Below are 72,089 nucleotides of genomic sequence, written 5' to 3'. Positions count from 1 at the left end.
ACATTATGGCCAATAGAGTAAGAAGGATGATTCGGGAAGAAGTTAGGGATGAATACTTTTGTATTCTTGTTGATGAAGCACAAGATGCATCTAATCGAGAGCAAATGGCAATAATCTTGAGGTTTGTGAATTGTCGGGGTATTTTGATAGAACGCTTCTTTCATATCAAAAGCGTTAGTAATACCACATCAGCAAATCTAAAAAATGAGATATCCAATATTCTTGTTCAACACGAGCTTCAGGTGAAAAAAATGAGAGGGCAAGGGTATGATGGTGCTAGTAACATGCGTGACGCTTGGAATGGACTTCAGGCATTATTTCTTAGAGATTGTCCATATGCATATTATGTTCATTGCTTTACCCATTGATTACAGTTGGCATTAGTTTTTGCAGCTAGAGATGTTGATGTTATTTGGCAATTCTTTTCTCATTTGGACAATATTATCACTTCTTCTCCAAAGTGCGTTACTGAGTTGCAAGCTACTCAAAGAAAAAAAGTTGAGCGTATGTTGGCTATTAGAGAACGTGAGTCAGGAAGTGGGGCTAATCAAGTGGGTAATTTGTAACGATCTGGATCTACTCGTTGGAGTTCTCATTATGACTCTACAAAGAGCTTGATAGACATGTACAATGTAACTTGCAAGGTGTTTGAGTATCTCAGTGTCCATTTTCCGAAGGGAAGATCTCGGCCTGAAACTATTGGTGCTTACAAACAATTGAAAAGTTTTGATTTTGTATTTAGCTTGCATTTAATGCATAACATTATGAGAATCACTGATATTCTTTGTCAAACACTTCAAAGGAAATCTCAAGATATCTTGGCTGCTATAAATTTGTTTCTACAACAAAAACAGTTCTTCAAAAATTGAGAGATGATGACTGGAAAGAATTTTTTCAGAAAGTGAAAAGCTTTTGCTCTAAGTATGATGTTGACATACCTGATCTAGATAGCTTCTATAAGGTTGGTCCTTGTCGTTCTCGTGATCAGATTACAGTGGAGCATCATTATCACTTTGATGTTTTTAATGAAACAATAGATTTTGTACTGATAGAGTTAAATACAAGATTTAATGATACATTAGTAGAGCTTCTCTCTCTCAGTGCAACTTTAGATCCCAAAAACTCATTTGAATCATTTAACAGTCGTGATATTTGTACACTTGCAGAAAAATTCTATCTTGAAGATTTTTCACGATAAGACATTTGTGCTTTGGAATATGAGCTACAACATTACGAGCTAGATATGAAGAGTGATCCTTGTTTTCAAGTTTCTACACTTGTTGAGTTATGTCGTATTTTGACTGAGAGTGAAAGGTCGGAGACTTATATTATGGTGACTAAGTTGATTCGTCTTATATTGACTTTACCTGTTTCTATTGCGACTACTAAGTGGGCATTTTCAACAATGAAACATGTGAAGACAAAACTTTGTAGCAAAATGGAGGATGACTTTCTTTCTGATTGTATGATACTCAACATTGAACAGGAACTTGCTGAGAAAATAGATCTAGATTCTATTGTAGATGAATTTTATGTTTCAAAACCTCGTTGAGAACAACTTCAAATTAAATAAAAATAACTTTTGTTATATATGAATTTATTACATTAATTTTTTTAATTTTCAACTCCAACGCTCTAAATTCTTGAATCCACCCCTGGCTCTAGTAGATGTGCCTTGTGAGCAACTTGACACCGTTGGACTTAACCTTCAAACCAAGCTAGATGATCAGGTAAAGGATGCAAGTTCTTTGATGGTGGTCGATTTTTTGAATTTTTTTCATCGGTCTGCCTATATATGAGAAGGTCTTGGCCATGATGGTTGACAACTAAAGTTGAGAGGCTCAATTATGCTAAAAGGAAAAGCTATGCAATCTTGGCCTCACCCGAATGATGATGGAATGAAAGACTTATCACCACGGTCTTGCCTTGGGATGAGCACCTTTAAGAATAGGTGAGACTTATTCCTTTTCGTATAGGACTTATTCTTTTCAGGTGGGATTTATTCCTTTTAGTATAGGTTGTAATACTAAAATTAGTATAATAAATGAGAAGTGTTGAATGTTATGAGTTGCTTGGTTTACTTGTTGGGACTTCATGTCTTGGATAATGCTATTTATATAGAAACAATTTTATAGATGAATTTACAGAATGATATTTTCGTGATAAATTAAAAATTTATTGTTATAAATTGAAATTTTATTGTGATAAATTTGCGATCTTCTTTTCTTTTCTCTATCTCATTTTCCCTTCAGCACTGCCTCTCATAACCTTCATCTCGTCGCTACCTCTGCCTCGCCACTGGTCGTCGCCGCTACCTCACACTCGCCGCTCGACACCCATTGCTGTCTCGCCTGGCCGACGACCAACGCCTCACCTTTCGCCTGGCCAACCGCCGCCTCGCCTCTCACCTCTCACCTAGCCAATCGCTGTCACTCATTGTCTGTTGCATCCTAGCCTAGCCTCCTCATCTCTCGAGGCAATAGTCAACCAGGCGAGCAACGGGTGTTGGCGAGACGAGGCAGCGATGGGTGTCAGAAGGCGATGAGGGCGAGGCAAGCTGTGGCAGGCGATGTTGAAAGGGGAGGAGATGAGGAGATAGGGGAGAGAGAGGATAAAAAGGGGTAAAATGGTCATTGAGATAAGAGAGAGAGGGACAAAATTATCTTTTCAACTTATCTATAAGTGGCCTTCTGTACAAATAACATGATCCTCATGTCTTTATATAGGCAAAATAACTAAGATATTTAGAGTTATTATCTCTAACATTCTCAAATTTGATAACTTTGAAAAAATTCTCATACCAAATAAAGATAAAAACAAGATGACTATCTTGAATTTTTAGATTATGAGATGAGCCAAGTAGTGTTGATCCCTTATTATCTAGAGAAGAGATGAGTCAGACGACCTCTAGATTGCTTGGAAATGGTAACTTGTTGGGGGTTGTTTTTCAAACCAAATTTAGAGAAAACTTATCATTCTCTTATTACTCAGAGAAAAACAATTTTAAATATTCTTATGTCATATATCAATATTATTTAAAAACATAAAACAAAACAACACCTAGTTCGTGGGGCTCGATATCTTGGGTCTGTAGGTAGTGCAGGGCTTTCTTTTGATAAATTTTTTATTCATGGTTTCCTTATTTTTTATACAAGTCAAAAAAAAAAAAAACATAAATGCTTAGTACCCTATATTTTTTTTCTATCTTCTTTCGTAATTCGTTTCTTTTATCAATAGTTCACATTCTTAAACCTAGTACCCTATATAATGTTGGAGATACATAGGAAGTAAATAAATGTCTCAAGTTTTTATTAGAAGAGAGTTATGACCAAAAAGCTCACCATATCATATAATTTATTTTCACAATATTTCTGGGCCAATCATTTTAAATCAATGTTTATACTAATTTAGAGTTCATTATCCATATTTCACAAGCATCTACGTATAGAAATTCATATACATCCTTGTACAATTTAATTAATTTTTCTATTTAAGATACTTTCTAGGTTTTGTGGGCTATTTAAAGCCCTGATAGGGCTCAAAATGAATAGTAACTAGCCATGGTAGCATATGTTCACGATAATATTATTGATCATGCATGCATAAGAGTTTGGGATTATGGATTGGCACCGCTGCTCTACCAGGGGTGCACCCATACACCTTGACCTGGTAAGGAGGTTATAAAAATGGAGAGTAGCAATTGGGTGTAGTCGACTCAAATCGAAATGATATGGAAATGACATTTTACATTTTGCATTCATGCACGAAATATGTTCATTGTTCCCTTATTTAGATGATTCATCATCTAACTTAGACTTTGCCTTTGGAATATTCAAACGTTTCAGATGGAGATGAAATAGTATTTAGCAAAGTACATGATAAATTGAATGATGAATGGAATGCATGTAATGTAACTCATACATTTAAGTTCTGCTACATTGAATTCTAGACGTTTGAAAGAATGATGATATATAACCCTATTTAAGGTTAATGTTAATTGAGAACTTATGCTTTGTATTAAGTTATGTTGAGGAACGATAATGTAAAATCTAAATTTTGATTAATATTAAGATGTCAAGTTCGATCTTTGCTTTCGCATTTAATGTGTATAATCCCTACAAAAAAATTGATTTTAAAAACCGCCGCAAAAAATGAAATTTTGCGGCGGTTTGTAAACCGCCGCAAAATACTATTTTAGCGGCGGTTTTTTTAACATTTTGCGGCGGTTTTGAAAAACCGTCGCAAAATTCATTAAAATATTTAATTTTACAGCGGTTTTTAAGAAACCGCCACTAAATTTAGAAAATAATTAAATAATTAAAAAATTAAATTAAATTTAGCAGCGGTTTTTGAGAAACCGTCGCTAAATTAAAAATAATTAAATAATTTAAAATTTAAAATTAAATTAATATTTGTGGCGATTTTCGAAACCGCCGCAAAATTCATTAAAAAATTTATTTTAGCGGCGGTTTCTGAAAAACCGCTGCTAAATTCAAAAATAATTAAATAATTTATAATTAAAATTAAATTAATATTTGCGGCAGTTTTCGAAACCGTCGCAAAATTCATTAAAAAATTTAATTTAGCGGCGGTTCCTGAAAAACTGCCGCTAAATTCAAAAATAATTAAATAATTTATAATTAAAATTAAATTAATATTTGCGACAGTTTTCGAAACTGCCGCAAAATTCATTAAAAATTTTAATTTAGCGGCGGTTTTTGAAAAATCGCCGCTAAATTAAAAATAATTAAATAATTTAAAATTTAAAATTAAATTAATATTTGCGACAGTTTTCGAAACCACCGCAAAATTCATTAAAAATTTTAATTTAGCGACGATTTTTAACAGCCGCTAAATTTAAAAATAATTAAATAATTCAAAATTAAAATTAAATTGAATTAAATTAATAAAAAGAAATTAAAAATCTTAAAAAGAAATTAAAATTTTAATTTAAATTAATTACAAAATATTTATATATATAAAAGTAGAATAGTCTTGAAAAAAGAAATTTCCTCCTGAAACTTGTATTAATTAATGATTTGCAATTAATAATTATTATATTAATAATTTACATTTTGTAATTTGCATTAATAATTTAAAATTTTCAATTGCTTTGAAGTAATAAGTAGTAATAAAATTTTCTCCCAAAACTTGCATTAATGATTTGCATTTAGTACTTATTGCATTAATAATTTATATTTTGTAATTTGCGTCTTAATTTATATATATAAAAGTAGGATAGTCTTGAAAAGAGAAATTTCCTCCTAAAAGTTACATTAATTATTGATTTGCAATTAATACTTATTATATTAATAATTTACATTTTGTAATTTGCATTAATAATTTAAAATTTTCAATTGCTTTGATGTAATAAGTAGTAATAAAATTTTCTCCCAAAACTTGCATTAATGATTTGCATTTAGTACTTATTGCATTAATAATTTATATTTTGTAATTTGCATCTTAATTTATATATATAAAAGTAGGATAGTCTTGAAAAAAGAAATTTCCTCCTAAAACTTACATTAATTATTGATTTGCAATTAATACTTATTATATTAATAATTTATATTTTGTAATTTGCATTAATAATTTAAAATTTTCAATTGCTTTGAAGTAATAAGTAGTAATAAAATTTTCTCCCAAAACTTGCATTAATGATTTGCATTTAGTACTTATTGCATTAATAATTTATATTTTGTAATTTGCATCTTTATATATATAAAAGTAGGATAGTCTTGAAAAAAGAAATTTCCTCCTAAAACTTGCATTAATTAATTATTTGTAATTAATACTTATTGTATTAATAATTTAGATTTTGTAATTTGCATTAATAATTTAAAATTTTCAATTGTTTTGAAGTAATAAGTAGTAAAAAAAATTTCTCCCAAAACTTGCATTAATGATTTGCATTTATTACATATTGTATTAATAATTTATATTTTGTAATTTGCATCTTTATATATATAAAAGTAGGATAGTCTTGAAAAAAGAAATTTCCTCCTAAAACTTGCATTAATTAATGATTTACAATTAATACTTATTGTATTAATAATTTAGATTTTGTAATTTGCATTAATAATTTAAAATTTTCAATTGTTTTGAAGTAATAAGTAGTAATAAAATTTTCCCCCAAAACTTGCATTAATGATTTACATTTAGTACTAGCTTGTTGCATTAATAATTTACATTTTGTAATTTGCATCTTTATATATATAAAAGTAGGATAGTCTTGAAAAAAGAAATTTCCTTCCAAAACTTGCATTAATCAATGATTTGCAATTAATACTTATTATATTAATAATTTATATTTTGTAATTTGCATTAATAATTTAAAATTTTCAATTGTTTTGAAGTAATAAGTAGTAATAAAATTTTCCCCCAAAACTTGCATTAATGATTTACATTTAGTACTAGCTTGTTGCATTAATAATTTACATTTTGTAATTTGCATCTTTATATATATAAAAGTAGGATAGTTTTGAAAAAAGAAATTTCCTTCCAAAACTTGCATTAATCAATGATTTGCAATTAATACTTATTATATTAATAATTTATATTTTGTAATTTGCATTAATAATTTAAAATTTTCAATTGCTTTGAAATAATAAGTAGTAATAAAAATTTCCCGCAAAACTTGCATTAATGATTTGCATTTACTACTTATCGCATTAATAATTTACATTTTGTAATTTGCATTAATAATTTAAAATTTTCAATTATTTTGAAATAATATGTACTAGTTATTGTAAAATTAATAATAAATTTTAAATATACGAGTTTTTCAATGCTAATTGTTTTGTATTAAATTTGCATGAGTTTTATGAGAAATATTAATAAACAACTTAAACTATTAATTAAGTCATAGAAAATTATTCATTTATTTAAAATATTATTTTTATATCTTTATTCTATGTATATTTATATAATATTAAAATATGATAGTCAAATAAAGTATTTTGCCAAGTGTCAATCAATGGTGAATTTTTTCCCTAAAAAACTTACATTAAATCAAAGATAGTGATTAATTAATTATTAATTACTTTAATAATTATATCATAGTTTTGAAAATGTGATGTCTTAACAAATTCATAAAAAATTATTTAAGGTTGTCAAATGCTACGGTTTTTCAATACTAATTAATATTTAAGGTATCACATTTTTAAGACTATGGAAGAAATCAAAATTATTTTTTTTAAAATTTTGTTATTATTGAAAAACTTATTCTTACTCATATTTAAGAGTTTTAATTTATATTTATAATTATCATATAATTAAAATTAAATAAAAATCTTAAATATTAAAATTCATTATTTTCATTAAAAAATTAAATTTAGCTTAAGAAAATAATTAAAAATTAAATTAATAAAATTAAATATAAAATCTTAAAAATAAATTTAAAATTGCATTTAAATTAATAGCAAAATTCATTAAAAATCTAATTTAAAAAAATATAATTTAATATTTTTTTGATAATTTATTTAATTTAAATCAATTAATTTATTTTTAATTTATTCTATTATTCTTTTAAAAAATAATCAATTAATAAATGTTTTTAATATATATTAAAAAATATAAAATATAATTCTAAAATTTTAATAAATATAATTCTGAAATTTATTTATAAATAAACTTATTAAATGTTAAAAATCTATTTATAAATATAATTCTCAAATTTAAATAAACTTATTTCAGAATTATGAAATTTTAATATAGATTTTTAATAAATTAAAAATCTAATTTTAATTTATTCTATTATTCTTTTATATATTTGTTTTTAAAATATATAATATATAATTTTGCTAATGTATATAATATATATATGTCCACATATGACAAGGGGTGTTTCGCATATCAAATGGTTCGCGCGCGCACATGCACAGTAAAGGTTCTGGGTTCGAAACTTGGGAGGGGGGAAGGTGCTGGATTTAATTTCTAGCTTCGCCACGTGGCGCGCGCATAGATGGCCACGTGGCGTGCAAGGGTTGGGCGAGGGCAGCGGGCGTGGGTCGAGCGGTCAGGCGCGAGCTGGGCTGGCCCGCGCAGGTTTTTAAAAAATTAAATTTTTTATTTTAGCGGCGGTTTCAAAACCGTCGCTAAAATTAAAAAATTAATTTTTTTTTATTAATTTTCGCTATGATTTAGAAACCGCCGCTAAAATTAAAAAATTAATTTTTTTATTAATTTTAGCAACGGTCTCAAAACCGCTGCTAAAATTAAAAAAATTAAATTTTTTTATTAATTTTCACGACGATTTTGAAACCGCCGCTAAAATTAAATATTTTTTTTAATTTTTAAAAATAAAATTTTAAAAAAATTAAAAAAACTAAATTTTAATTTTAGCGGCTAAATATTATAGAAACCGCCGCTAAATCACTTATTTAGTGGCAGTTTTTAAAATCGCCGCAAAATTTAAAATTAGCGACGGTTATTCCAGCGGTTGCAAAAAATTGCCACTAAACACTCCGCGACGGCTGACTTAGCGGCGGTTTTCAAAATCGCCGCTAAAAAACCGCCGCTAAATGCTGATTTTTTTGTAGTGAATGATTCTCTTTTGAGAAAATGTATGAAAGTTTTGAAATAGTTTTGAGGAATGATATGATTTATCTTTAAGTTTGAAAGAAAAAAAATTTGTTATCTCGGAATTGTCTTGAGCTATAACATGCTTGAGAAAATAGGGTGTTACAGTTGCTGCCTCGCCTAACCGATCGCCGCCTGCTGCATCCTCGCCTGGCCGCCTCGTCTCTCGAGGCTGCAATTGGCTAGGCGAAGCAGCGGTGGGTGTCGGTGGGTGGCGAGCAGCGAGTGGCAAGGGTGAGGTAGGCTGCAGTGGGCGGTGCTGAAGGGGGAGGAGAAAAGAAAGAGATGAGAGGAGGAAGGGGACAGAGGATAAAAAGGAATAAAATAGTCATTGAGATAAGAGAGATAAGGACAAAATAATCTTTTTAGCTTACTTATAAACCCACCTGTAAATAAGCTTATGTACAAATAGCATGATCCAAATTGTAAAAAACCAATTCCAGCCACAACTAAATTAATGCAAAATACAGCAATCACAAGCCTTAAAGTATTTTAACAAATACTTTATAATTAATAAAATCCTATATAAATAAGAATAATACTAATCATTGCCTTATTAAAAATGGTTAAAGGACAATAAATTTTGGTTTTGGGTGTCATTGGCTTGGGAAAAAAAAAACTTAATCGTACCTTTGACACTCGACACTAATACTATGGTCGGTTGGGATAAAACCTTAGTTTTTTTTTTTGAGAAAACAGATTTATGAATATGAAGTTTTGACAAGTCAGAATATGGGGGGTCCAGGATCTGTTGATTTAGGGAATGGGATCTTAAAAAGCACTTACAGCTTTTTGGTGCTTGGGGAGCCCTAATAAGTATATTCTTTCATTTCATGCCACTCGTTTCTCCTTATCACAACTTCAGATCAGCCGCCTCAAATATCTGTTGGCCCCATTTCAACACTACTTGCACCATCTTGTTATTTTGTGTGACGAAGCAATGGACTCTCTAGTCTTTCCATACGTTTCTGCTGATGCACTACTACTAATTCAATCATTGTGAAAAAAATCTTATTTAATTTATAGGGGTATCCAAAATTTTTGATTCCTTCATGATTCTGTAAAGATGGAAGTCTGAATTGGCGGCCCAAATACAGACAAATCAATAATGATTGATATAAAATAAGTTTTAAAACTTTAAATGAATATAATTTCATGATTAACAAATCTTCAAATATATATTATTATTATACTCTTCTTCTTGTCAAAATTAGTAAGTGGGAGAGTCTCTCACTCTCTGTGAGGATTGGCGTTGGACGTTTGAAGTTCAAGGATGCCGTCCGCAAACACGAATGACAAACGTATGAACCCAAAATAACATATTCAAAGCACCTTAACGTGAGTAGTAGTAGTGGTGGTGGTGGTGGTGGTGGTGTTGTTAAGTTCTTCAAGTTAGCATTGAAATGTGACATATTATTAATCATAGAGAGCGACAAAGGCAACGGCATCCAATGATGGAGGCAGTGGCAGATTTGAACAAACGATGATTAAATAATTGTGCCCCATCTCGATCCGATCCCATCCTATCCTATCCTATCCTATCCTGTCCCGTCCCGTCTACTACTAGTGAGTTGGAGTGTTATGGTTCCATGATCATGGCCATGGAGTCCTTCCTTGATTCCAACTAGTATGCATAACTAAGTGCGTGTTTGATAACCTAAAATTTTTAAGGAAAAGATAATTTTTTCACCTATTTTTCAACTTTTACATTATTTGATAGCATTTTTTTTTTTCAAGAAACTCATTTTCCTACTAATGGTCATGTGAGGCCATTTTCCTTCAAATCAAGGAAATCAAATTTCTTGGGAGGAAGGAGATGAAATTTTCCTGGCAATTGAAAAATGGAGGTGGCGGCCGCTGGGACGAGAGGGCAGGCTGGGGGGCTTTGTTTGGGGGGGGGGGGGGTTATTTAATAAATATAAATATATAAATATATGTATAAAAAGTAAATATGTAAAAAAATTAAGAATTAATAAATATAAATATATAAAAAGTGAATATGTCAAAAATTATATATAAATTATTTCTTTAGAAAAAAAAATTAATTTTGTAGTTTCATTTTTTGAGAAAATAATTTAATTAATTTAAAATACGTTATTATTTTAATTTTTCTGAACAAGATTTAATATTTTTTAATACATTTTCACCATTGAATTCCATGGAAAATGTGTCATTTTCCATGAAAAATAATGCCTATCAAACAGGAAATGTTAGGAAAATTATCCAATTCTATGGAAAATATTACCAATCAAACACCAAAAGATGGAAAATAACATCATCTTCTAGGTAGAAAATTATACCAATCAAACAGCTTAAATTTTTAATTTCCAAGAATTTATTTTCCTTAGAATTCAATTTCCTGGAATTCATTTTCTTTCCACTCAAATTCCACCCTTGCAATCAAACGCACCCTAAGGGTACGTAGGGAGAGTGGGGACGACGACTAGCATCTACAACTAAATCTTCGATCTCACATGTCTTAACAATTTTTAACTTAAAGCGGTAGAGCAGTTCTAGAGTCAAAAGGATAGAGAAATTAAATTAAGCTCCTCCTCCTTCTTCTTCTTCTTCATCCTTTCTGCTAGCTTTACGTTTGCCTCTTCATTGTTCTTCTTCTTAATTAATTATGCAACTAATTATGGGGATGGATCAAGGCCTCAACAAGAAGATGAGAAGAGTTTTCCTCTTACTCAACGATTTTACCCTACAAGAACTCTAATATTTCTAACTCTTTTTACCCTTAAACATTTTCTAACCCATTGTCGCCTCTGACTTCCATCGTAGCATTGCCACCTTCAACCCATCGTCGTCGCCTCTATCTCCTCCTTTGTCACCTCTATTGCTGTCTCCAGCTTCCATCGCAGCATCATCGCCTCCATTGTCGCCCTTTTCTCTGTATATATATTAATATATATTGTATTAATATATTTAACATTTTTATGAATTAAACCTAAATTTAAACATAAAATATTATATTAATATATTTTTTTAATAATTATATATAATTTATCAACATTTAATAGTAAAATTTTTATTAGTTGGACATAAATTTATAATTTATTTTTATTAAAAATTAGTATTTTTATGAATTTTATTTGTATTATTAAGTAATATATCCATTTTAGTTTTTTTTATTAAGTTCTAATAAGTTATTAGATTTTTTAAATTAAACACATAAGTATATAAATGTCAGGTTAAAATACATTTATTCAAACACATTATCAACTTAAATATTAGCTAACTTAAAAACTTTACCTAGATTTTAAGTAGAAAAACTTATAAGTCATCTTAAAAAATGCTAAACCAAACACCCTCTTAAAGAGCTTAAATATTATTTGACAACGTTTTAGAAAAACTGCCCCCCCTCCCCAACTTTTCTCAAAACACGGTGCATAGTTTATTTAGTTAACCAAATATTTTATGATTTTGCCCTCTAACAATTATCCTATTTCCTACCCTATGCATATCTTCCTTCTCCTTCCATCTCTTCTCTCTCCATATTTCTCAAAACTCTCTCTACCCTTCCCTCATCTCCCTCTCATCACCATTTCCATCTCCTTCATGGCCGCCACCGCCGCCATCTCCAACCCCATCCCCATCATCGTCGCATCTATCTTCTTCCATCGTCATTGCCACCTCATCACCATCGCCATTGACCCCATCTCCATCGCGATCATCACCTCCATCACAGTCATTGCCTTCATTGTCGCCTCCTCCATCCCCTACCCTTCTCTATGTGTTTATATATATATATATTTTAATATATCAACATGTATATTTAATATTTTTATAAAATAAATCTTAATTTAAACATAAAGTATTATATTAATATATTTTTAATAATTATATATAATTTATTAACATCTAAGGTAAAAAAATTTATTAATTGAACATTAATTTATAATTTATTTTTATTAAAAATTAATATTTTTATAAATTTTATTTATATTATTCAGTAATATATCATTTTTAGTCTTTTTGTTAAGTTCTAATAATTTTATTAGATTTTTTAAATTAAATACATAATTTAAAACAAATTTATTCAAATATATTATCAATTTAAAGTCAATTTTAAAACTCTACAAAACTATCAAGCAGAAAGACTTAAATGCCCTCTAAAAAAAAGGGTAAGGCAAACGCCCCCTAAACATTAGATCCTTCATGTCTTAACAATTTTTAATTGGATTATGCTACACGAACTAACGGCTAGACAAACGGGTGGACAACTGCAACAAAATTACAGATGTATCTTCAATTTAAATTACAAATATTCCCTTAACTTTTCAGCTCAAATTGAATACCCAGGTTCTTCTTCCTCAACTACTTTCTCTTTCTCTCTCTCTCTCTCTCTCTCTCTCTCTCTCTCTTTCTCTTCTCCACCGTGTTCTGTCATCCATCTTTGGTCGCCCAGTTTCTTCTTCTTCTTCTTCTTCTTCTTCTCTCTCTCTCTATTTTTCCTTCCCCCCTTCACGCTCGTCTGCTATGCTTCTTATGGTCACTATTCGCCTTCGACACAGTCATATTCGTCGTTGCCTCCATCACATTTGCCACCGTTGAAGCCTCTACCATCAACGGTTCTTATCGTTATTCGCCTCTGTTGCTGCCTCCATCACCGTCCGCCTCCGCCATTCCAGCCACCACCGACGTGTAACGCCCTGCTTTCTCATGAGCGTTATAACTTTGGACAATTCTAGGATAATAATTTTTTTTCCCTCAAACTAATCCTAAATCACATCATACCTTGAATCTGTCCCAGAACTTCTAATTATTAATCTCAAAAGAGAATCATTATACATATCAAATGCGGAAGCAAGGATCGAACCTGATATCTTAACATTAATCGAAATTCAGATCTTACATCATCGTTCCTCAACATAACTTAATACAAAACATAAGTCCTCAACTAACATTAACCCTAAATAAGATTATATATTATCATTCCTAAAAACGTTCAGAATTCATAGCAGCAGAACTTAAATACATGGGCTACATAACATACATTTCATTCTTCATGCACTCTGCTAAGTGTCATTTCATGCCTCATTTATCGTCGTATCTACTACAATCTCCATCTGGAACGTTTGAATATTTCAAGGTCAAAGCCCAAGTTAGATGATGAATCATTTAAATAAGGGTACAGAAAATATATTTTGTTCATGTATGCAATGTCTTACTTATCGTAGGTGTCAACTGCACCCTTCATGCTACTCACCATTTTTGTGGCCACCTCTTTCGAAGCCGAGGTATATGGGTGCACCCTTGGTAAAGCAGCGGTGTCAGTTCGTACTCCCTACAGCCACAATGCGCGTGATCACTGATATCAACATGTATTTATGCATTTCATAGTCATGTCATGTATGTAGTCTACGTGATGGATATATATCAGAGCATGTCAATATGATGAAAGCATCCACAAAGGTCGGAGTTTGAAACATAAATCACCTATAACCAATTATTTTTCATAAAACTAAATCCAGTTAGGAAGTACCACTTACCTTCTCAAGCTTATTGGGCTACCTCGAAATTCGTGTCTGTCTCGAAATTCGTGCACCACCTTAATTTGTGTGCCAACCTTCAAAATTTGCACAAGTCACTTCAACTTTAAGCCTTAAAGCATCATAATCACCGTATTTGATTAAATAAGCATTAAAATCTGTTTTTCATAATTTCTTCTTAATTTTTCCTCAATAAATCCAAACTAAATATTTCTAAAATATTTTCTCAAATATTTTGCTATGAAAATTCATAAAATAATATTCTTGAATTTTTAAAATTTTTTAGGAAATTTTACTCACCTCAATTAGTATCTCCGGCTTCCTCAGTATGCGTGCCCTGATCTCGAAACGCGTGCCTAGACAATTTTTCTTTGCCAAAATCTTTGGAATAATAATAAATCACCAAATCCTATTTTTCAAGATTTTTAAAAAAATTTCTCCTTTTTTGTTTTCTATTTTTTTTCTTTCTTTTCTTTCTCCCCTTTTTCTTCCTCCCTCCTCTGTTCTTCTTCTTCTTCTTCGCACAACCTCTGTGCGCGCGAACCAGCTTCGCCCAACCGCTGCGCCACCGCAATCCCGGCCTCGCCGTCGCCTTCTCCGGCCACCACCGGCCTCACCACCACGCACGCCGACACCCCGCGAGCTGTTGGTCGCAGTTGGTTGCTCCTTGCTGGTTGCGGCCATGGTTGCCATGGCCACACCTGCTTTCCTCGATCGCCTCCCGGGCCTTCCACGACCCTACCGACCTCGTTGGATGTCGCCTTGGCTGCTGTCGACCGCCCCCTTGCTGACCAGTAGTTGGAGCTCTCGTTGCCCAGCTCGCTGTTGCGGCTGCCATGGCCGCGGCCCACCTCCCTTCTAGCTCTCTCTCTCTCCCTTGCTTTGATGCTCTCGGCTGTAACTCTCATTCTGATCTCTCTTGCTGCTTCTCAATCGGCCAAGATTGTTGCCAATTTATAGGCGGTCATTGCTCACGGACGTGTATATATATATATATATTACATCACATTAATTGCTAAATCTTTCAAATCTTCAGACGCTACCTCTTACAGATTTCTTTCCTCAATTCATGCTGCCACAATCTCCCCATTTTGTGGCCAAAATCTCGACCATTAAAGCTTCACATAAGCTAACCGTTGGCCACTCACGCGCACACACATAGGTATACATATCTATATAGCTATTATACAATACACCAACAAAAGGGAAATTACACTTTTAATCCCCATAATTCATCTTAATATCACTTGGCAATTTTTTTATTGCAACCATGCCCTCAAACCTCAAATTAATTTGCATTTTAATACTGAAAAACCAAAATTAATTACTTTAAGGTTACTCGATAATGACGATTTCGCCTCAGTGTCCTCACCAGGCTATTGTTTCATCCCGAAACTATTGAAGGGTTGCTCATTAAGCAAAACTGGAGCCCCCCTAAGGTTCTGTTGATTTTTCGAGAGTCTCCTACAACGATTCAGTTTTGCAGCTTAAATAGCAGCTGCATTTTAGCTGTACCGAAAACTGTTCCCGATCCAATTTCTTTCGATACCATAAATCCTATCTCGGAACACTCATCGAAACCATATTATTTTCTTTAGACAATTTCACTTCGAGGCATTCCCTGCTGTCGATTCAGTACTTATAATTACTATCAAACTCATTTTTCGCTATTTTAAACTTATCGAAATTATGTGGCAACCTCATACGAACATGGGGTATTACACGACATCTCCATCTCCTTCTCTCTCTCTCTCTCTCTCGCCTATAGCTTCTCTTCTCCTATCCCTGTTCATTGTTTCCTACTGTCGTCGTTACATCGATTTTATATACAACTTAGTATGAATATATCTTGATAAAACTTAATATTTTTAACTTTCATAGAGATTTTATATACAACTTATATAAAAAACTCCTCATTAAAAAAAGTAAAAACAAAGATTAAAAGGCATCATCCATGATCATCAACAGCAGCAGCACAAGAACAACCCAAATCAACCCATTGAAATATTCAATTCATGGCATCCATTGAAATATTTCGTATAGCATTTTTGTATACTGTTAATCATTCTGAAAACTCACTTCCAGAATCAGACATTATCAATTCGGACAATATCGATTCTGAGCTTCCCTAAAATATCTCCAACTAGAGATAAAAAAATGTAGAGTAATCTGATAAATTTTCTGAGACAAAGATGTCAGAACAAGCAAGATTAGATCCGTCTGCAAACAACTCCGGCTTCTGTTCTAACGTCGATTTTGAATTTTGGTATTGCAAAACTAGGTTCCTCGGTGGAATTTCGAGGTTGTTCGACTCTAGGAACAACATTTTTCAAGTTAATCATGAGTAAATCTTCCTCATCCCTTGCTTTTTCTCCTCTGGACTTGAAAATTTTCCTAGAAAATTTACCAAGAAGCGTTTGAACGCAAGAGACGTTAGAAGTCGAAATCGTTTCTGAACCTTCGACTTCTCCAAATTTTGGGGCGTTTCTGTCAGAAGGGGCGTAGCAAACGCCAGCGAAAACGAGAAGAGAGAGAGAAAGGAGGAAAAAAGAGAGATAAATGGGGATTGACGGCGACAACACCACGATGTCACGCCAGAGGTGGACACGCGGTGGAGAAATAGAGTGAGAGAGATAAGAGTAGGTACAAGGGCGGGTGAATGGGACCATCTTGCTGGTGAGGACTGACAGTGGCAGCACCGCAACATCACGCCAGAGGTTTTCAAGTGGTGGAGATATAGAGAAAGAGATTTCTGATAGAGAGAGTGAGAGGAACAAACTGGGTCATTCGAGAAGAGAGGGGGGGGGGAATAAGTGGCCGCGGATTCAAATTATTTTACTTTCAAATTATCGTGATAATTTAACTTCAAAATATCACGATAATTTAGAGTTGTCCCCTGTTTGTCTAGTCGTTAGTTCTTGTAGCGTAATCCTTTTTAACTTGAAGCCGCTGAGAAGTTCCATAACCAGAGCCAGGGGGATAGAGAAATTAAATTAAGCCCCTCTTCTTCTTCTTCTTCTTCTTCTTCTTCTTCTTCTTGCATTCTGCCAGGTTTACCTTTGCCTCTTTATTGTTCTTCTTGTTAACTAATTATACACAAATTATGGGGATGGATCAAGGCCTCAGCAGGAAGATGAGAAGAGTTTTCCTCGTACTCAACGTCATCCTCCTCGCCATAGGAACCTGCGGCGGCCCTCTCATCTTGCGCCTCTACTTCCTCCACGGCGGCGCTCGAATCTGGCTCTCCAGCTGGCTTCAAACCGGCGGCTGGCCCATCAATTTCATCCCCCTTCTTGCCGCCTACCTCCAACGCCGCCGCATGCAAGGCTTGGCCGCCACCACCGTCCTCATCAAGCCCCCCATCTTCTGGGCGGCCGCCGTCATCGGCGTCCTCACCGGCTTCGACGACTACCTCTACGCCTACGGTCTGGCGAAGCTCCCGGTGTCCACTTCGTCGCTGATCATCGCCTCCCAGCTGGGCTTCACGGCGCTCTTCGCCTTCCTCCTGGTGAAGCAGAAGTTCACGTCGTACACCGTGAACGCCATCGTGTTGCTGACCATCGGCGCCGGAGTTTTGGCTCTGCACACGAGCGGCGATAGGCCGAAGGGCGAGTCGAACAAGGACTACTCCATGGGATTCACGATGACGTTGGCCGCGTCGGCGTTGTACGGGCTGATTCTGCCGATGGTGGAGCTGACGTACAAGAAGGCGAAGCAGGCCGTGACCTACACGCTGGTGTTGGAAATTCAGGTGGTCATGTGTTTCTTTGCCACTGTTGTTTGTACCGTCGGCATGGCCATTAACAATGACTTCAGGGTACTCTCTCTCTCTCTCTCTCTCTCTCTCTCTCTCTCTCTCTCTAGCTGGCTTGGCATATTATTTATCAATACGCACCAAAATTCTTAGTAGTAGAAGATAAGGTTAATTTTAAGTGCAACCTAGGTTACTAGTTGGTTAGTAGTGTTAGTGATCTCAAGATGTTAAATTGGAATCGTTTTATGGGTATAGTCTTGTGGTTTTGGTGGCTCTCGTGCATGCCTGCGTCGTCACGTTTGCATGTTGCACTCGGGATAGAAATCGAAAGCTATCAAATTCTTTAATTCATCTCCTGCACTATCTATTGGAATTCGGTGGTGTGGGACGTCGCAAAGGAACATAATCCCAATATGTTAAATTAGAATCTTAGTGAATTTTACTTGTTTTTAATGTTTACCATTATATCTTGAGTGACATAATGTTAAAACAAAACAGATTAATTAAAGATAAATTCTAAAATATGAGTTCTGATTGAAATCTTTTAAAATGGGAAATGCTGAAAATGGGGATACTTTTTACAAATTTTGTTTACGGATTGCAACATTTTTGTAACATTTTAGGTTAATTTTTGTTTACGGATACTTTTACATTTCATTTTTATTACATTTTTGTAGTTATATGTTCTTTTTTATGTTTACAGATTGCAACATTTTTATTTCTTTAATTTTTCAATTTTAATGAGGGAAAAAATGATAACAAATCACTAATTGCAGTGGTAGTGCCAGAAGAGATGGCACCTTGAAATAAAACAATTACAAGTTAAGAGCACTAGTGGAAGTGGCACTGGGTCTCTTTAAGCAAGCCCAATGGCGAAGCTTGCCCGTGCATTTTAATCTAGATTATCAGAACTTGTTAATTTGCTTCACTTGCCTTTGCACATATTTAAGTAAAATTATCTAGAAGAAGTCATTATAATTCCTTTATCACTTGAGTAACCTTTGCTCATACTTACGAGAGGTGAAGTTTTAGCTAACACAAAGTTTTCCTTTTCATTAATAAGAATACATAAGAGTTTTGAATTGTCTTGACAAGTTAGCCTCGATCTCCCATCCAATGCAGGCCATTGCGAGAGAAGGAAGAGGGTTTGAGCTGGGAGAGACCAAGTATTACGTGGTGTTGTTTTTCAGTGGCATAATCTTTCAGTGCTTCTTCCTAGGCACACTAGGAGTCATCTTCTCCTGCTCGTCTCTACTCTCTGCAATCGTCATCGCCGTTCTTCTCCCGGTGACAGAAGTCTTGGCCGTCATATTCTACAAAGAGAAGTTTCAGGCGGAGAAAGGCGTTTCTCTGGTTCTGTCTCTGTGGGGTTTTGTTTCCTACTTCTTTGGCGAGATCAAACATGACAAGCAGAAGAATACTGAAACTCAACCGCTGGAGACTGAGATGCCACAGAGCACTCTAGCCAATATCCCTTGAATGATTGGTTGGATCCTGTCCTGTCGTGTCATCGAATAAGAACAAAGCCATTTCAGTTCTTAAAGCAACTTTTTTCAGTGCATCCGAAGGGTGTTCCTCCTTTGTAAATTCAAATGGGATAATGCTATTTGTACATAAATAGTTGTCATAAATAGTTTTACAGTGAGTTTATAGAATCATATTATCGTGATAAATTGAAAATTTATCACAAGAAATTCATGATTTCTCTTCTTTTCTCTCCTCTCATCTATCTTTCTCTCTCTTTCTTTCCCCTTCAGCCACTGCCTCTGCCTCGTCGCTTGTCATCCGTCGCTATAATATCCCATGTTTGTATGAGGTTGTCACATAATTTAAGTAAGTTTAGAATACTGAAAAATTGGTTTGATAACAGTTATCAGTACCGAATCGACTGTAGGGAGTGCCTTGAAGTCAAGATGCCAAAGAAAAATGATGTGGTATTGACAAGCATTTCAAGATAGAATTTATAGTATCGAAAGAAATCGAGTCGGGAATGATTTTCAGTAGAGCTAAAATACAGCTGCTAGCTTCAAAATTAAATTGTCATAGGGGACTTTCGGGAAGTCAATAGAAGCCTGAAAGGGCTTCAATTTTTTGTAATGAACAACCCTTCAGTGGTTTTGAGATAAAACAATATCCCGGTGAGGACACTGGGGCAAAATCGTCATTATCGAGTAATCTTTGATTATTAATTTTGTGTTTTCGATATTATAATGCAAATTAATTTGAGGTTTAAGGGCATAGTTGCAATAAAGAAATTGCTCAAGGGAAATCAAGAAGCAAATTGGGGTTTATGTGTAATTTTTTTTAGTTTAATTATTAGTGTAATATATAATTATATATATATGTATGCACATGGATGAGGCCATTCACAGCCATTCTTCTGCAACTTACTCATGCCCTGCAACTCCAAATCTCCATGCCTTGCAACATTTGGAAAGATTTGCACGCAAGGAAGAATGGCCGAGACAGGCGTGAGGCTGTGGTGTGAGCCTATAAATAAAGGAAGAATGGAGAGATTGAGGGAAGCAAGAATGGAAGTGAAGAAGAGAGTAAGAAGTGGTTTCTCTCTGAAAATCAAAATGGCCGAGAGAGAGGCAAAGAGTTGTAGAGAAGAGAGTGGCCGAGAAAGAGAGCTGGGCGGAGGCAATAAGCTCGGAAGGCTCGGTGGAAGAGGTGGCTGGCGAAGCAAGCTCATCCATAGAAGCCATGGTTGCAGGCGGTTGCTTCAAAGCAGCAACCATCTGCTGCTTAAGGCAGCTGCAAGCTGCTACCAGCGGCTGGTGCAGTGGCCAACGGAGGTGCCAGCAGCCGACGAGAGTGGTGGCAAGGCCGGCTGCAACGCGGGCGGCGGTGGGCATGAAACTGGTTCGTGTGCAGGCGGGAAGAAGAAGAATGAGGAGGAAGAAGAAGAAGGAGAAAGAAAAGAAGAAAAAAAAATTAAAAAAATAAAAGAAACAAAAGAAAAATAGGAAAAATGGAAAAAATTCTCGAAAAAATCTTGAATTGTTCTAAGAATTTATTTGGGACTAGAGGAGCATGCCAAGTCAAGTAAATTATTCGGGCATGCGTTTTGAGGATATGGAACGCGTTTCGAGGATATAGCATGCATGTCGAGAAAGCCTGTGAGGCTAAGTTAAGGTAAGTAAAATTCTCTAGAAAATTTTAGAAATTTAGGAATATTATTTTATAAATTGTCATAGTGAAATATTTAATAAAATATTTGAAGAATATTTAGTATGGATTTATTGAGGAAAATAGGAAGAAAATTATGAGGAAATTAGGAAAGATGAAATATTGATATTAATATGATGGTCAGGGTATGTTGAGGTTTCAAATTGAGTACGTTTGAATTCTGACACAAGAATCAAGATGTTATGAGATACGTATTAGGTAAGTGGTACTATTCAACTGAATTTAATTTATGAAAATGACTTATAAGTGGTTCAACCCAAAACTCGATTTTAAGTAAATGATTTTATCATGTTGTCATGCCTTGATATAAATATAACATGTAGATTGCATTTACATGTATTGATGATGAAATGTGCATATGTTCACGATAATATTATTGATCATGCATCGCATAAGGGTTTGGAATTATGGACTAGCACCGCTACTTTACCAAGGGTGCACCCATACACCTCGGCCTGGTAAAGAGGCTATAAAAATGGGGAGTAACAATTGGGTGCAGTTGACTCAAACCGAAATGATATGGAAATGACATTTTGCATTTTGCATTCATGCACAAAATATGTTTATTATTTCCTTACTTAGATGATTCATCATCTAACTTGGACTTTACCCTTAGAATATTCAAACGTTCCAGATAGAGATGAAATGATATTTAGCAAAGTACATGATAAATTGAATTATGAATAAAATGCATGTAATGTAGCCCATGTATTTAAGTTCAGTTACTTTGAATTCTGGACGTTTGAAAGAATGATGGTATATAACCCTATTTAGGGTTAATGTCAATTGAGAACTTATGCTTTGTATTAAGTTATATATGTTGAGGAACGATAATGTAAAATCTAAATTTTGATTAATATTAAGATGTCAAGTTCGATTCTTGTTTTTGCATTTGATGTGTATAATAATTCTTTTTCGAGAAAATGTATGAAAATTTTGGGATAGATTTGAGGAATGATATGATTTAATTTTAAGTTTGAAAGAAAAAATTTTATTATCTCGGAATTGTCTTGAGTTATAACATGCCCAAGAAAGTAGGGTGCTACAGTCACTGTCTCGCCTGATTGACCGCCGCCTGCTGCATCCTCGCCTCTCGAGGCTATAATTGGCTAGGTGAAGCAGCGGTGGGTGTCAGTGGACGGCGAGCAACGAGCGGCAAGGGTGAGGCAGGCTGCAGTGGGCGGTGCTAAAAGAGGAGGAGAAAAGAAAGAGATGAGAGGAGGAAGGAGAGGGAGGATAAAAGGGGTAAAATGGGCATTGAGATAAAAGAGACGAGGACAAAATAATCTTTTTAGCTTACTTATAAACCCATGTGTAAATAAGCTTATGTACAAATAGCATGATCCAAATTGTAAAAAACCAATTCCAGCCACAACTAAATTAATGCAAAATACAGCAATCACAAGCCTTAAAGTATTTTAACAAATACTTTATAATTAATAAAATCCTATATAAATAAGAATAATACTAATCATTGCTTTATTAAAAATGGTTAAAGGACAATAAATTTTGGTTTTGGGTGTCATTGGCTTGGGAAAAAAAAACTTAATCGTACCTGTGACACTCGACACTAATACTATGGTCGGTTGGGATAAAACCTTAGTTTTTTTTGTGAGAAAACAGATTTATGAATATGAAGTTTTGACAAGTCAGAATATGGGGGGTCCAAGATCTGTTGATTTAGGGAATGGGATCTTAAAAAGCACTTACAGCTTTTTGGTGCTTGGGGAGCCCTAATAAGTATATTCTTTCATTTCATGCCACTCGTTTCTCCTTGTCACAACTTCAGATCAGCCTCCTCCTCAAATATCTTTTGGCCCCATTTCAACAGTACTTGCACCATCTTGTTATTTTGTGTGACGAAGCAATGGACTCTCTAGTCTTTCCATACGTTTCTGCTACTGCAATAATTCAATGATTGTGAAAAAAATATCATTTAATTTATAGGGGTATCCAATTTTTTTGATTCACGATTCTGTAAAGATGGAAGTCTGAATTGGCGGCCCAAATAAAGACAACTCAATAATGACTGATATAACATTTTTAAACGATCAATGGTAAATAATCGTGCAAAAACATGTACTAATTAGTGATTGATGTACGATTTTCATAGAAATTAGATGGTAATATATATAATTTAACATTGCACGTATTTTAAAAATTAGGAGATAAATTAACTCTTTAAGTCCGAATGAAATAGTACACATCACTAGCAAATCTGTCACGTTAGGGGAAATGTGTTTTTTTTGGTTCTAAGAGGAAAATGTTTGTTATACTTATTGCTATATATATATATATATATATTAAACTTCACTAAAGAATGAGGAGAAAATATTATTAATTGAATCTAACTGTGAAGTGTCCTGTTATTATACACACTTCATATAATAATTTAATTAAACTAAGTCAATAGTAATTGAGTCTTAATTAATTGATTATAATTGTTTAAAATTATAAAATAATATAATATAATATTTTCTGGGTTAACTTTAGAACCCCAAACTGAAACCAACAACATGTGATTGCGGATATAGAAACTTGACTGACACCTACTATATATCACTAAAACATTAATTTTGGAACTTTAAAGAAATTATTGTTTGATTTTTTTTAAAATTAATTAACATATATACTTTGATTTTTTACTTTGTAACTGGGCTAATTTTTACTTTTAAATTTATAAATGGGATCATAATCCATCGGTGTACCATGATCATGGCCATGGAGTCCTTCCTTGATTCCAACTAGCATGCATAACTGAGGGTACGTAGCGAGAGTGGGGACGACGACTAGCGTCTACAACTAAATCTTCGATCCCACACCACATGTCTTAACAATTTTTAACTTAAAGCGGCAGAGAAGTTCCAGAGCCAAAAGGATAGAGAAATTAAATTAAGCTGCTGCTTCTTCTTCTTCTTCTTCTTCTTCTTCATGCTTTCTGCTAGCTTTACCTTTGCCTCTTAATTGTTCTTCTTCTTAATTAATTATGCAACTAATCATGGAGATAGATCAAGGCCTCAGCAGGAAGATGAGAAGAGTTTTCCTCCTACTCAACGTCATCCTCCTCGCCATAGGAACCTGCGGCGGCCCTCTCATCATGCGCCTCTACTTCCTCCACGGCGGCGCTCGAATCTGGCTCTCCAGCTGGCTCGAAACCGGCGGCTGGCCCATCAATTTCATCCCCCTTCTTGCCTCCTACCTCCAACGCCGACGCAAGCAAGGTTTGGCCGCCAGCGCCGTCCTCATCAAGCCCCCTGTCTTCTGGGCGGCTGCCCTCATCGGCGTCCTCACCGGCTTCGACGACTCTCTCTACGCCTACGGTGTGGCGAAGCTTCCGGTGTCGACTTTGTCGCTGATCATCGCCTCCCATCTGGGCTTCACGGCGCTCTTCGCCTTCGTCCTGGTGAAGCAGAAGTTCACGTCGTACACCGTGAACGCCATCGTGTTGCTGACCATCGGTGCCGGAGTTTTGGCTCTGCACACGAGCGGCGACAGGCCGAAGGGCGAGTCGAACAAGGACTACTCCTTGGGTTTCGTGATGACGGTGGCCGCGGCGGCGCTGTACGGCCTGGTTCTGCCGATGGTGGAGCTGACGTACAAGAAGGCGAATCAGGCCGTGACCTACACGCTGGTGTTGGAAATTCAGGTGGTCATGTGTTTCTTTGCCACTCTTGTTTGTACAGTCGGCATGGCCATTAACAATGACTTCAAGGTTCTCTCTCTCTCTCTCTCTCTCTCGCTGGCTTGGCATATTATTTATCAACATAAACCAAAATTCTTACTAGTAGAAGATAAGGTTAATTTTAAGTGCAACATAGGTTACTAGTTGTTAGTGGTGTTAAGTGATATCCAGATGTTAAATTGGAATCTTACTTTTTACCATTACATCTTGAGTGGCATAATGTTAAAAAAAAAAAAAAAAAAGATTAATTAAAGATAAATTCTAAAATATGGGTTCTGATTTAAATCTTTTAAAATGGGAATATTTTTTACAATTTTTGTTTACAGATTGCAACATTTTTGTAACTGTTATGTATAAAAATACAAGAAAGTAAAGAAGGGTGGAAGCACCACATGGCAGCCCGAGGGAGCGCCACGTGGCGAGTCCCCCCCTTGGGTGACCAAAGGAGACCACCTAGGGGGACGCCACCCCCCGAGTGAGGGTTACTCGGGGGTAGCAGATGGGCGCGCTCCCAAGTGACACTTGGCAGGCGCGCCAGGCATGGCCTCCCGCGTGCGCAGCTGCATGCGCTGCCAAGCAACACGCGGCTGCCTGGTGAGGGCCGTGCCCCTGCCCACTCAGGGGTAGCCTTCCCCCCCGAGTGACCCTACTCGAGGGGAAGCCACGTCTTAGCGTGCGGCTCAGCAGCACGCGCGGCTAATTCGCACCTGGCCCCGTGCACCCGCTTGCACGGCCCCTCGTGCTATCTTTCCCCGCGCTCACACATACCCCCGAGTGAGGGTCACCCAGGGCACCACACTCATCCCCGCATGCCTCCTATTCTTGCGCTAGCGCCTCCAAGAGAATCGGCCTAAAACTACTCCCGCAAGACTCAGTCAACGCCTCTCCGAGATTCTTGCTGTGAAACTCGGGACACGCGACACATGGATGCCTGTCTTGTTGCTATAAATAGGAGGTCTCTTTCCCTCATTTGGTATGCAATCTCTTGCTCTCATATTTATACTCTTACTTTCAAGTGCTCTACTTTTGCGATGATCTGACTTAAGCATCGAAGGGTTCACACGGGGACCTTTGCCCGTGCCCCTAACCGATTCTTTTTTCAGCAGGTCATCCATCGTTCTCAACCTGACCCGGAGGACTCACCCATCATCGTTTCCACCCCCGAAAAACTCATACATCGCTCAGATACACCACGAGAGGGTCACTTATCGCTCGAATCGTCCATCAGAGGGTCATCCATCTGCAGTTTCCCATTTTACAAATTTATTGTTGTTACCGAGTAACAACAATTGACGCCGTCTATGGGAAACGCAAACGAAAAGCTACAAAACTATTCCCTCTATATGGCTCAAACCCGAAGTAATCGTTAAACCCTCTCTTATGGGGCCCGATCACCTCGACGAGAGACCCTCGCTTGAGCGGAAGAATAACATCCATCTACTCATTAGGGCCTGCTACCCCTCATCCATGGGGGCCATCCGCCTCTCACCCATGAGGGACATCCCCCCCCTCACCCATGGGGCCAGCCGTCCCTCACTCACCAGCAGTTGCCTCTTCTAGAGCCTTCTCATCCATTGGGGGTGCAACTTTAGGTGCCATCTCTTACTGTCTCACATGTTCTCTCAGGACCCTACCCAGGGATATAGATCCTATCTGTCGTTCCTTGGGCAGAGTACGAGGCTCTACGACAATAACATGCTGAAGGAATGCAAGCTCTTCGGGAAATGGCTGGTATCTTTCAAAGTTTGGTTCCTCACGGGACAATCCCAAAAGCATTAAGAAAGTTTATGCCAGAGACAGTTCCTTCCCACAAGGCTCGTCAGGAGGTACTGAGGGACGGCTCCTATCGAGAAGTAAGCCCTAAAACTCATGCTCAACATGTCCATATTCGAAACGATCCACCAAAATCCCCTTTAAGGGGAGCTCATAGCCAGACCTCTCCCCAGTAAGAAAAACAAGGAGGAATTGACCACCGAAAGACTGAAAAACGGAGTCTACAAAGAGGAAGATACTTTGAAATGGTAGCCAGCACTCCTATGGAAAGAGATCGGGATTCTAAACCCGTAACCCAACAGAAAGATGGACCTGATGACAACCCTACCACATTTAGTGCACGGGAGACAACCGACATGAAAAAAATGATAGAGCGGGTGCTACAACAAAATAAGTTATTACCTACTCCCGAATGACAATCTCGAGGAAAACTACCATTTGTGGCAGAAGTAATGGAGAAACCCTTGCCGAGAAAGTTCAAAATGCCCCAGATAAACCCTTATTCAGGCAAGGACGACCCCTATGATCACGTGCAAAATTACGAATCTTTAATGATGCTTCATGGATGGGACGATGAGATAATGTGTAGGGCATTCCCATTAACCTTAACTGGGCACGCTCGGGCTTGGTTTAATGGTTTACCCGAAGCATCCATTTCTTCATTCGGACAGTTAAAAATGGAGTTCATTAAGGCATTCATTATTAACAATCAAAGGAAGAAGGACGCAATGTACCTTCTTAGCATTCGACAAGGGCATAAGGAAACCCTATGTCACTACGTGGACAGATTTTGGAATGCCACACTTGAGATTTGCAATTTTCCTATTGAAATGGCTGTGTCCGCTACCCCATTTGCAAGAATCATTGTCTCTAGACTCGTCGAAATCCTTGGCAGGCCTGTTTGTCAGAGCCAATAAGTACATACTCCACACAGAGATGATAAGAACAGTAGGGGGAAATGAAGATGGAGAAAGAAAAAGAAAAGAGCGAGATAATGAAGAAGGATCGAACCAGCGAAAAGAACGGACCAGGAGGTCGGATACAGTCGGACCACAATTCCATTATTACACTAGGCTCAATCAACCCCGGTCAACTATACTGGTAGCAGTAGAGGGGTTGGGCCTTCTCCAGCTTCTGAAGAAAGAAGACCGTCCCATGGAGAGAAATCAAGAAGAATACTGCAGGTATCACCCAATTCGGGGGCACTCTACTGACCAGTGTAGGGAGTTAAAAAACCAGATTGAAGCACTCATTCGGGAAGGCCACTTGCAAAGGTATGTAAGGGGTTAAGGAAGGAACAACCGAGATCGTCAAATAATGGAAGAAAGACCCGAGGGTCAAGACAGACGAAATTTGCGGCAGAATGAAGACATAATTATGGCCCCCCTGACAATAAGCCGACACACCAAGCCATTCATGTTATCTCTGGGGGCGAGACTCTAGCTGGGAATACTTCTTCTTCTCGAAAAGCCTACGCCTGTTAGGCCTACCAGGTCAATTCAATGATGGAGGCAAGAGAAGACAAGAAGCCTATCACATTCACCCCTGCTGATAGAGGTGATATAATACTCTCGCATGACGATCCAATGGTAATTTTTGCAATTGTTTCCAAACACCCTGTCAGTAGAATCTTGGTGGACAACGACAACTCTATTAATCTGATCTATTGGAATTGTTTCGAGCAAATGCATATGTCCCCTGACTGATTGAGAAAAGTGTCCTCTCCCTTGTGCAGCTTCACTGGGGAAGCTGTCCCGGTGGTGGGATCTGTTCAACTACCAGTCACATTGGGTGCTGACCCTCAAAGTGTGACTCGACAGGCAAATTTTATGGTGGTCAAAGACCCTTCTGTAGCGTACAACATGATTTTGGGCAGACCGTTCCTCAACGATATGAGGGCTGTAGTGTCCTCTTACTACTTATTAATGAAATTCCCCACGCTCTCAGGAGTGGCGCAGGTTCGTGGAGATCAAAGGAAGGCAAGATCCTGTTATGTGTCATCTACAAAAGGAAAAAGGACAGAAGAGACTTTGTCTATTGCTGAGAAAGCCATACACAAATCTTTGGCATAAGAGATTGCTCGCAAGTCCCAACCAGTGGAAGAGTTAGAGGCAGTATACTTAAGCAATACATATGCCGAAAAGTTGGCATATGTTGGCACACAACTTCCGAAAGTGGTAAAAGAAGAAATTGTGGAGTGCCTAAGAAAAAATTTGGATGTCTTCGCTTGGGCACCAAAGGATATGCCAGGGATCAGGCCAGACGTGATATGTCACCATTTGAATGTGGATCCTCAGTTCAAGCCTGTTCGATAGAAGAAGAGGAATATTGCCCCTGATAGACTGTCAGCGTTAGAAGAGGAAGTTGATAAACTACTAAAGGCAGGTTTCATTCGAGAGGTGTTATATCCAGAGTGGCTGGAAAATGTCGTCATGGTTAAAAAACCCAATGGAATCTAGCGCTTGTGCATAGACTTCACCAACCTCAACAAGGCGTGTCCTAAAGATTCCTACCCGTTACCTCGGATTGACCGTTTGGTGGATGAAACATCTGGGTATCAACTGTTAAGCTTTTTGGATGCCTTATCAGGGTATTATCAAATAATGATGTATCCTCCAGATCAGGAGAAAACATCGTTCATTTTAGAGAAAAGGACATATTGTTACCAAGTTATGCCCTTCGGGCTGAAAAATGTAGGGGCCACCTATCAGCGCATTGTGAATAAAGTCTTCAAGGAATTATTGGATGATACCATGGAGGCCTATGTTGATGATATGATTGTGAAAAGTCAGGAGAAGGAATTGCACGTAAAAAAGCTAGCGCAAGTGCTCGATGTCTTTAGATAATATGAAATGCGCCTAAACCCAGCAAAATGTGCATTTAGAGTTCAGTCTAGAAAATTCATAAGGTATATGATCACACAAAGAGGCATATAGGCGAACCCCAAAAAAATTCAAGCGATACTGGATATGGAACCCCCAACATCAATTAAGGAGGTGCAGCGGCTAACAGGCTGGATGGCGGCCCTTGGACGTTTCCTCTCCAAGTCAGCCGAAAGGGAACTCCCGTTTCTTCAGACATTAAGGGCGGGAAAAAAGTTTGAGTGGACAGAGCAATGCCAGATGTCATTTGAGGCATTAAAGGAATACTTGAAGGAAGTTCCTCTGTTGACTCGACCCAAAACTGGGGAAATGTTATATTTGTACTTGGGCGTAAGTGACAAAGCGCTAAGTGCAGTGTTGATTAAAAAGGAAGGACCAGTGGACCGGCTGGTGTACTACGTCAGTAAGGTTCTACAAGGCCCAGAAACACATTATCCCTTCACTGAAAATGTGACGCTAGCCCTGCTAAATGCCTCTAGAAAATTGAGGCCATACTTCCAAGCCCATTCCATCAGCGTACTAACAGACCAACCACTGCGGAGCATCTTGGAAAAACCTGAATGTTCCGGTTGTCTCACAAAATGGTCCATTGAGTTAAGCGAGTATGACATACAATTCCAGCCTAGGCAGGCCATAAAAGGGCAAGCATTGGTGGATTTTATTGTTGAATGTACTTCCTCTAAGAAAGCCAAAGAAGAGAATAGAACAGAATGGTTATTGTTTGTAGATGGGGCCGCTAGTTCTCAAGGGAGTGGAGCTGGAATAGTGCTTATCCCGCCAGAAGGAGAATCCCTTGAATACTCTTTGAGATTTGCCTTTCCAAGCTCAAACAATGTGGCCGAGTATAAGGCGCTAATTGCCGGTCTGAGGATAGCCCGAAAGCTTGAAGTAACGCAATTGATAGCCCATAGTGATTCTCAGTTGATTGTTCAGCAATACTACGGGCAGTACGAGGCTAGAGAGCTGGTCATGGGACACTATCTACAAAAAGTTAGGACACTTGCACAATTGTAATAAAGTTTCCAGCTAGTGCAAATCAACAGGTCCCTCAATGGTCATGCGGATGCCTTATCCAAATTGGCATCCACCAAAGAAACCACTAGAAGAACAGTATATGTGGAAGTCCTTCAGCAACCAAGTATAGAAGAACCTGAGGTAGCATGCATTGAGAACAGTAATGACTGGAGAACCCCTTTTTACAAAAATCTGACCACGGGAGAATTGCCAGCAACCCCAAAGGAGGCCAGAAAAATTAAAATTAGAGGGGCTCGCTTCATAGTGATTGATGGAACGCTTTACAAGCGAGCTTACACCATGCCGCTCCTCAAATGCTTAGGTCCTCAGGAGACCGATTATGCCTTGGCTGAGGTTCACAGTGGAATATGCGGTAAACATCTGGGAGGAAGGGCCTTAGCAACTAAAATCTTAAGGGTAGGTTTCTTTTGACCCACATTATAATGTGACGCCCAAACGAAGGTCAGGGAGTGTGATAAATGTCAGAGGTAAGCTCCGATTCATTCTGCTCCGATATCGCAATTACAGCCCACATTACAGCCTATCCCCTTTTCTCAATGGGGCTTGGATATTCTCGGTCCATTTCCATGGCAAAGGAAATTTCTTTTGGTGGCAACAGATTATTTCGCCAAGTGGATCGAAGCAAAAGCCCTAGCCACTATCAGTGCTAGGAAAGTAGAAGCCATGGTGTGGAAAGATATTATATGCCGATTTGGGATCCCACGAATCATTAACACTGATCATGGAAAGCAGTTTGACTGTGATTCTTTTCGAAATTTCTGCAAAGGCCTAGATATTCAGTTAAGAATTTCTTCAATAGCATATCCCCAGGCTAACGAACAAGCCGAAATTAGCAACAAAACAATTTTACATGGTTTGAAAACTCGGCTAGAAGGTGCAAATGGAGCATGGGTGGATGAATTGCCTACCGTCCTGTGGGCCTACCGACCAACCAGCCGGGTCTCAACAGGTGAAATGCCCTTTAACCTGGTGTATGGGACAGAAGCTTTGATTCCAGTAGAAATCTCATGCAGATCACCCTGATTGGACGCTTTTGATGAAAGTGGCAGCTCAAATAACTCTAATGCACTGAAAGAAAGTCTTGATCTCATCGAGGAATAGAGAGACATAGCGGCTGTATGAATCGTTGCCTATCATAAAAGGGTGGCCAACTATTACAACTCTCGAGTAAAGAGCCGGCCTCTCAAGGAAGGAGATTTGATCCTCAGAAAGACAGTCATCACCAATGCACTCCGAGAGGATGGAAAATTTTGGGCAAACTAGGAAGGGTCGTATCGCATCCAGGAAATGATAGGCCTAGTACATGTATCCTCCAAACGCTCCAGGGTGAAACCATGAGCAAGACTTGGAGCATAAATCACCTGAAATTGTACTCTCCTCCTGACATGTAATGCAATAATAATATGAACCAGACGAGGGACCGTGAACGTAAGCACATTTTGCCGAACCACGTAAAATACTTGTGTCATCCTTTTTTCATTTTATTTCAGGCAAGGGATAAAGAGAACGACCCGCAATGGGTCCCTTCCCACACAAAAAAAAAGGGAAAAGAGAGATTTTTTCTTCCCCGCAAAGCAGTATGACAAGTCTTGCCCGAAAGTAAAAAAATCAAAATTAGCAAGTGAACTAATGTCCCGCTAGTAGATTGCTCTACTAAGCCCGATAGCAATACATAAGGCCCTGCCACACAATGCGCTATGAGAAAAGTATGGCTCAAGGGGCCCGGCGAATGTGATAATCGCCCCGCCTTAAAGCCAAGTGGCCCGGCCCAGTGAAGTAACAAATACGTCCAGCACAACTCGCTAATATTGAAATCACGAACTATCCCACCAGTCTATTTAATTGACCTGGCTTGATAGCGAGAGGTTAAGAAATCGCCAAAGGACCACTAAGGGCCTGAACGCCATAGTCCACCTTGTGGCATGAAAAACCTAAAATCCCAGACCTTCTATGGACAACAATAATAAAGAAAACCAGTGAGATGCAGCTATTGTTAAGAGAAAAATCTTATTTATGCAAATAAAAGATACTACACTCAATGGAGAAAGAACTATTACACTTGAAAAAAAAAAAAAAAAAGAGGATCTACTTTAAGTCCGCTTCCTCCTGCCAGAAGTAGGAGCGCTGCTACTCGGAGCAGATGGGGCCTCCCCTTCCTCCTGGCCCGAGGATGGAATAATTGTGTCATCAACTATAGGTAGGGCGTCCGTCATCTCCACTTCCTCTGAGGCAAAGGCGTACGACTCCCATGGGCCCAACAAGTTCTCTAGATTATCAACTAAATTGGCATTCAAATAAACCCTGGGACTCGTGGGGTCAGGATCGTTGTATCTTCGCCAGTCAGGAACCTCAGACTCCTCTACCTCATCTGTATAGACTAACTTAGGGAACTGTTCTCCTAGGCACTTGGATTCCAGGTGCGAGCATGCAAGATAGAATCCATACTTCGTAAAGCAGCCCCCATAACGGATCTTCCTCTCTTGGCAGTCTGTTGAAAGGCGATAGTCCCCCACAGCCTTTTCCTGTGCCACCGAGATCTCCTCATTTCTTCGATCCTTGAGCGACCTATATTGCTTCTTCTGACGAGCAAGCTCATCTACCTTCAAGGAATGTTCTTGCAAAAGGTTCTCATGGGTTTCCTTGACTCCTAGAAGCTCTATCGCCAGCGATTATTTTCTCTTCTAGAGCTCCTCTATCTCCCCCTTTATGCTTGACGATTCACCATGAGCTTCCGCCAGCTTAGAGTGCATGTCCTCTGCCTCTCGATTCAACTTTCTGATATCTGCTTGGTAGGAACGCTCATGGTCCCTCCACTTTATCATGTTCTCTCTTGCCTCCACCTTCTCTTATTCTGCCCGATGATGATAAGCTTTCCCGATAGCGTTGGATATCACCAACCTTTGGACCCCCTAGGCGCAAACAGTGCATTAGAAGACTGGCAACCAAGTCAGACAACAAATACTACATATAGGCATAACAAAGATATCTTACCTCAATAATCTTTTGCTCGGGAGAGTTGGCAACACTAGGCCAAATACTAAAAAAAATTTGTTCATCCTAAGGGAGCACGGTAGCATATATCATCTAGGCACCAACCCCTGGGTCTCTTACAGAGTCTGTATCAATTAGCCCAGGCTGCACATGGAAGTGGTCACCCCTCACCCGAGTGCTGTTAGGGATTGGCACGGGATTTCGTCTGGGCTCAGCAATGGGAGGAAGAATAGGCTGAAAGTCCGGGAGCTCAGCTTTTAGCTTTTGTCGATCCCTACAAAAGAGAACAAAAGGTTGATGACTCTCCTCCCTGATTCGATTGAGTTTACCGCCAAAAGAGGAATGAGAGCTTCCAGTCCCCTCCTCCACGAGCTAGATGCATCAATTGGATTTGGTTCCCCAAGGGCGCCTTCGAGGGTAGGAGGGTCTAACATGGAAACATTCGAGATGGGAACCGAGGGTTCAGGACAAGGAAGACTGGACAAAGCACCTGCCTCAGACCTCTTCATTTTTAGGCGCCTTCAAGACGAGCTAGGAACTGGCGGGGGAAGAAGGCTAGGGTCTGGTGTGTCAGACGGAGGCTCCTGTGACAAGCCATGGGGAGCTTGAGGAGGAGGCTGTGGGTCTTGCTCGCTAGACTGACGTGAATTCCTACCACATCATTTGAGCGTCTGTTCCCTGAATAGATTCATGTCTACAAAACAAGAGATGAAAGTAAAAGTCAACCACTGACATGGACAATTTAAAAGGCAATCTCTGCAATTTTGGGGGTCTACCCTCAGAGGAAGAATAACCAAGAAAGACCATACTCCCTAGAGATTTCCCCTCTTCTTCTTTCTCGGGGCCCTCGTCCTCTTCCTCGCTACCTTCTTCCTCCTCAACTTGTAAGGTGTCCTCGGGCATAGCCGATGGTGGCACAAAAGTGAGAGTGGAGGTCCCAGGCATGTCTTCGAGCCGAATGCCCCACCTTACGGCGGCAAATATTTTCTGAGGTAAGCAGGCTGGGTAGATTACAAGTGCCAAGGGCACATAATCTCTCAATTACTCGGTGATAGACAGCCCGAGAAATCCCGATGTCATCAAGCTTCTCCGACCAGAAGTCCCGCTCGTTATCCCAACACCAACGAAGCGGCACTTTCCAGCTGGGGGAGGTTCAACCACAATCCATCGGGACTCGAAGTCCACCTTATTTTGGAGTTTTTGAAAGAGGGGAGATACACCCACAATCTTTTGAAGTGTGAAAAAGACGCCCCTTCGTTTGACCCTTCTCAACCTATAGAAGCAACCAAACAACTCTACGGAAGAAGGTACTTGGATCATATGGCAGAGAATGGTGAAGCCAACTAACTGAGCCCAGCCGTTAGGATGAAGTTGACCTGGGACAATACAATGATAATCAAGCCACTTCATGCCAAAGCTAGACAAGGGAAAACAAAGACCTGCTCTTAAAGAAGCTAAGTATACCTCGAAGCCACGTCCTCTTACCATAGTGGTACTTGTCTCTTCAGGTGTAGGGAGTCTAATATGGTGGTCGATTGGAATATGGAAACGAGACTGGATCCCGACTAATTCTCTCCCCTTCACCGAAGACCGTTGTCCTAGAGATATATATACATTGGGAGCAGGAGAGGGAGGCGGTAAAGCATTCTTAAAACGCCCCATATTGAGCGCTTGAATCCTAAGGCAAAAAGACAAACACATATGCTTCAAGCGAACTATGACTCCTATGGATGAGGGTCACATAAGGCTAAGGGCAAGACTCATGGATGAGGGTCACGCTTAGATAGGAATGAGACCCATGAAAGGGCTCACGCAAGGATGAGGCTAATGGCAAGACCCATGGATGAGGGTCACGCCTAGATAGGAATAAGACCCATGAAAGGGCTCACGCAAGGATGAGGTTAATGGCAAGACCCATGGATGAGGGTCACAGGGAGCAACGACTAGCAATTGGACCCATGGGTGAGGGTCACTCGGGGGAACAGGTATCTAAGCATCCCTATGGGTGAGGGTCACTCAGGGAAAAAGTGTCCAAACATTCCTATGGGTGAGGGTCACTCGGTGAAAAAGTGTCCAAACATTCCTATGGGTGAGGGTCTCTTGGAGAAGATGGAAGACCATGGATGAGGAAGTATACCGTGTGGAAGCCTGGAATGCTGAGAGAATTCGTACGAGAGAGTAGTTGAGCAATGAAAAAATGAGAGGCCAAGTCTGCCTTTTATAGTGGTCTTAGGAGACACTGTGGAAAGAATAACCCCAAGAAACTTGAAGATGGAAGAGATAGATACGGAAAAAATCTTCTTCTCAAAATGAGAGTGGTCTCCTGAAAATAGATTTGCAGCATAAGCAAAATACTCTTCCTCCCGGGACTCCCGACAAAAAGAGTAGGGAGCAATTGTTATGTATAAAAATACAAGAAAATAAAGAAGAGTGGGAGCACCACGTGGCCGCCCGAGGGAGCACCACGTGGCGAGTCCCCCTGGGTGACCAAAGGAGGCCACCCAGGGGGACGCCACCCCCGAGTGAGGGTCACTCGGGGGTAGCAGATAGGCGCACCCCCAAGTGACACTTAAAAGGCGCGCCAGGCTCAGCCCCCCGCGTGCGCAGCGACGTGCGCTGCCAAGCAGCACGCAGCTGCCTGGTGGGGGCCACGCCCCTGCCCACTCGAGGGAAGCCTTCCCCTCCCCCTCCCAAGTGAGGGTCACTCTGGGGTAAAGTACCCCTGAGTGACCCCACTCGGGGGGAGGCCGCACCTTAGCGCGCAGCTCAGTTGCCCGCGCGGCCCTGCGCGCACCCCCGCGCACGCGGCCACCCGCGTGCGGCTAATTCGCACTCGACCCCGTGCACCCGCGCACACGGCCCCTCGTGCTTTCTTTCCCCGGGCTCACATATACCCCCGAGTGAGGGTCACCTGGGGCACCACACTCACCCCGCATGCCTCATATTCTTGCGCTAGCGCCTCCAAGAGAATCAGCCTAAAACTACTCCCGTGAGACTCGGGAGACGCGACACATGCATGCCCGTTTTGTTACTATAAATAGGAGGTCTATTTCTCTCATTTAGTATGCAATCTCTTGCTCTCATATTTACATTCTTACTTTCAAATGCTCTATTTTTGCGGTGATCTAACTTAAGCATCGGAGGGTTCACGCGGGGACCTTCGCTTGCGCCCCTAACCGATTCTTTTTCCAACAGGTCATCCATCGTTCTCAACCTGACCCGGAGGACTAACCCACCGTTTCCACCCCCGAAAAACTCATCCATCGCTCAAATACACCACAAGAGGGTCACCCATCACTCGAATCGTACATTAGAGGGTCATCCATCTGTAGTTTCCCTTTTTACAAATTTATTGTTGTTACCAAGTAACAACAGTAACATTTTAGGTTAATTTTTGTTTATGGATACTTTTACATTTTATTTTTATTAAACTTTTCTAGTGTATAATGTTCTTTTTTATGTTTACAGATATTGCAACATTTTTATTTCTTTAATTTTTCAATTTTATTGAGGGAAAAATGATATTTAATTTAGTCTTTATAAATTGCTCGACTAATATATATATATATATATATATACATGCATAAACTCTCGGATTCAAAAATGGAGATATAATATTTCTTAGCTAGTCTGCACTAAAGTGTAATGAACATTTCTAAATTAATTAAACTAAATCACCACACTGCAGATATAATATATCACCCAAAACAAAAGGAAAACAACAAACAAAGAAACTAACACACTATACGCCTCTCATTACTGAGAGATTTGCCATCCTACTAGTCAAGACATGCATGAATGATAACAAGTCACTAATTGCAGTGGTACGTAGTGCAAGAAGAGATGGCACCTTGAAATAAAACAATTACAAGTTAAAAGCACTAGTGGAAGTGACACTGGGTCTCTTTAATTAAGGAGCCCAACGGCGAAGCTTGCCCGTGCATTTTAATCAAGATTATCAGAACTTGTTAATTTGCTTTGCTTGCCTTTGCACATATGTAAGTAAAATTATCGAGAAGTCATTATAATTCCTTTATCACGTGAGTAACCTTAGCTCACACTTACGAGAGGTGAAGTTTTAACTAAGAAAGTTTTCTTTTTTTTAATAAGAATTCATAGCCTATGCTGTTTGGAAGTTCTGAATTGTCTTGACAACTTAGCCTCAATCTCCCATGCCATGCAGGCCATTCCAAGAGAAGCAAGAGGGTTTGAGCTGGGAGAGACCAAGTATTACGTGGTACTGTTTTTCAATGGCATATTCTGGCAGTGCTTCTTCCTAGGCGCAATAGGAGTCATCTTCTTCGGCTCGTCTCTACTCTCTGCAATCCTCATCGCCTCTCTTCTCCCGGTAACAGAAGTCTTGGCCGTCATATTCTACAAAGAGAAGTTTCAGGCGGAGAAAGGCGTTTCTCTGGTTCTGTCTCTGTGGGGTTTTGTTTCTTACTTCTTTGGCCAGATCAAACATGGCAAGCAGAAGAGTACCGAAACTCAACCGCTGGAGACTGAGATGCCACAGAGCACTGTGGCCAGTATCCCATGAACGGTTGGTTGGATGCTGTCCTGTCGTGTCATTGAATAAGAACAAAGCCATATAAGTTCTTAAAGCAACTTTTTTCAGTGTATCGGAAGGGTGTTTTGTAAAAAACCAATTCCGGCCACAACTAAATTAATGCAAAATACAGGCAATCACAAGCCTTAAATTTTGTTACGTGGGCTCAACATCTCCAACCACGTGTTTGTGGTCATATCCTCCCTAATGTAATTATATCTTTGTGGGCTATTTAAAGTACTGTCAGGACCCAAAATGAACAGTGACAGGCCATGCTAGCCGAGGCCCAACTACAGCCTGGGCTGCAAGTAGAGCTGTTAAATGGGCTAGCCCACGGGCCACTTGGTTTGATGGAGAGAGGGATATGGCTCCCCATTTTTCATTTATATTTTACGTCATTTGTACGGATGGGAGACTGAGCAGAAGCTTTCTTTGTTAGTTTGAGATTGATCATTTTATATAAATAGTCCAGGTATATTTAATATAATTTATTTTTAATATTTAAATATTTTTATTCAATGATAATAAATATATCATATTTTAAAATATTTTACTAATTAATAAAATATTTAATGCAAAAAATAAAATATTTTAAAATATCAATTTTCCCCAACACTACCCCATCTGTACGCTGCCAGCTCTTCTCCGATGTGACCCTGTAATACTTCAAATTTTTAAGATAAATTAGAAAATTAGGATTTTCTTTTCAAATAAACCCCAAAAAAAGGCTTAATGGCAAGTTCGCATTGATTTGATTGTATTTTTGTAATTTGTCAATGGATTTTATTAAATGTTGTTGATTAAATACAAGAATAAATTTTTTAATATGGGAGAGCGTTTTGATGAAGTAACGAGTGACCCTTTCATAGATAGCTTAATTGCGAGTGACCTATAAAGAAGAAATCAGATAAGGGCGTGAGCAAGTGTTATGCGTGAACTCTCTGATACTTAAGTTAGTCTTAGGATAAGTGTAAAAAGTTGAAAGAAAGTAGAATTGTTGTAGTATCAAAGTTCTGGCCATACTTAAACAAAAGGAATGATTCTTCTAGTTATAAAGACGAGAATAACAGAAAAGTCACATCTTTTGACAAGCATCTTGGACATTCATTCGAATTTATTGACGAGCATTTTTGTGGTAAGTTTGATCTATTTTTCATGGTCTCATGCTTGGAGATCAGGTCTCACAGGATCTACAATCTCCCCATAAGGCCTCCTGCATGGCTTGAAAAGAGATTCTTGAGTTTAGACAACCCATAAGAGTCTTTCAGATGTCTTTTTGCAAATGAGTGTCCTATAAGCTATTCTGGAAGGGTCTCCCAATGGTATCTCAAGAGAGGCTTCCAGCGGGTCACTCAACCATATTGAGTATTATTTAGTGTTGCTCGAGTTTCATCAACCTTTTACTCACTCAACTATCCATCCCATAAAAGACCTCCATCAACTAAGTTATTCAAGTAGCACCAAGCCTTACTCGGCTATGCAACATCTTAGCAATCATCTCACTTGGCAGCCATCTATCTCTTGTATAGTCACTTGGCATGGTCTCTCGCATAATCACTCAGTCATGGTCTCTCGCATAGTCACTCATCCATGGTCTCTCGGCCCAATCTTAATCACTCGGCCATAGTATCTCTAGGAATGTGCAAACAGTCAGTTCAATTATCAAACCGACTGAAATTCAATAATCGAAAAAATAAATCATTGTACAAAATCGAACCAAGCCAACTAAGCAAACTCAAAAATCGAACTAATCGAAAAATCAAACAAAATTTGTAAAAATCAAACTAATCAAATAAACCGAACAAAGCCAAAAATAACCTAATAAACCAAACTAATTTTCGATCTTACTATTTCCACCTGTTGATAATTCCAATTATCGAAACTGATCGTCAAATTCCCCTAACCGCGATGGTTCATATATCTAAAAATGATTTTGATCCTACGATTGATTTTGTTTAGATTTAAAAATTAATTTTATTGTCAAAAGACTCAAAACTCGTTTTTGGAAAAACATCACCGGCCACCATCCACGGTGGATATCGACAATCGAAATTGACCATCAGATTAGCCTTGACTCAGTAAACCACATACCCAAAAATCAAAAAGATTTAATGATTGGATTTCAGTATATTTATTTAGGTTTTAATGTAAAATACTCACCCATAATGAGGTTGCCGAAAAACTTACTAAATTGGGCCGACCCTATATGTTGTGAATATTTGAAGGAAAAAAAGGCAGTTTGACGCGATAATGGTTGCTGAGGTGGCATTGATAGGCGAGAATGACGATGCAAATCGAAGAGTGATGCTAGTAGCGATGGCTAATAGGAACAGAGCTAGTCGCCGTCAGTATCCGAGGTAAAAAATAAGGGTCAGGGTCAGCATCGGAGGCAGCGATGTGATCGCGGGAAAGTTGAAGACGAAGAGGAAAGGAAAGAACAAAGTGAAGGCTAAGGCAAAATGATCGATTTCTGTCATTCTGTCTATTTTTCTTTTATACCATGCCCAAAATGATATCGTTTTATAATTTCGATCGATTTGGTTAGTTAGATTATTCCAAACAAAAAATCAAATCGAAAATCGAAAATTAAACTTTTAAGAAAAATTAACCAAACCAAACTAATGCAACAAAAAAATCAAATCGAACTGACCAGTTTGGTCAATTCGGGTCAATTGAACTTTTTCTCTCTAAGTCTCTCAATCTACGTAATTACTCGGCCCATCCAATTGGGTTTTCCTAGTGGGCTCACTTGATGTGTTATGGGCCCATTTCATGATACTTGGCTCACTATTAGGCATAACAAGTGTATTTTCCCAAAGTATTAGGACTTAAGTGTAATTTTTTAAAGATTGTTAAGGTTTTTGTGTAATTCCAAGAAATTTTTTAGGGTTAAGTGAAGACTTAAATTGCAATGGGTTTGAATATAATTTACAAAAGCCACAAGTGTAATATATCAAAAATAGAGGGATAAAATAAAGGGGTTGAATTAATTGGAATTTATCAAACTCAAGGGGTAAAGGTATAATTTCCAAAACTTAGGCAATTTGCTGGCCAACTTGCACCACTATCGCAGTGGCCAAATCTTGAGGATTCGACCTATGGATGATCAAAAGAGTGATGAACAACTAGGATCTAAGGGTTTTAGCAATGTGGAAGATGAATTTCAACTATATAAAGATAGAAGGGTTGGTTGAAAATTGGGGAACAAATCAACCATATTTTGATTGTTTTTAAGAGAATTTGATAATGGATTTTTGTTTCTAAGTTCAAGAGGGATGGATTAGGACAAAAATATGGTATTTATGTTTAGATTTGAGAAAAATACTTGCTTGACTAGAAAATCGGACTTCGATAGAGCCACAACTTTTCTAATAAAAATTAAGGGTTTGCATTGGGTTTTTTAGTGAATGAAGGGACGAAGGTGATATATCAAAGGAAAAGGAAGAGATTGGGTGCAATAGGGAATGTTTGGTGAGAGTTCAAGCGTTTTTGAAGGTTGTTGAAAAATCATACCTTATTGGGAAAACTAGTTCGACAAAGCACAAATCGATGATTCTGAGGGGGTTTTCAACCAAAAAAAAAAGGAAGAAGGATAGAAAAAAAGATTAGGAGAAGAAAATAGTGAAAAAGAATACAAAAAGAAAAAGAAAAAAAAATGAGAACATAATCTCTGGTGACAAGAAAAGGCTAAAAAAGCCAACAAAGATGAGAGAGGTGTCGGGCGAGTGCAACACATCTCCTAGAGGCTTAGCATGCATGAGGCAAAAGGTATGCAATACACACACCAAAAATGAAAAAAAAAAAAAAGAAGAAGAAAGGAATAGGAAAAAAATAAAGAAAAAATCAAAAAATTAGAAAACAAATTACAAAAAATAAATAAAAATATTTGAAAAAATAACAAGTGTTAGGAAAACATTCAAGGCTCAGAAAAATAATTTTTAGCACATCAAAGCCATAAACAAGAAGCTAGAAGCTAGCGTTGATATAAGAATTTTTTTTTTTAATTTTTCTCTAAGCATAATCAACACTACAAAAAATTCATAATTTAGTGACAGATTTAGTGACGGAAAAATTCCGTCGCTAAATAGAGACGGAAATTCGGATTTACAATAAAATATTTTGTTGCAAAATTTTTTATTTTTTTTTTAAATTTAGCGACGGAATATTCCGTCGCTAAATAATTAAAAAAATTAATTTATTTTTTAGCTTTTAGCGACGGGAGTTGCCCTTCGCTAAATTTTGGATTTTTTATTTTTTTTATTTTTATTTTTTAGCTACAGGTCTGACCCGTCTCTAAATTTTGTATTTTTTATTTATTTTATTTTTATTTTTTAGCGATGAGGGTCGCTAAATTTTTGCATTTTTTATTAATTTATTTTTATTTTTTAGGGACGGGGGTTTACCCGTCGCTAAATTTTGTATTTTATTTTTTTTATTTTTAGCGACGAGTATGACCCCATTGCTAAATTTTTTATTTTTTATTTATTTTATTTTTATTTTTTAGCAACGGGGTTGCCCCGTTGCTAAATTTTGCATTTTTATTTTTTTTATTTTTTAGCAACGGGTGTGATCTCATAGCTAAATTTTACATTTTTACATTTTTTAGCAATGGGGTTGTCTCGTTTTTATTTAATTTATTTTTTATTTTTTAACGACGGGGATTGCCCTGTCTTTAAATTTTAATTTATTTTTTAATTAAATTAATATTATTTAGCGACAAAATATTTCGTCGCTAAATAATAAAAAAATTAAATTAATAATTAAAAATTAAATTTTATTCGCAACAGGAAAACCTCGTTGCTAAATAATTATAAAATTTAAATAAAAATTAAATTTTTTTAGTATTAAATGCATATTTTATATATTTTATTTACAAACCAAAATATGTAAATTGATATGATATTGTAAAATTTATAAGAATAAAAATGTATTAAACTGATTTTTAATCAAATAAAATTTAAATATTTAAGAGATTAATTAACTACAACATTTAAGTGGTACATTAGTTGACTTAAAAATTTATAGTATTTATTTTTTTAAGTATTAATTTATGAATTTAAAAGATTTAAAATAAAATTAAAACGACTACAGCTAAATTTAGTATATAATTAATATGTGTAGCTTATATAATGACATGGCTTGCAGCTCAGACGGTCACGTGCGTGCACACCCACGATAGGGAACTAGGATCGAAACCAAGGAGGAGGGGGAAAAAGAGGTTGCGTTGGGGGGGATTAAATAGGACGGAATTTTTCCGTGGCTAATTCAAATTTATTTTAAAAAAAATTAATATTTAATTTTTTATTATGTATTAGCGACGGAAAGTTTTGTCACTGAATAGCAATGGAATTTTTCGTCGCTAAAATAATTTTTTATTTTTTATTTTTTTTATTTTTTATTTTTTTAATCAGCGACAAATATTTCCGTCGCTGATTCCGTCACTAATTTGACCCGTCACAAAGTCCATCGCTAAAATTTAGTGACGCCACTTTTAGCGACGGGAAGATGCCCATCGCTAAATCCGTCGCTAAATTTTTTAGCAACAGAATTTGATGTTTTAGCGACGGATTTTTTTGTTGTTAAATGTTATTTTTCTTGTAGTGCAAGGTATAGGGTATGAACATTTTATTTGCATAATTATCATGAAAATATGTGATTGCATAGCATTCTATTGAATAATAAGAGATAAAGTGTGAAAAATTATCTTACATGTGTCAGTTTCTGTTTTTGAAAAGGTCATGTGAATGTACAATATGTGATATTCTGATACTATTTCATTTGATGAAATTGGTTATTCATATCAAATATCTAGTACAAAAATGTGTTTGGAACATATAACTCATCCCCAAATGTATTTTCACCTATAAAAATGAATATATATATATATAGATATTCTATGTTGTACGGAAACGGAAAATATTTCTAATAGGAAACGGAAACGTGAAAACGGATATTCTTCTAAAAAAATAAGCATAAATAGGATCTAAAACGAGAATAGGAAACATTTCAGAAATGGGAAAATGACTCATATGAGGTGTTTCCGTGCAACATAGCAGATATTAATTAATGAATACTACACAGAGACAACAAATTAGTTCCTTGGAGTTTCAAATTCAATTTGCATCTTTATAATCTAATGTTTTGAAATTTCTACTCTTATCTTATTGTATATTTGAACAAATTTATAATTTAATGTTTTTATTGTATCTTTATTTACAATAAAAGCCTAGGTGTTAGAACTCTATGTACCAAGTGTATTGTAACGCTAACGCCCCATGCGTGGCTAACTCGTCCCAAGGTGATCTCGATGGTCTATCTAGCATCCACATTATGCTCCACGACAATTCTGCCCATTCCTATGAAGTACATAAATGGCTTGAACGTGCCGTTTCAATGTTTCCGAACTGTTTCTTGTTTCGAAAACGGGAAAAACGGTTCAAAACTTTTTCGGGCTGTTTGTGTAAATTTCGTAAACCTATGGGCCGTTTCAGCATTTTACATAATTTGCTAGAAACACGTTTTCGCCACTTAAAGAAGCCCTGCACTCCTTCATTTTTTCCTCTCTTCTTCTTCTTCCAGAAACATATTCCCTGGCCGCTTCTCTCTTGTAAGTAATCTCCCAACTTCATTGGACCATTTTGATTGAGACTTTTGTCAGGCAAATATAAAGAAGTTCTGGAGATGTTTAACAAAATGCAAGTAGCCGGTGTCATACCCAACAAAGCAACTTGCAATATTTTGATTCAAAAATGTTGTAAAACAGGGCAAACACGGGCAATGAATAAAATACTTTAGTATATGAAAGAAAACTCTCTTGTCCTTTGTTACCCGATTTATCTGGAATCCCTTGAAACTTTAAAAGTCGCTAGTGAGAGTGATGTTCTCCTAAGGCAAGTCAATTTGCATATTTCTACTGAATGTGCCACAAAGGATGACATAAACAACTGTGATGCAATTGTTTGAATATTTTTTTATTCTTTTTATATTAAAAATCATATTTGCAAAAAAATCCCTTATATTTTTTAAATTTATAGTTTATCCTGCGTTTCCATTTCCTACTTTTTTAGAAAAATGCTGCTTCTGCATTTCCGTTTCCTATCAGAAATGTCTCCCATTTTCATTTTCGTGCAACCTAGACCTACTTGACCTGAACCCAATTTACGTTACTTCCTCCAAACCTTGTCATCCGCCATGCCTTGGTCAATTCATGCTTCCCCATGCCCGACCCACGAGCTAGCCGCCTATTGAGTCAACTCAATTATCAATCCATTGCCTTGTCAAGCACATGAAACACCACAAAAATTAATAGGGGCAGGACACGATGGTTACCCTAGACACTAACTTTGAAAATAATTGAGTAAGATAATGACTCAATCTTTTTTTATACAAAAAAGAAACAAATAACCAAACACAATAATAAATGAACATGGTACGTAAGTATATCTATATATATTGTCCATAAGCATATTTAAAGAATAATAATTGATGGTGGTGGCAATACTTGTGTTATACTAAAGTAATGATGTTTACTTTTAAAGGCATGTGTTCAATTCTTTTTGAAAGTATTGTCACTTTTTTTCTCTATAATTTAGTGTTATTTTAATCTCGATTTTAATAGAGTAAGTGTGATATATGATTCTCTCAAGACAATTGGTGTAAATTGGTGCAAGAAGTAATGTAAAGGGTGACTATAAAAATTATGAGAAGATGGGATTAATTAGTATATCTACCCACTATTGTCTATTGTCCATCTAAATACTATAGGTCACACTCACATGCGTGATCGCCAAACCACTCTTCATCTCTTTCTATGCATTTATTGTTCTCCATAAATAAATGAATAAAATATTAAATAAGTTATTAGACTTTAATTTAGAGGTTAAATTAGATTTAATAAGGGTTAAATAAATCAGTATATTTAAGAGTTAGGATCAAATTAATCACTAAACTTTAAAAAAAATAACAAATAACAATTGTATGGGTCATGTTTTTGCCTAGGTAGAATTATTTTAATTGGGGATAGAGTTGGTACTATTAATAGAATTAAAATGTTATAGGTCAATTCATGCTTCGCCATGCCCGACTCACAAGTTAGCCGCATCTTGATTCAACTCAATTATCAATCCATTGCCTTGTCAAGCAAGCCAAACACCACAAAAATTAATGGGGTAGGACACGATGGTTACCCTAGACACTAACTTTGAAAATAATTGAGTAAGATAATGACACAATTTTTTTTTATGCAAAAAAGAAACAAATAACCAAACACAATAATAAATAAACATGGTACGTAAGTATATCTATATATATATATTGTCTATAAGCATATTTAAAGAATAATAATTGATGGTGATGGCAATACTTGTGTTGTACTAGATTAATGATGTTTATTTTAAAGTCACATCTTCTCTTTTTTAAAGTATTTTCACTTTTTTTTCCTATAATTTAGTGTTATTTTAATCTAAGTGTGATCCATGATTATCTCAAGACAATTCATGTAAATTGGTGCGAAGATGGGCTTAATTAATATATCTACCCACTATTTTCTATTGTCCATCTAAATACTATAGGTCACACTCATGTGTGTGATCGCCAAACCACCCTTCATCTCTTTCTATGCATTTATTGTTCTTCATAAATAAATGAATAAAATATTAAATAAGTTATTAGACTTTAATTTAGAGGTTAAATTAGATTTAAAAATGGTTAAATAAATCAATATATTTAAGAGTTAGGATCAAATTGATCACTAAACTTTAAAAAAAAAGAACAAATTACAATTATATGGGTCATGTTTTTGCCTAGGTAGAATTATTTTAATTGGGGATAGAGTTGGTACTATTAATAGAATTAAAATGTTATGGGTCAATTCGTGTTTCGCCATGCCCGACCCACGAGCTAGTCGTCTCTTGATTCAACTCAATTATCAATCCATTGCCTTGTCAAGCACGCCAAACACCACAAAAATTAATGGGGGTAGGACACGATGGTTACTCTAGACACTAACATTGAAAATAATTGAGAAAAATAATGACTCAATTTTTTTTATGCAAAAAATAAGCAAATAACCAAACACAATAATAAATGAACATGGTACCTAAGTGTATCTATATATGTTGTCCATAAGCATATTTAAAGAATAATAATTGATGGTGATGGTAATACTTGTGTTGTACTAGATTAATGATGTTTATTTTAAAGTCACATGTTCAATTCTTTTTGAAAGGATTGTCACTTTTATTTCCCTATAATTTAGTGTTATTTTAATCTCAAATTTAATAGAGTAAGTGTGATCTATGATTCTTTCAAGACAATCCATGTAAATTGGTGCGAAAATGGGCTTAATTAGTATATCTACCCATTGTTTTCTATTGTCTATCTAAATACTATAGGTCACACTCACGTGTGTGATCGCCAAACCACTCTTCATCTCTTTCTATGCATTTATTGTTTTTCATAAATAAATGAATAAAATATTAAATAAGTTATTAGACTTTAATTTAGAGGTTAAATTAGATTTAAAAAGGGTTTAATAAACCACTATATTTAAGAGTTAGGATCAAATTGATCACTAAACTTTAAAAAAAAGAACAAATTACAATTGTATGGGTCATGTTTTTGCCTAGGTAGAATTATTTTAATTTGGGATAGAGTTTGTACTATTAATAGAATTAAAATGTCATGGGTCAATTCATGCTTCGCCATGCCCAACCCAGGAGCTAGCTGCCCCTTGATTCAACTCAATTATCAATGCCTTGTCAAGCACGCCAAACACTACAAAAATTAATGGGGGTAGGACACGATAGTTACTCTAGAGACTAATTTTAAAAATAATTCAGTAAGATAATGACACAATTTTTTTTATTCAAAAAAGAAACAAATAACCAAACACAATAATAAATGAACATGGTACGTAAGTATATCTATATATATTGTCCATAAGCATATTTAAAGAATAATAATTGATGGTGATGGCAATACTTGTGTTGTACTATATTAATGATGTTTATTTTAAAGTCACATGTTCAATTCTTTTTGAAAGTATTGTCACTTTTTTTCTCTATAATTTAGTGTTAATTTAATCTCGAATTTAATAAAGTAAGTGTGATCTATGATTCTTTCAAGACAATTCATGTAAATTGGTGCGAAGATGGGCTTATTTAGTATATCCACCCACTATTTTCTATTGTCCATCTAAATACTATAGGTCACACTCACATGTGTGATCGCCAAACCACCCTTCATCTCTTTCTATGCATTTATTGTTCTCCATAAATAAATGAATAAAATATTAAATAAGTTATTAGACTTTAATTTAGAGGTTAAATTAGATTTAAAAAGGGTTAAATAAATCAGAATATTTAAGAGTTAGGATCAAATTGATCACTAAACTTTAAGAGAAAGAACAAATTACAATTGTATGGGTCATGTTTTTGCCTAGGTAGAATTATTTTAATTGGGGATAGAGTTAGTACTATTAATAGAATTAAAATGTTATGGGTCAATTCATGCTTCGCCACGCCCGACCCACGAGCTAGCCGCCCCTTGATTCAACTCAATTATTAGTCTATTGCCTTGTTAAGCACGCCAAACACCACAAAAATTAATGGGGGTAGGACACGGTGGTTACTCTAGACACTAATTTTAAAAATAATTTAATAAGATAATTACTCAATTTTTTTTATGCAAAAAAGAAACAATTAACCAAACACAATAATAAAGGAACATGGTACGTAAGTATATCTATATATATTGTCCATAAGCATATTTAAAGAATAATAATTGATGGTGATGGCAATACTTGTGTTGTACTAGATTAATGATGTTTATTTTAAAGTCACATGTTTAATTCTTTTTGAAAGTATTGTCATTTTTTTTCTCTATAATTTAGTGTTATTTTAATCTTGAATTTAATAGAGTAAGTGTGATCTATGATTCTTTCAAGACAATTCATGTAAATTGGTGCGAAGATAGGCTTATTTAGTATATCTACCCACTATTTTCTATTGTCCATCTAAATACTATAGGTCACACTCACATGTGTGATGGCCAAACCACCCTTCATCTCTTTTTATGCATTTATTGTTCTTCATAAATAAATGAATAAAATATTAAATAAGTTATTAGACTTTAATTTAGAGGTTAAATTAGATTTTAAAAGGGTTAAATAAATTAGTATATTTAAGAGTTAGGATCAAATTGATCGCTAAACTTAAAAAAAAAAAGAACAAATTACAATTGTATGGGTCATATTTTTGCCTAGGTAGAATTATTTTAATTGGGGATAGAGTTGGTATTATTAATAGAATTAAAATGTTATTAGATGAAGTTAAAAAAAATAATCATAATGACTAACGTGGCTATAAATTTAAAGGTACAATTATTTATTTGATATTTTTTTAAAAATATAGTAATTACATTGGCTACAAGTGTAAAAATATAATAATTTATTTGAATCATTTTAAATTTAATAACTGATGATGCAGAGCCGATCACCTTCTTTTGTCCCGGACCAAATACTTGCAAAAAGGGTGGGGACTTGCTCCCCGTGATCCCTCCGACGCTTAAGTCAGTTCATAGGGTTATAAATTGGAGATAGTAATAGAAAAAATAATAAAAGAGTCCATTTGGAATCATATCCCCCTACCTGTAGAGACTGTCCTTTATTTATAGATGTCGCTTGGCCTTTCCCTTGGGAGATAAGATATCTTTCAAAAATAGAGGCCGATCCCTTTTCCATGGGGAGAAAATATAACTTTCCCCAATTGAGATAATTCTTGGGATATTAGAGATATTCTTGTGGTGTTGGAGATATTATTGGTTAACTCAATCTTCCTCTCTATCTCTTTCCAGTTCAAAATCATAATAGAGATTATAAAAACATGTGGAGCTCCTAGGAATTGACACGTGGCAATCGCATATTAGCTTTTACTGGCACACATGGCTCTAAGTTAATGGTAACCTCCCAAGGGTAGTACAATAAAATTGTCCCCCCTGTAAATATTCCCTCATCACTTGCCCCCACTCCTTGAGCTGATCAAGCGAGGAGGTTGGGCAGCTGAAGGAGTAGTCGTCATTGTTTTTCTGAGCCTCTGTAAAAAAGTTCTACTAAAAATTGGGTTAGAAGTCTCAGATGTTGAATTCGCTTTTTAAGTCTCCTAGTGCCCTTTCACTCTTCCCATGCAGAGGGTGATTAGGTCGCTCGAGGTGATAGAGACGTTCGAGGATTTTCCTATGGTAGAAAGAGGCCAACTCTTAAATTAGTACATATATATTTTTATTGTTATTTTTGGCCTAGGGCCGAGGCTATGCTGGTCGAGGCCGCATTCCTCATTTTCGGGGGCCACTGGCCGAGGTTGTGGTGGCTGAGGCTGCGTGCCTTATCTTCGGGGCTGCTGGCCGAGGCTGCGTGCCTCGTCTTTGGGGGTCGCTGGCCGAGGCTACTTGCCTCGTCTTCGGGGGCTGCTGGCCGAGGTTGTGGTGGCTGAGGCCGCGTGCCTTATCTTCGGGGCCGCTAGCCGAGGTTGTGGTGGCCGAGGCTGCGTGCCTTATCTTCGGGGCCGCTGGCTGAGGCTGTGGTGGCAGAGACTTCCCTCTTTCGCTTGCTTTCCAAAGCTCATAAAATCTTGGCCCTTAACCATTTAGGTGTATTAGGATAAGCTCTATTATCCCGATAATGCAGTTTTTTCATGTAGCCCTGCTTGCTTAACGAGAATCTTGATCCTTCGGCTTTCGTTGGAGGTTCTTTTCGAACCGGGGGGGGGGGGGGTTACATCGAACCTTCGTTTTGTTTTGGGAGTGATTCCTGGAATTGATTCCTTAATTATTAGGGGTGGTCACAACCTCCGTTGACACACCGAACCGTAGTCACAACCTCCGTTGACTAGGTTTCCTTATCATTCCTTTAGGGTCAATATGACCTATCAAGCAACTCTTTCATTTTTCGATACCCGAACTCTACTTTGAACCGAGATTTCTATTTTACTACTCATTGTCGAGGCCTTGAACTGGCCATGTTATATTACCCGAAATCTCATTTATCCAGAATTCACTGACTCTCGCATTTCGATCTTTAGATCCTGTTGACTATCGATGCAAGACCATTCATAACCCCATTGTCAGACTAGATACCGAGGTATTCTACTCCTCGAGCCTCGCATTATTTGTCATGTCACTCAATCCCAAGATGAATGCGAACCCTGATACAATTCTTTAAATAGGACACTCAGTCCATACTCAATCCATTTTATTCAAGTTGATTCTCCGGCCTCAATTAATCACAGCTAGTGGTACACCTCGCTCCTAGACTATGGGACTTAGACCCATACAAGGTACAGACCCTACTGGGCTGTCCTAGATCTTCATCATCTGGTCGTCTCCCAGACAGTCTGCTATGATGCTTTGATCGACGGGCTTCCTGTACCTTATCGCAAGCCATCCATCAACCATCTGCACGTGGGTCCTTAGACCCAGATTTGTCACTGCGAACACCGAACCAGTAGTGCTGTCACGCTGCTAGAGTTCCTTATCCCGTCTCTGCTTGTCACATCGGTTACACCACTACCAGCTCATTGATTGACACAACTCATACGCCATCATTTGATCATCTTCGGCCTCTCGCTTGACTTAATCCGTCGGATCTCTGATCTACACATCCTATTTTCGAGTTATTAAATGATCCTCAAAATACTTATCATTTGATCCTAACCTTTTAATTAGGTCATGCCACATTAGACTAATCATCCATGATTCGATCATTCTTAATAACCATAGTTACCCTATCATTTCTCGCCATGATTTCAACTAATGACCTCAAATCAACAGTCTCTAAGTCTCTCGGATCTATAATCATGGTTACCGGGTCAACCTTATACCCAAATCATATTATCAAATCCTAACTAGATCATTGTACTAGCTTCCATCAGGCTTTTACTATTCATCGAGAATAGTAATCTTATACTGGAATAGTGTCTATACGTGAATAGTACACCAGGTAAGTTCCCAGAAAAGAGAAATGGGTCACAAATGGACACACTTAAATACCAAGTCTTTCCTTAGACAGAACTTGCCTAGACATGCACTTTCACTACTCAACACTAAAATCCAGTAACCTCTAAGCCTTCAATCGACAATCCCTGAATCTCCTAAATAGGGATTTTGTCCTACGAACCCTTGTCTCTTTTCCCTAAGCCTCCACTTGGGGTTCCTACTAACTGGTTCTATCAATATCAAATATTTTTAAGTCTTCAAATTGCACTTCCCTAATTTCCAGATAGGGTTTAACTCCGATATCAACTACATCTGAGTTACTCAGGGCTTCCAATAATCTTAAGCTCTGATACCAACTGTAACGCCCCGCTTTCTCGGGCACGTTATAACTTGGGACAATAAATTTTTTCTTTTCAAACTTAATTCTAAACCATATCATACCTCGAATCTGTTCCAGAATTCCCATTCATTTATCTCGAAAGATAATTACTATCAAATGCGGAAGCAAAGATCGAAACCTGATATCTTAACATTAATCAAAAATAAATTCTTATATCTTCAACATTTCTCAAAACGTTCAAAATCTAAAGTAGCAGAACTTAAATACAGGGGCTACGTTACATACATTTCATTTCTCATGCACTCTGCTAAGTGCCATTTCATGCCTCATTTATCCTCGTATCTACTGCAATCTCCATCTAGAACGTTTGAATATTCCAGGGGCGAAACCCAAGTTAGATGATGAATCATCTAAGTAAGGGTACATAATGCTATGTCATGTGTGTATGCAATGTCTTACCTCGTAGGTTTCAACTACACCCCTCATGCTACCTACCATTTTAGTGGCCCCCTCTATCGAAGTCGAGGTGTATGGGTGCACCCTTGGTAAAGTAGCGGTGCCAGTTCATACTCCCTACGGCCTCAAATGCGAGTGATTAATGATATCAACGTGTATTTATGCATTTCATAGTCATGTCATGTATGCAGTCTACGTGATGGATACATATCAGAGTATGTCAATATGATGAAAACATTTTCGAGGAACATAAACCAAGCATTTTTCATAAACTAACTTTAATTGGGAAGTACCACTTACCTTCTCAAGCTTATCGAGCTACCTTGATATCCGTGTCTTGCCTCGATTTGCGTGCCAACCCCACAATTTGCACGAGTCTCTTCAACTTCAATCTCAAAGTATCCTAATCGCCATAATTATTTAAATAAATATTAAGACCTCTTTTTCATAATTTTTGGCATTTTCTTTAATTTTCTCTCTATTTCTTCCTATTTTTCCTCAATAATTCCAGATTAAATATTTCTAAAATATTTTCTCAAATATTTCACTACAACAATTCATAAAATAATATTCTTGAATTTCTGAAATTTTCTAGAAAATTTTACTCACCTTAACTTAGCATCTCCGGCTTCCTCGACATGCTACCCTGATCTCGAAAAGCGTGCCCGAACTATTTTCTCGCCCAAAATCTTTGAAATATTATCGAAACATAATATCCTATTTTCTAGAATTTTTCTAAGATTTTTCTCTATTTGTTTTTTCTATTTTTTCTCTATTTCCTTTATTTTCTTCCTTTTTCTTTTCTTTTCTTCTTATACTATTCATCATCTCCCTCCCTTGCCTTGCGCGCGCAACACCTGCCCAGCTTCCTCTCTTTTTCATTTCTTTTCTTTCTTCTTCTTCTTCTTCTTCTTCTTCTTCTTCCTCCCTCATCTGTTTCAGCCTTGCACGCTCGAACCGCCATGCCCAGCCGTCGCCTCGCGCACCAGCGCCTCCCCTGACGCCGCGAGTCGCTGCCTCGGCCAACCTTGCCATCACCGGTCGCCTTGGTCATCACCGACCTCCCCCAGGTTGCCCACGTCGTCGCCCCAGCCTCCCGCGAAACCCCCCATCGCAGCCTACTGCTGTTACGAGCTGCCATGGGAGCTACTTGCTTCGCCGGCCGCCTTTTTACGGCCTCCGCTGGCCTCGCCGATCATTTAAACGGCCGCTGCCACCCGCTCGCGTCGCCACCAGCAAGCTGCATCTTGCCGCAAACCACTCCGCCAACTTCCCCTGCCTTACTCGGACTTGCAGCCATGGCCGCTTGAAGCTTGCGGCTATGGCCGCTTACTACTTTGGGGCAGCCGATCGGCCTCCCTCTCTCTCACAACTCTCTTTCTCGACTCTCCTCTTGGTGCTTCTTCATCGCCCAAACTCCCTGCCTATTTATAGGCAGCCATGCTTGCTCTCCAACGAGCACACACACATATATATATATATTATACATCACATTAATAACAAAATCTCAGAAATTCGGCTGCCATATCTTCTTCCTCAAATCTCGCTGCTGCAATCTCCCAATTTTCAGCGAAAAATCTCGACCATTAAAGCTTCACAGAAGTTGCCTCTACCATTCACGCACATATGCACGTGCATATATATATATATATATACAACTATTTATTACACTTTAAATTAAAATAAATTATACATTAAACTCCAATTTTATCATAATATTACTTGGACAACTCCATAATTTCAATTATACCCTCAAACACTGGATTAAATTGCATTTTAACACTGAAAACGCAAAATTAATAATTTTTAAGCTTAGTTAAAAAGAACAATTTCGCTCTAGTGTCCTCACCGGGCTGCCGATTCATCCCAAAACCACTGAAGGGTTGTTCGTTACACAAACCGGAGCCCCCCTAGGGTTTCGTTGATTTTTTGGAAACCTCCTACAACGATTTGGTTTTACAGTCTAAATGGCAGCTGTATTTTAGCTGTACCAAAAACTGTTCCCGATTCAATTTCTTTCGATACCATAAATCTTATCTCGATACACTTGTCGAGACCATATAATTTTTCTTAGACAATTTCACTCAGAGGCACTCCCTGTAGCCGATTCGGTACTTATAACTGTTATCAAATTAATTTTTTGGTATTCTAAACCTATTAAAATTACCTGGCAACCTTACACGAACATGGGGTATTACACGTAACCCCCAAACTCGTTCCTTAATTATTAGGGGTGGTCCCCTTTGATTTTGAGTTGTCAGGAGTTTCGAGCATCATGTGTGATCCTTTTGTCTTGAGTTGTCGGGGGTTCAGGGCCCCCCAAGGATCACTTCTGATCCTTTGTTTTTGAGTGTTAGGGGGTTCGGGGCCCCCCGAGGATCACATTTGATCCTTTACTCTTGCATTGTCGAGGCCTTTCAGACCCTTGGTCTTTGTGTGCACATGCTGGCTTGGATCGTAGTTGATGACGGGATTTTAAAGAATATCCATATTTTATTTTCGCGGTTCGGCGAAATGCCTACATCCGCAATCCAAAATAATGTCCATATTTTATTTTCGCAGTTTGGTAAAATGCCTACATCCGCAATTCCAAAATCATATATATGCGTATACACATCTATAATCGTGCAGTGGCCCAATACCCTTCCTTGTTTACTTGCCAAGCAAAAATGCATCCCATTGGCCATTGGTCATCTCTTGAGGATATGGGTTGGCCTAATATGGCCCCAACAGTTATGAAATAATGCCCCATGGCTGGAAAGAGGTGTTATGTTCATTGGAGAAGCCTCTTGTTGATGTTGTGGCTCAAAAGATGTCTCAGAGAGAATATGATATATATGTTAGAAAACATGATCTGATCATACGCAGTGAAAAATAAAATCTGATTTTATTGGTATCACGTTTTTCAAATTTACGGTTAAATCGAAGACATAAAAGCGAAAAGTTACCTCGAAACGAAATCTGTTTTTGTAGTTGATAACCCGACTGATATCTCCCACGTGTGAAATGTCGAGTTGGTCCACCTGAAACCGTCAAGACTTCAATCGACTTGACAGAAAAAGGGACACGAAAATTTTCTCTAAAATTTCCGTTTTTGATCCAACGGATTGATTAATCGGATTCTAAGTTTAATGTTATATTTATAGATAAGAAACCCTAAAACCCTAAGTGCTATTGGGCCGAGCTTTAGGTGCTAGCAAAAAGCCAAATCTAAATTAATAATTAAATAAATAATCATATTACTTATTTAATTATTCCTATTTCTTAAATAATTGCACTTATAATTTAGTAATTCCATAATTACTAATTTTGTCCCTTTTTTCTTTTAAAATGATTTCTTATTGGGTGGGACTTTCTGGGTTCACAATTAAATTGGCAACGATAATTAATCAATTATTAATTCTCGTAAAACATGAGTGACATCTAGCAATATGTCATGATTACCCAATTTAATGTGAAGCAGGAATGTGAATCTTATACTACGGTGCCCTGCAATACAATCCCTCTATCATGCTATATCCTAACGAGATATGAGATCACGATCAGTAGGTCAAATCTCTCGATTTCATCGTATGACCAAATCCAATAATCACACTTGACTAATATGACACACTCTCTACCGAATCCAAATTCCATCGTCATATTACCTCAGCTAAAGATTTATCGTCAAGTGACTATTAGATCGCATAGGATATCCTCCTCGTATATCTCGAGGTGATAAATTCCATATCTAATGCACATATACCTCATGTGTCACTGAACTAGGCACATCGATACGTACGACTATCCCTAATTAGGACAACTATATAATATCGTTGATATCCTAATCCACTCACACAGATATCCATGTCATCTCAGGTCTAAGGACTAATGCAAATCCGTAGTTAATGTTGAATCATTGACTCATGAGATAAAATCCATGTGATTCAATATTAATAGTCCCGTTCAGTGAACTCGTTCCTATAACGAGCACCCACTCGTCTTCCTTCTGTGTCTTATACAGAGTGGTACGAGACCCACCAATCTTGTCTTTCGGTATCTTATACTGAACAAGGAGAAAGACAATGTGCTGGCCTTTGCGAGTTACTACTTATCTAGGTTAGGAATTCTATGGCCAGGAACATATTTATAATATAACGTATTGTAGATTATCCGTCTCGATTATTCTTAACAATTAAGAATGGTATCCACTCCTTATTATACTAAAGGATATTTGTATGTTCAATTCAAACTATATTGCAATTTAAATTAAACATAAAACTTGTCATTAAATAAGGTTTAAAGAATTACAAGATCAAGCCCTATTGTATCACTAGAACTGGTCTTGAGGGTTTATATCTAACAAATATCGCCTGAACGAAGTCAAGTTTCATCCTTTTGAGGTTTTCAACCTCAACAGGTGCAATTAAGAAGCAACCCACATTCTATCGATTGAGACAATGGACAATGCATAGACCCAATAATTTAGAAAAAATAAAGAATCTTCCATCACTGTATGATGTTATCGCAGAATTAGTTGCAGAGACCGGAGTGTACGTGGTCATTCCTAAAGAGAATTCCACCATTTCTTATCAACTTGCTTTAAAGCAGATTCTGACTTGAAGCAAATTTTTCCTAAACAAGCAATGGTCGATTTCTCTGCCAAACCGACCAGTCAGATTTACAATTGGTCTGATGGTTTGATTGGGTGCTTCGATTTTCGGGATGCTGGTGGCTACAGCCACAATCCTACGAAAAAAGAGATCAAGAGCTAAAGCAAAATTAACAGTACCTTGGTTATCAGCAACTTTTTAGGGGAGACTAATTGCCTCGGTCTAGGTCTTTTGCGACTGTCACTTTGTAGATTATCGCTGTCCTTCATTAGCCATTATCGTGGTCGGCCTTTTGTTACTTACTTTAATCTTTGCTTTCTTATAGCCATATGCCATTGCGTTAGGGAAAGACGAGAATTCAGTTCTTGATTTCACTCGTGTATTTTCTTTGAAGATAAAAACAAAGAGAATTCTTTCACAAAGGCAAACAGTCATGGTAAATAAAACGAAGGCAGCATGATTAAATTCTTAAAGTGCATCAAGAGACAGATATAGGATTAATCAATGAAGAAGCAAAATAAGAGGCCATCATCTCTATTTTTTGAGAAGACTGTTAAGCCATCGAACGGTTTTGCGCAGGCGTCATAAGCTGCTTCTTCTTCTACTCCGTCAATCGTCATTGCTTGCCTTTGTTGCGCTTCTCTGTTTGTATATAATATAAATATACCACCTTCTTTTTACCCAGAAGCTTTAATATGCCAGTATAATGGATAAAATTCTTTTTTCTCCAGAATGCTGCACATGAGATTTTCTTCCAAGCTTTCTCTGAAACTTCTCATAATATAATGTAAGAGCGAAATTGATGGAAAAGTAACAAAATCCATAATATAATATGCATAACATATGCTTAGCAGTTTTGTCTCCACCCATAATGGTACGCATACATTGATGTACTTTACAGTATGTAATATATACATCATCTATGCACATCCTTCTGATTCAAATTCCACGAGAAGCCATTATACATAAATCAATGCTTGCACACATGAATCAATGGTGGATATATATAATGCCAACTTTTTCAATTTCCTCTCATTCATGCCAGTTCTTCCATTCACATTTGTATATGATGTATATGTGTGCGTATGATGCAAAACAATGGAAAAATTATTTTATTGTTGCTCTTCGCAATTAAATATTCTACCATGCCTCAACCAGAACTTCTTACAGCATATATATACATATATATATGAATTTTTCGGCCTTCTCTTTCAATTATTTTTTGCATAAAATAATAATTAAAAAATAAAATTGTAGCAGGCACAAAAATATTAAAAGAACGAGCGTACCCATGATGCCAACAGCACATACGTGTAATTGAGTTTGTACGGCTTGAAATTTTACTTGGCAGACAGAAAGAAAAGACGAGGGCCCCACGGTGGGCGCCAATTGATGATGCAGAGCCGATCACCTTCTTTTGTCCCGAACCAAGTACCTACAAAAAGGGTGGGGACTTGCTCCCCGTGATCCCTCTGACGCTTAAGTCAGTTCATAGGGTTATAAATTGGAGATAGTAATAGAAAAAATAATAGAAGAGTCCCTTAGGAATCATATCCCCCTACCTGTAGAGGCTATCCTCTATTTATAAATGTCGCTTGGCCTTTCCCTTGGGAGATAAGATATCTTTCAAAAATAGAGACCGATCCCTTTTCCATGGAGAGAAAATATAACTTTCCCCAATTGAGATAATTCTTGGGATGTTGGAGATATTCTTGCGGTGTCGGAGATATTATTGGTTGACTCAATCTTCATCTCTATCTCTTTCTAGTTCAAAATCATAATAGAGATTATAAAGACACGTGGAGCTCCTAAGACTTGACACGTGGCAATCGCATATTAGCTTTTAGTGACACACATGGCGCCAAGTTAATGGTAACCTCCCAATGGTAGTACAGTAAAATTGCCCCCTATAAATATTCCCTCATCAATAACTTATTTGACACTTATTTTAAATAAAGTCTAAATCTAAAATTTGTTCAAGGCAAGATGGAGTTTAATTTTATCCCTTAATTGTTAAAATTTATTGTAAAAGACCGGTAATCTCTATTAAGATAATGTTTCAATTTTTAAACGACCAGTGGTAAATAATCGTGCAAAAACATGTAACTAGTGATTGATGTATGATAGTAATAAAAATAAGACGGTAATATAATTTAACATTGCGCGTATTTTACAAATTAGGAGATAAATTAACTCTTAAGTCCGAATGAAATAGTACACATCACTAGCAAATCTGTCACGTTGGGGGAAATGTTTTTTTTTTTTTTTTTTTTTTGTTTCTAAGAGGAAAGTGTTTGTTATACTTATTGCTGTATATATACATTAAACTTCACTAAAGAATGAGGAGAAAATATTATTAATTGAATCTAACTGTGAAGTGTCGTGCTATATACACACTTCATATAATAATTTAATTAAATTAAGTCAGTAGTAATTGAGTCGTAATTAATTAATTATAATTTTTTAAAATTATAAAATATTATAAGGTAATATTTTCTGGGTTAACTTTAGAACCTCAAACTGAAACCAACATGTGATTGCGGATATAGAAACTTGACTGACACCTACTATCACTAAAACATCAATTTTTGAACTTTAAACAAATGACTGTTTGATTATTTTTTTAAATTATGATATAAAATTTTGATATCATTACATATACATATATACTCCTATTCTCTACCTTCATTCTCTGTTTTAAAATTGTTAGGCAATTATAATAAAATAATTATATTATTAGTCAAATAATAATTATATTTGTAATATTGTAATTATTGTTCAAAAATATAATTATTATAATATTATATTTAAACTAACCATACAGAAATATTAAAATAATATAATACTGTATAAAAAAAATTAAAAGTACAATAATATATAAAGAAATGATAAAATCGAGACCTATGTAACACAGTTGTCCTAAAACAGATTCATTGCCTCACCGACCGACAGCTGCTGGGTCTCCCCATCTCTCCTAAACTTCCCTCGGTCTTTGGCCCGAGCTGTATGAGATAGAAACTTGTCTTATGTACGGTTCGGAGGCCGAGCCCCACCCCAGTAGTAAGAATGCGACTTAGGTCAACTAACACAAAGAAGATACAATTCACTCAACGATTGTCTTTGGGTTCCGAACTCCATATGGGGAAGGAGAGTTGTTGTTTGCGAGGTCTCGATCATTTACGTGGACCCACTTTTCATTCCATTTGTGGGAACTTGATGATCTATAAATCGTCCTTAACAAACGAGCGGCTCGTGTTTGAGCATGATGAATCACTTCATGCTGACCTATTGCCAATAAACTTTTCGGCCTCATATGAGAATGGAAAACTAGAGCATTTTCTGCATCGGTGGATGAAGAATCACGAACATAATAATTTATGGCGAGCCATGTTCCCAGAAAAAAAATACTTTCGAGAAACGACGAGTACGACTGAAGTGGCTATACATACAAATCCATTTACGGATCTATATGCTTCAATTGGAATTGGAAGTTCCAGAACAGGTGGCTGGTATACCACCATAATGAAACTGCCTTTTCTTTTTTTTTATTTGTATAGGATTTATGTTGGCTTCGTTGGGAGGCTCGCGTAATTTGTTACGTCAGCTCCAAAAGGATAAGTTGCGTTGGAATCAAGAAAGTTCCGTGGAGTTCATAATTGCAAAAGGAGTCAAAGTAATGGTTGTGGTGCGTTGAGGCACTTCTTCGATGGTCCCCATTCGCCCGGCTTACCGGCCCGCTCTGAGGAATTCATGGGCCGGTAGGCGGGCGAGACAGAATAAGCGGGCACTACTAATCAAGCCAGCCTAGTTATCGTCGATAGGCGCTAGTAGCTTGCTTCCAAGCCTTGACTTTCTATGTTATTCGTAAAATGCACGCTAGTATTTTTAAGCAACCATTTTTTAGCTTGCATTTGCCTCATGACCCGAGCCTCCCCCCCTCCCCCCTATTTGAGTAAGGCTGGAAGGAATTGGCAGAATTTTGTTAGGTCCCAATGAAGTTTAGGAGAGATGGGACATAGTTGTCCTACAACGGTTCACAGACTGAGAAATTAACACAAACTTCAGAGTCTAACAGCAAACTAGAACATTAGTTGAACACTATTAAAACTGAAAAAGTATGAAAATTTTTAGAAAATAATTTTATTGTAAATTCTCCCATTTTTTTTTCCAGTGGAGGAAGCCATCTATTTATAGAGAATGAAGAAGCGAAAATGAAGAAAGAAAAGATGGGGGAGGCGATTATAAGGGAGAAGCCATGGAGGCTTCGCTACCTCCCTCAATTTTATATATATATATATAATATCTTTATATTATATGATAAAGTAGGCCCTTTCATATATATATTAATAATTAAAATAATAATTTGTATAGTATTCCGCATTATTAATCTCAATCAATTGCCTCGTATAGTATATGTATAGTGTACCCTCATAATTCAATACATAATGCACTTTTTGTATTTTTTTTACTTTTTATAATAATATAAATTATATATTATATTACACATATCTCAAATAATTTTTTATTCACCCATTTATTAATTTGAACACGTGAATATACCAAATTGTCCAACAATACTTTGCTAAACTAACCAACCAACCGATCGATCTAATTATAATTGGGTTGGTTAGTTAATTTTTACTTTTAAATTTATAAATGGGATCATAATTGATGTAAGTAGGAGTTATCCTAACCATGACCATGAGTCCTCATGCATAACTAAGGGTATGTAGGGAGAGTGGGGACAACGACTAACGTCTACAATTAACAGGGTGTTTGGGTGTGGGGTTTGACTACTTATAAATGTTAGTGAAACTTAAATGTTGTATAAATTATTTAGTTACATGTTTATTAAAATTTAGAAGATGTTTGGTTTAGCAATTTAACCGCTTATTGTTGGAATTGACATATGGTGGTGTAGGTGAAATTTAAAAATTTTGAATATCAAACATACGCAACGAAAGTAACAAATACACCTACCATACATAATTTGAGTATTTAAGCAATATGATATTTCATCATATGAAATACAATAAATAGTATACCTATAGCTCGATATCAAGTGAGTATAGAAACTATTTCTACACTGAGACCAAATCCTCTTCATTGCATGGAAGGCCTAATCCGTCCACAGCTAGCAAGATATCTTGTACCACATCGCAATCCTTATCTTGTTCTAGCCTAAGGAAGTTGATTCACTTGTGCCAGTCTGTCTCCCTTCAACTATCTGAAAATTTTCCACGTAACAATTACATAACAATTACATAATATTGTAAAATTATCAAAAGCAGAAGTAAAGGAAAAACAGAGAAAATAAGCCAAAGCAACCTCTATTAATTCCTCCTGATTCTCTGCCTTAAGAAACCAATTACAGAAGTTTCCAATTTTGCCACCCTTACCCTCCAATTTCGTGCCACATGTAAGGCACTACATTTGGCTGAGGGGCCACTAGGAGCTGACTCTCTTCCTCAAGCCAGTCCGCTGTTGAGGAAGTCGATTACTTCAACTAAACCAGTCAGCTGTTAGTGTTGTTTCCAAAGAAATTGCAACTGTTTCACTAAGTTTTAATGAACTGTTTCATTAACACTTAATGACATATCAAAAACCACCATCAACTATTAATGATAATCGAGACATTGTTAGAACGGGTAGGTGCTATGGCACACACCAAGAGGGGGGAATTGGATATTTTAAAATTTTATTTAAACTTGAAAAACTTTTTGATACAAATTGAGGTTTTAAGACTTAAAAACGTGAAGCATATAAAATGATAGATGTAAGTTTACAAAGAAAAATATGTGAATCAAGTGAGGAAAAATGAAATGCTTGGAAAGATAAATAAATCAAGAAGCACAAGCACAAGAAACACAAGGATTTATAGTGGTTCGACTTAACTCAAGCCTAATCCACTACCTTAGCTCCTCACTAAGGATTTTTCAAACCATCCACTATCAACCCCCTACTCAACCCAAGTAGGTCCTCTAGTCCGAGACTAGGAATTATAACCTCCCACTCAAATGGGCCCTCTAGCTACACAAGCTAGGAAAATAATAACGATACAAATGAAATAGAGAAGCTAAGAATTAACACTCTTAGTTACAATTTCTCTCACAATGAAAACAAGGCTTAATAATAAATTTACAATGATAGAACAACGAATCCTTGGAGAAAAAATACAACAGTGAAAGCGCAAATATTATAAGCTCGAGTAAAAATGATTTGAACTCTTTAGATCAACTCGTTCCCATCCATTAGTCTTCTCTTGATCATCCATGACTTGTATTTATAAGCTTCTCAAGAGATTGAAGATAAATGTAGTCGTTTGTGACCGTTGGGATTGAAAAACTAACCGTTGGAAGCTTTCTGTAAAAGATATAGTCGACAGAAGAAAATGCTTAGTTGACTATTTTTACAAGTAAAACAAGACATAGTCGACAGACAAAAAGGCATAGTCGACTATCTTCTAACACAAATTTTCTATAGTCGACAGACACATAAACATAGTCGACAGATGTAAAAATATGAAGAGGATTTTGAATTCTAAGAACAAAAATAGTCGACAGATGAAAAGCCATAGTCGATTATCCTTATATGATAGTCGACAGATTCAAAAATAGTCGACAGATGCCTTAAATAGTCGACAAATCAAACCAGCATAGTCGATTATCCTTATAACATAGTCGACTATTTTTAGGCATAGTCAACAGCATTAAACCACATAGTCGACTATCCTTTTGAAAACATTGAAAACTTAACAAATCCTCATTTTGATCTTTTTGAAAGCAAGTTGAGATTATCAAAAGTATATTTATTTTGAATCAAAACACACTCAACCACATTTCAACATTTCTCCTATATAAATTTTCATAACTTTGCTTCAAGGAGATTTAAAGATTGATTTTCTCATACATATAATCTATATAGTAGAGATTGATTTTCATATAGTCATTATCAAAACTATTTTATTACCAAAAGTAAAATATCAGACATGACAGGTGCATAATGCCAATACCAGATGTTATACTATATGGTGTGTAACTTTCTAAATTAACTGCCTAATAGCAGACAAATAATAGTAAAACCCTTTTAACGTTGGTCAAATCACCTCGACCCGCCACGATAATCTCTCCATGTTCTGGCAACATTTTGAAAAGTCTTGGGAATCACCTAGCAACTACCCAGCACAATATATAAGGCAATGGAGTCAAACTTAAAGTGAGCCTATTACAATTGATGATTACTGTGTAATATAACCCTTTCCTCACTCAACATCCTGACTAAGCGAGAGTCATGGTATTATAAACTCACAAACTCAATAACTATGTGTCAAATCTTATCAGTATCACTAGATGACATATTAGGAAACACTTTCCTAATTAATCATATTATCTTAACCAAGGACTTTCCTGTTATACTAATAATAGATCACATAGGACATTTGCCTCACTAAAATAAATGTGATAGATCCTATCCCTGTGCACTAACAATATGGAACCACATAGATGAGCATCTCCATCTCTCAATTGGATGGTTCAACACATTAGTAAATCTCACATACTAATACACAAGACAACTATGTCAGCTCAAATCAAAGAATCAATTACACAATCGCAACTTGATGACAATATCATTATCCAAAATACCATGTGATCAATCATCAGTGTTACATTGAGTGCATTGTTCTCCAACAACCACCCACGAATTTACTAAAGACAACCTCATGTCATATGGTATGTGACTCACCACCCTTAACCATTATCATACTAATCAAGATAGTAAACATCGTATCAGTCCATACTCGATGAATTAGAGTCTTCATCCGCTTAATCTAAGGATTAGGAATATTTAAAAAATCTCGTTACTAGAAAATCTTATCACATATTCTTAACAAATTTAAGAATATAACTCTCAAAACGGAAATCCGAAAACTCATTCATACAATAAAAGTGAAGAGTAATGAATGATGATAAAACTTGTCTTTTTATAAAATATATACATCAGATGTAGTTATATTACACACGCTATACATCATCCAAATTGTAACACCCCTGATTTCCTAGGCATGTTATAACTTAGTATTTTGGGATTTTTTTTTTCCACGCCACATCCACTGATGTACAACATACAATTCCTAAAAATCTCAATTTCACCTTCTCAGCCTATCAAACCCAATGATCAAATAGCTAAGACAGGTGTTATAATTACAAATGCAAAAACTAGATCGAACCTGATATGGTACATAACTATAACACTTTATTTATCATATGAGAAACCGTTCAAGACATCTACAAAATAAATTACATGGATATCATCTCTCAAAAACGATAACCGAACATCTCAAACATGATCGAAAACATACTAAGATTTGCATCAACTGAAATATTTAAAGATATGCTAAAACATGCTACATTCAACGAAATGAGCTTATTCTTCAACTATCTCCTTTTCCTTAAAGCTACTAGTTGAACCTGGAACGTTTGAATATTCTAGGGACACAGTTCAATTAGAAGATGAATCTTTTAATAAGAACTCCAAAACAGTTTATATACATGCATGAACATATATAAAATGTATGAGGAAACAACGAGAACTATTTCGAAGTGCCTCATGAACATGTTAGCCTCCTCTAACGAGAGTTTTCTCAATGGCGCGTGCATAGCGCCTCATGGGAGGTCCCTAACCATGTCACCTCAGCCCAACCTCATAGCACTCATGCACAACACTACATCCGTTATTCTTTAGACTCACAGTCTTCCTCACAAGAACTTTCTCACGGTGCACGCATAACACATCTCGAGGGATATCCAGACTTTTTCCTTCAGGCAACAACATATATGTACAACAATATAGCCACACGGACTTTATGAATGCAATAGTTTGAAAGCTAACAACATATATTTTTCAAAAAAACACATTTCGAATATGCCACACGATTTCACATAAAAAAGACAATAGGAATTTAAATACAGAAGTTTTTACACAAAACACGTTTCATGCAATAGGACTCTCACATAAGAGAAAAATAGGGTTTAGAGTATAGGAGCCTCACCTTGAAGGTTTACCTCTGGAAGTTATTGTTCACGGCCAGTGAACCTTGGTTTCTGCAAAAAACACAAGTTCCAATAAACCAAACCCCTAATTTTTCTACATAGGGTTGAAGGACATTAAATGAGGGACATAACTACAAAATTTCAAGGCAAGGGGACCCCACACGCGCCCTCATGTGCCCTAAGAAGTTTGCCCACGCGCCTTCAAGTGCAGCCCCTTCCTAGCGCATGTATTACATTCGTCACCCTTATATTTCGGAGAACTTTATGCAGTTTTCGTATTTCGGCTATAACTCCCTCATTTTAACTCCAATTCGACCCCCTGTTCGAATATATAGGTCCTTCTCTTCCCCCTCTTTAGGAATATTACAAAAAATCGAACTTATCTCACCGTTTTTCTGATTGTTTGGGACGAATTCTGGCGAAGACCCAAAACTCCGACGAGGCCCATTCTCCTTTGCTTTTCCTCTGATTCCTTTCATTCTTTTTTGCAGAATTTCCTCCTCTCTCAAGAATAAGATTCTCACCTTAGAATCCCTCAATCCTCAAATTCACTTGGAATGGTTTGTGAGCAACCTCATGGCCTTATTTATAGATTTTCTGGGTCAATCACGCGTTACCACTTATCCCTAGACTTGTTAAATAAGTTTTCAACTCCAAAGTGATCCAAAGCTATAATAGAATGTTGTTTGAAATCCAAAGCTATATTGGAATGAGTTTTGAAATCCAAGGTGATTTGTTACGCTAATACCCCAAGCTTCTTCCCAATGCCATTTTTGCCTTTATTTCAAGTCCTAAAACTTTGATATTTTTACCACTTGAACCCCTAAGTCCCATGCTTCTCAATTGGCCCAACAAATTTAGAAAAATATCATTTTCAACTATTTTTCAACTAGAATCAAAATTACACTTAGGCCATAAATGCATGTTTCGATCGCAAACCCTTTTGTTTCATCTCGTAACCACTTAAGGATTGTTCTATTCACAAAATTAGAGCCTTCTCAGGGTTGCTTGAATTTTTCGAAAACCCTTTACCATCATTTGGTCTTTTAGGCTATAGCATAGCTGTATCGGGAACTATCTTTGTTTCGATTGCTTTCAACTTCATAAATCTCGTCTTGAGACACTCATTGATGCCATACCCTTTTCTAGACATCTAAGTTCCATGACACTCCCTATCGTCGATTTGATAATTTATTTTACTATTAAACCAATTTTTCAATATTACGAACTCATTTAATTTACGTGACAACCTCTGGAAAACACGGGGTATTACACAACTCTAGCATTAGGGCACATCACTAACACTTATAAGCTGCCCCTTCAGGTTAAATGTTCTATAGATTATTTAGTTACACGTTTATTAAAAATTAACGAGGTTAAACGCTACCGAACTTAAACGCTATTTTAATAGAGTTTTAAAAAATCTCCCCCTCCCAACTTTTCTCAAAACATTGTTACCAGCTTATTTCGTTGACCAAATGTTTTACGATTTTACCCTACAAGAACTCTAATATTTCCAACTCTTTTTGCCTTTAAAAATTTTCCAACCCATTGTCGCCTCTAGCTTCCATCGTACAATTGCCACCTTCAACCCATCATCGTCGCCTCTATCTCCTTCTTTGTCACCTCTATTGCCGTCTCCTGCTTCCATCACGGCATCATCGTCTCCATCGTTGCCTTTTTCTCTGTATATATAAATATATATATAAATATCTATTGTATTAATATATTTAACATTTTTATGAATTAAACCTAAATTTAAACATAAAATATTGTATTAATATATTTTTTAATAATTATATATAATTTATCAACATCTAATAGTAAAATTTTTATTAGTTGGACATAAATTTATAATTTATTTTTATTAAAAATTAATATTTTTATAAATTTTATTTGTATTATTAAGCAACATATCCATTTTAGTTTTTTTTTGTTAAGTTCTGATAAGTTATTAGATTTTTTAAACTAAACACATAAGTATATAAATATCAGCTTAAAATACATTTATTCAAACACATTATCAACTTAAATACTAGCTAACTTAAAAGCTTTACCTAGATTTTAAGTAGAAAAACTTATGAGTCATCTTAAAAAACGCTAAACCAAACACCCTCTTAAAGAGTTTAAATATTATTTGACAACGTTTTAGAACAACTCCCCCCCCCCCTCCTAGTTTTTCTCAAAACACTGTGCATAGTTTATTTAGTTAACCAAATATTTTATGATTTTTCCCTCCAACAATTATCATATTTCCAACCCTATGCATCTCTTTCTTCTTCTTCTATGTTTTCTCTCTCTCCATATTTCTCAAAACTCTCTTTACCCTTCCCCCATCTCCTTCTCATCTCCATCTCTTTCATGGCCACCGCCACCTCCAACCCCATCCCCATCATCGTCGCCTCTATCTTCTTCCATCGTCATTGCCATTGACCCCATCTCCATCGCAATCGTCGCCTCCATCACGGTCATTGCCTTCATCTTCGCCTCCTCCATCCCCTGCCATTCTCTATGTGTTTATATATATATATATATTTTAATATATCAACATGTATATTTAATATTTTTATAAAATAAATCTTAATTTAAATATAAAGTATTGTATTAATATATTTTTAATAATTATATATAATTTATTAACATTTAAGGTAAAAGATTTATTAATTGAACATCAATTTATAATTTATTTTTATTAAAAATTAATATTTTTATAAATTTTATTTATATTATTCAATAATATATCATTTTTAGTCTTTTTGTTAAGTTCTGATAATTTTATTAGATTTTTTAAATTAAATACATAACTATATAAATGATAATTTAAAAAAAATTATTCAAATATATTATCAATTTAAAGCCAATTTTAAAACTCTACAAAACTTTCAAAAGAAAGACTTAAAAGCCCTCTAAAAAAAGGGTAAGGCAAACGCCCCCTAAACATTAGATCCTACATGTCTTAACAATTTTTAACTTGAAGCCGCAGAGAAGTTCCATAGCCAAAGCCAGGGGAATAGAGAAATTAAATTAGGATAATGCTAGACGGACGAACGCGGTGACGCACAGGTTGACAAACCCGTTTAAATTACAATTTAACCCTTTATCCAAAATTACAAGTTTAACCCTCAGTTCTCACTATCTCTTTTACCGTCAGCTCCCACTCTCTCACTTTCACTCCCTCTCTCTCTCAAAACCACTTTCACTTTCCTCCCTCCAAAATCACTTTCACTATCACTCCCTTTCTCTCTCAAAACCACCATCTCTCCCACATTCTCTCTCTCAAACCCAGTTGTAGTAGTGTCTCCCATCCCTTGTCTCAAACCCAGTCGCAGTGTCTCCCTCCCCCCCTTCACCCTGTCTCAAAACCACTCTATCTCTCCCCCATTCTCTCTCTCAAACCCCTGTAAATTGCAGTGTCCCCTCCCAACACACCACTCTTGCATTGTCGTCGCCCAAGGATGACCCTTCCGTCGTCGCCCGCCGTCGACCCCCCGCGTTGCTCGAACTGCCACCGTCAAGCCCCATCGCGACTATAAAAATAACGTTTATATATACATTTATAAATATTTTTAATTTTTTACATATACATATATACATTTATATATATTTATATATTTTCTTCTTCTTTTTTGCTGTTGGTTTTTTTGCTTCTCTTGTTTTTTTATGGTGATTTAACTGTTGAAATAAAAATTAAAAAATATAATTTATTTTAAATTATGAAAGAACATAATTTATTTTGATTGTATATTTGACAATTGAGTAAAAAATATTGTTTGTGTTATTTCGCTTATTTCATGCTCTGTTATTAATTTTTCTTCAATTCGAGGGTATTAATTAAATTACTTAATTTAAATTATTTACTTATAAAATTATAACATTTGTGTAAAATAAGATTAATATTTTACTTAAATCAGATTGGAGTAAAATTATAACTTGGTAAAATTACTTAAATCAGTGTAAAATAAGATTGGAGTAAAATTAATATTTTTAAGATCAAATCTAATATAATTAGATATATATTTTTAGTATTTTACTATTAAATATAACAACAGTTTTTTTCTTATTATTTTACAATCAGATTTAACAATAGCAATCTTGATGGTTGTTATTAAAAATGTTAATATTAATATATATAACAAGATCACACAAGTAATTAAATAATTTATTTTCTCATTTAAGATCACTTTAAATACCAACTTATTGCAACAACATCAATTATATATTAAAATCATCTCTTATTTTGTATTAAAATTATATTTCTTAAATTAAAAAAAAAACATAATAGAGAGTGGGTGAAGTTTGGGCGGTTCGAGCTGTCGGGGCAGGGGGGCGAGGCGGTGTGGGGGGCAGGCGACGGTGGTCAGTGGTCGGTGGGGGGTGACGGCGATGGCGATGGCGGGCAGTGTTTGCAGTGTTGGTAGGGGAGACGGCTATGCGAGCAGGGGGGCGACGGCGGGCGGTGTTGGCGAGGGAGACGGCGATGGAGCCATCTTTGGGCGAGGCGATGCGAGAAGTTGTGTGGGGGGCGGGCGACGGCGGTCAGTGGTCGGTGGGGGGTGATGGCGATGGCGATGGCAGGCGGTGTTTGCAATTTTGGCAGGGCAGATGGCTATGCGAGCGGGGGGGTGACGGTGGAGCCATCTTTGGGCACGGTGGTGTGAGCAACGGTGGCGGGGTTGACAACGACGAAGGTGTGAGAGCGGTGTGGGGGGCAGACACTGCACCCACGGGGATGGGTTTGAAGGGGGTGGTTTTGAGAGAGAAAGAGTGGGGGGAGAGACACAGTGAGAGGATGGTTTTGAGAGAGAAGAGACAGAGAGTGTGGGTTTGAAAATGGGCGAGCAACTATAAAATAACTCAAAATTAAAATCAGGTTATCGCGAGATTTAGACGCTAAAATCTCGCGATAATTTGGGTTTGTCAACCCATGTGTTGCCGCATTCGTCCATATAGCATTATCCATTAAATTAAGCCCTCTTCTTCTTCTTCTTCTTCTTCTTCTTCTTCTTCTTCGTGCATTCTGCCAGCTTTACCTTTGCATCTTAATTGTTCTTCTTGTTAACTAATTATACACTAATTATGGGGATGGATCAAGGCCTCAGCAGGAAGATGAGAAGAGTTTTCCTCCTACTCAACGTCATCCTTCTCGCCATAGGAACCTGCGGCGGCCCTCTCATCATACGCCTCTACTTCCTCCACGGCGGCGCTCGAATTTGGCTCTCCAGCTGGTCGAAACCGGCGGCTGGCCCATCAATTTCATCCCCCTTCTTGCCGCCTACCTCCAACGCCGCCGCATGCAAGGCTTGGCCGCCACCGCCGTCCTCATCAAGCCCCCCATCTTCTGGGCAGCCGCTATCATCGGCGTCCTCACTGGCTTCGACGAATACCTCTACGCCCATGGTCTGGCAAAGCTCCCGGTGTCCACTTCGTCGCTGATCATCGCCTCCCAACTTTGCTTCACGGCGCTCTTCGCCTTCCTCCTGGTGAAGCAGAAGTTCATATCGTACACCGTGAACACCATCGTGTTGCTGACCATCAGTGCCGGAGTTTTGGCTCTGCACACGAGCGGCGATAGGCCGAAGGGCGAGTCGAACAAGGACTACTCCATGGGGTTCGCGATGACGGTGGTCGCGTCGGCGTTGTCTGGGTTGATTCTGCCGATGGTGGAACTGACGTACAAGAAGGCGAAGCAGGCCGTGACCTACACCCTGGTGTTGGAAATTCAGGTGGTC

The 72,089-nt window shown here is 37.0% G+C and overlaps 3 protein-coding genes and 1 pseudogene across 3 annotated transcripts in view; all 4 read left to right on the top strand.

Annotated features, from left to right (window-relative positions):
* The window catches only part of LOC127799688 (uncharacterized), a 2,429-nt gene extending 877 nt beyond the window's left edge, over nt 1-1,552 (top strand). Inside the window, exons 2-5 of the mRNA XM_052333910.1 lie at nt 1-242; nt 375-555; nt 855-961; nt 1,487-1,552. The exon at nt 1-242 is cut by the window's left edge and continues 55 nt beyond it. Coding sequence (XP_052189870.1) covers nt 1-242; nt 375-555; nt 855-961; nt 1,487-1,552 — 596 coding nt within the window. The remainder of the gene's footprint in view (nt 243-374; nt 556-854; nt 962-1,486) is intronic.
* Nucleotides 1,553-17,038: 15,486 nt separating this feature from the next.
* On the top strand, nt 17,039-19,491 carry LOC127800054 (purine permease 3-like). The gene is made up of 2 exons (XM_052334455.1): nt 17,039-17,892; nt 18,952-19,491. The coding sequence occupies exons 1-2, from the start codon at nt 17,179-17,181 to the stop codon at nt 19,306-19,308; spliced, it is 1,071 nt and encodes a 356-aa protein (XP_052190415.1). The 5' UTR covers nt 17,039-17,178; the 3' UTR covers nt 19,309-19,491.
* Nucleotides 19,492-23,757: 4,266 nt separating this feature from the next.
* LOC127800052 (purine permease 3-like) lies at nt 23,758-38,092 on the top strand. Its single transcript, XM_052334453.1, has 2 exons — nt 23,758-24,733; nt 37,568-38,092. The coding sequence occupies exons 1-2, from the start codon at nt 24,008-24,010 to the stop codon at nt 37,922-37,924; spliced, it is 1,083 nt and encodes a 360-aa protein (XP_052190413.1). The 5' UTR covers nt 23,758-24,007; the 3' UTR covers nt 37,925-38,092.
* A 33,374-nt stretch (nt 38,093-71,466) lies between these two features.
* Nucleotides 71,467-72,089, top strand: part of LOC127799687 (purine permease 3-like) — a 9,822-nt pseudogene continuing 9,199 nt past the window's right edge.

This window comes from Diospyros lotus, chromosome 4, assembly GCF_014633365.1.
Source record: "Diospyros lotus cultivar Yz01 chromosome 4, ASM1463336v1, whole genome shotgun sequence".
In the NCBI taxonomy this organism is placed as follows: domain Eukaryota; kingdom Viridiplantae; phylum Streptophyta; class Magnoliopsida; order Ericales; family Ebenaceae; genus Diospyros; species Diospyros lotus.
This window is presented reverse-complemented; position numbering and strand designations above follow the sequence as displayed.

What these genes read in the sequence shown, in the direction of transcription:
- LOC127800054 (XM_052334455.1), top strand. Translation starts at nt 17,179, where the DNA reads ATGGGGATGGATCAAGGCCTCAGCAGGAAGATGAGAAGAGTTTTCCTC. An exon ending in CCATTAACAATGACTTCAGG is followed by an intron (nt 17,893 to 18,951) that starts GTACTCTCTCTC and finishes CATCCAATGCAG; the next exon opens with GCCATTGCGAGAGAAGGAAG.
- LOC127800052 (XM_052334453.1), top strand. Translation starts at nt 24,008, where the DNA reads ATGCAACTAATCATGGAGATAGATCAAGGCCTCAGCAGGAAGATGAGA. An exon ending in CCATTAACAATGACTTCAAG is followed by an intron (nt 24,734 to 37,567) that starts GTTCTCTCTCTC and finishes CATGCCATGCAG; the next exon opens with GCCATTCCAAGAGAAGCAAG.